The sequence below is a fragment of the Camelus ferus genome, chromosome X (assembly GCF_009834535.1).
Source record: "Camelus ferus isolate YT-003-E chromosome X, BCGSAC_Cfer_1.0, whole genome shotgun sequence".
NCBI classification, from domain to species: domain Eukaryota; kingdom Metazoa; phylum Chordata; class Mammalia; order Artiodactyla; family Camelidae; genus Camelus; species Camelus ferus.
In genome coordinates this window covers 50,727,874-50,799,962 of record NC_045732.1, presented here as the reverse complement: position 1 = coordinate 50,799,962, position 72,089 = coordinate 50,727,874, and the positions used below count along the sequence as shown (strand labels likewise).

The following is a 72,089-nucleotide window of genomic DNA, read 5'->3' as shown; positions in this document are numbered from 1 at the left end:
AATAACAAAATTAATTAACTAGTAGAGAAAGGAAATAAGAAAGATCAAAGTGCAAATAAATACATTAAAGACTAAAAAGTCAATAGAAGGCATCAATGACTAAGAACTGATTTTCTGAAAGGATAAACAAAATAGACAAACTTAGGCTAGACTTATGAAGAAAATAATAATGAGGACTCAAATAAATAAAATTAGAAAGAGGAGACATTACAACTGATACCATAGAAATAAATACAAAGCATTATAAGAGACTAACATGAACAATTATACACCAACAAGTTGAACAACATAGAAAAATGGATAAATTCCTAAAAGCATAAAACTAACCCATAATGAATCATGAAGATATAGAAAATTTGAACGGACCAATAACGAGTAAGGAAATTGAATCAGTAATCAAAAACTTCCCAACAAAGAAAAGTCCAGGACCTGACCATGTCAATGGTGAATTCTACAAAACATTTAAAGAAGAATTAATACCAACCCTTCTTGAACTCTTCCCAAAAAAAACAGAAGAGGGAACACATACAAAATTATTTTATGAGGCCAGCATTACCATGCTACCAAAACCCAGAGAAGAAAAAGTTACAGGCCAGTATGCCTGAGGAACACAGATGCAAAAGTTCTCAACAAAATATTAGAAAATTGAAATCAGCAGTATGTTAAAAGAATCATACATCATAATCAAGTGGGATTTATTCCAGGGAAGCAAGGATGGTTCAACATCAGTAAATCCGTGTTATACACCACATTAGCAAAGTGAAGAATAAAAATCATATGATCCTCTCAATAGATATAGAAAAACCATTTGACAAAATTCAACATCCACTCTTGATTTAAATGTAATTCTCAACAAACTGGGTAGAGAGGAAATATACCTCAGCACACTAAAGATCAAATATGACAAGCCCACAGCTAATATCATATACAGCAGTGAAAAGCTGAAAGCTTTTCCTCTAGGATCAGGAACAAGACAAGGGTGTCCACTTGCCACTTCTGTTCAACATAGGATTGGAAGTCCTAGCCAGAGCAATTAAGTAAGAAAGAGAAAAGCACCCAAATCATAAAGAAAGAAGTAAAATTGTCTCTATTTGCAGATGAAAAGATATATGAGGCAGTAACCTAAAGACTCCACCAAAAAATTTTTAGAAATAATAATTGAATTCAGGAAAGTTACAGCATACAAAATCAACAAATAAAAATTAGTTGTGTTTCTATACACTAATAGTAGACTATCAGAAAGGGAAACTAAGAAAACAATCCCATGAACAATTACACAAAAAGGTTAAAATACTTGGGAATAAATGTAACAGAGGTGAAAGATCTGTACACTGAAACTATAAGACATTGATGAAAGGAATTGAGGAAGACACAAATAAATGGAAAGATATTCCATGATCATGGATTGGAAAAATTAATATTGCTAAAATCTCCATTATACCCAAAGCAAACTACAGATCCAATGCAATCCCTATGAAAATTCCAATGGCATTTTTCATAGAAATACAACAAACAAATCTAAAATGTATATGGAACCATAAAAGACCCTGAACAGCCAAAGCAATTCTGACAAAGAAAACAAAGTGAAGGCATCACACTTCCTGATTACAAACTGTATTACAAAGCTATAGTAATCAAAACAGTATCATATTACAGACTTTCAGCTATAAGATTAATAAGATCTGAGTATCTAGTGTAAAAGAAGATGACTGTATTTGATAACATATAACTGAAATTTGCCAAGAGAGTAGAACTTAAATGTCCTCTCAAAAAAAAATAAATTTGTGAGGTGATGGTTATATTAATTAACTAGATGGTGGGAATCCTTTCACAATGTGTGTGTGTGTGTGTGTATATGTGTGTGTATATATATATGTGTGTGTGTGTGTGTGTATATATATATATATATATATATAGTCACCACAATGTACCCTTTAAAATCTTAATATTTTTATTTGTCATTTATACCTCAATAAAGCTGAAAAATAAAATAAAATTGGAATGGGTAAAAACAGGGATAAATAGAATATCCTTCTTTGTATAGGTTTTTAAACTATATTAGATGTTTGAAGCAAAAATCACAACACCATCTGATATGGTGCTCAGTAAACAAAGAAGAAATACTTAAGACAATCACATTTTTTTAATGAGTAAGGTAAAGATAACTAAATTGAAGTAAACTTCCTAGACCTCAATCAAAGTGGTAAAACATTAATACCAATAGACTACAATAAATTACATATGTATACTTTAATACATGGGGAACTACTTAGAAAACTATACAGAGCAGTATACTCAAACGTAATATAAATAAGTAAAATCAAATTTGTTTTCCAAAAAGTATTCAAGTTATCCCATAGAAAAGTAAGAAATAAGCCAGGGGACTTGTGATTGGAGACCTCAGCAATGTTCAGGGAAGAGAGAAGTGGCCTTTGTTGCCCAGGCCTCAGCCTTACAAGTCCCTGACCCAACTCATTGCCATTACAGAATCTGCTGAGGCTACAGACACAGTGAGAGGAAACACCCTAAGCCTAGGGGAAGGTGCCCCTTGTGGGGTGAGATCACCACTTTCCAGGTAAGAAATAGAAGAAAGAGAAACAGAAGGAACAAACAGGAAAAAATGAAAGACAGACTTAAGCCCTAGCACACTAATTATTACCTTAAATATGAAACAGCCTAAATATACTAATTAAAAGCAGAAATGACAGAATGAATCAAAAACATCACAGAACAATGTTCTGTCTACAGGAAACTTACTTCAAATACAATAACATAAGAAAGTTGGAAGTAAAAGGAAGGAGAAAAGATATACCATATGCAAACATTAATAAAACCAAAAAGCAAAAGTGACCAAATAGATAGATAGATAGATAGATAGATAGATAGATAGATAGATAGATAGATAGATAGACAGACAGACAGATAGACAGATAGATAGATAGATAGATAGATAGATAGATAGATAGATAGATAGATAGATAGATAGATAGATAATGAAGACTTCAAAACAAAGAAATTACTGGAGACAAAGAGAGACATTACATAATGATAAAAGGATCAATGCACCAAGACACATAAGCATCTTAAATGTGTATGTACCAAGCAACAGACTTTAAAATATATGAAGCATAAACTGATAAGCAGAAAGGAGAAATAGGCAGTTCCACACTTACAGATGGGCATTTCATCACTCATCTCACCAACTGATAAAACTTCTAAGCAGAAAACTATCAAGGATATTAAACAACTGAACAACACAATCAACCAACAGTATTTAATAGACATACATAGCATACCATCCAACAACAGCAGATTACATATTCTTTTCAAGCATCCATAGCACATTCACCAAAATAAGCCATACTCTGGGCCATAATACAAACTTCAACAAATGTGAAATAACTGAAATCATTATAAAGTGTGTTTTCTGACCATAATTAAATCAAACTAGAAGTCAATAACAGAAAGACAAGGGAATATCACTGAAAATAGGCAGAAATTAAACAATACACTTCTAAATAATCCATGTGTCAAAGAGGAAATATCAGGAGAAAAAATTTTAATGCACAGAACTGAATGGAAATGAAAATACAGCATACCAAAATAGGTGGGATGCACCTAAAGCAGTGCTAAGGAAGAAATTTATAGCATTATATACTTATAAAAGAAAAAAGGGACTCAAATCAATAATCTAAATTCCTACCTTAATTAGTAGATAGAAGAGCAAAATGAACCCAAAGCAAGCAGAAGGAAGGAAATAAAAATATATGAGCAAAAATCAATGAAATTAAAAACAAGAAAACAGGGGGAGGGTATAGCTCAGTGGTAGAGTGCATGCTTAGCATGCACAAGGTCTTGGGTTCAATCACCAGTACTTCCACATTTACAATAAAAGAAAATGAAATATGTAAGTATAATTTCAACAAAAAAATGTACTATACATATATGCTGAACTTTACAAAATGCCGATTAATGAAAGACCTAAATGATTAGAGAGATATGCTGTGTTCATAGATTGGAACACTTGACATAGTAAAGATGTCAATTTTCCACAAGTTGGTATAGAGTTTTAATAGAATTCCTATCAAAATCCAAGCAAGATTACTTATAGATCTATACAGTCTCATTCCAAAATTTATATGGAAATTCACAAGATCTAAAATAGATCAATCTTGAAAGATAAAAATAAGGTGGAAGAACTCATTCTATCTAATTTAAAAACTTATTGTATAGATACAGTAATCAAGAGAGTATAGTACTTCACCTCACACCAGTCAGAATGGTCATCATTCAAAAGTCTACAAACAGTAATGCAGGAGAGGGTGTGGAGAAAAAGAACTCTCCTATACCGCTGGGAATGTAGTTTGGTGCAACCATTATGGAAAACAGTATGGAGATTCCTCAAAAAACTAAACATAAGCTTACTATATGATCCAGCAGTCCCACTCCTGGGCATATATCCAGAGAGAACTCTAATTTGAAAAGATACATGCACCCCAATGTTCATGGAAGCACTATTTACAGAAGCCAAGATATGGAAGCAACCTAAATGTCCATCAACAGATGACTGGATATAGAAGTTGTGGTATATTTATACAATGGAATACTACTCAGCCATAAAAAATAATAAAATAATGCCATTTGCAGCAACTTGGATGGAACTAGAGATCGTCATTCTAAGTGAAGTAAGCCAGAAAGAGAAAGAAAAATACCATATGATATCACTCATATGTGGAATCTAAAAGAAAAGAATAAAAAAGGACACTATGAACTCATCTATAAAACAAAAATAGACTCACAAAACATAGTAAATAATCTTATGGTTACTGAGGAAAGGGGATGGGAAGGGGTAAATCTGGGAGTTTGAGAACTGCAAATGTTGGCCACCATATTTAAAAATAGATTTAAAAAAAAAACAAGTTTCTTCTGTACAGCACAGGGAACTATATTCAATATCTTGTAATAACCTTTAATAAAAGGAATATATGTATGTATATGCATGACTAGGGCATTGTGCTGTACACCAGAAATTCACACATTGTAACTGACTGTACTTCAATTTTTTTTTAAAAAAAAAAACAGTATATTATTAGTGAAGGGACAGATATATAAGTCAGTGGAAGAGAATGGAGAACCCAGGAATCAACCCACACAAATATGCCCAACTGATTTTTGACAAGATGCAAATGAGTTAAGCTTGGCCTTTTCAACAAATTACACAGGATGAACTGGATATCTACAGGCAAAAAAAAATTAAAATCAAAGTAAACCTTACACCTTATACAAAAACTGTTAAAATGGACCATAGAAAACTGAAAATTAAAACATAAAACTTTTAGAAAAAAATTACAGGAGGAAATACTCAGGATTTCCTGAAGCTAGGAAGAGTTCTCAAACTTGATATCAAAAGCACAAACGATTAAATGAAAAATTGATAAATTTGACCTCCTCAAATTTAAAACTTTTAATCTGCGTAAGACCCTGAGGAGAGGATGAGAAGACAAGTTACAGGCTGGGATCTTATAAAACACATATCTGGCAAAGGACTAATATTTAGGATATATAAAGAACTCAAAACTCTACAGTTAAAAATTCAAACAACCTAGTTAGAAAGTGGGCAAAAGACAGTTCACAGAAGTGGATATACAGATGGCAAATAAGTGCATGAAAAGATTTTCAACATCATTAGCCATTAGGGAAATGCACAATGAGATATCATGACATACCTATCAGAATAACTAAATAAGTAGTGTTAACACTAAATGCTGGCAAAAATATGGAGAAACTGGATTACTCATACATTTCTGGTAGGAATTACATCCACTATGGAAAGGACTGTGGCATGCAAAACTAAACATACACTTACTATATTCCCAGAATTCTTGGGCACTTATCTCAGAGCAATGAAAACTTATGTCCACAATAAAAAACCTGTACATGGATGTTCATAGCAATTTTATTTGTAAGGACCAAAAATTAGAAACAGCTCAGATAGCCTTCACAGGTAAATGATTAAACTAAACGTAGTATATCTATACCATGGCTAACTATTTGACAATAAAAAGAAACCATTGATACAACTTTGATAGATCACAGGGGAATTATGCTGACTGAAAAAGCCTATCTGAAAAACTCACATACTGCATTATTCCATTTGTATAACATTCTTGAAATAACAAAATTATAGTAATGAAGGACAAATTATCCATTGTCAGGGAGTAGAAAATGGGGGAGAAAGGCAGGTTACTATGGCTATAAAAGGGTAGTTTGTGAAGGAACTTGTATATCTTAACTATGTTGGTTGTCACATGAAGCTACACATGTGATAAAATATCATAGAACTAAATATGCACACAAATGAGTACATGTAAAATTGGTGAAATCTGAATAATGTCAATGGATTGTATCAATGTCAATTTCCTGATTGTATATAACAATAGTTATGCAAAATATTACCTTTGGAGGAAGTAGGTAAAGGGTACATTTGAATCTACCATGATCTCAAAATCAATGAAACGTGATGAATTGATGTGAACTTTGGGCTAACACCAACAGAAATAGAAACTACAAGCTGAAGAAAAGGAAGAAAGTTTGATGGGGTAAATGATGAGTTCAGTTTGGGTATATTTTTCTTGAAGTGTCCATGTTAGCACTCTTCACTTACCTTCCCATGTTTAGACTCTTCACCTTCCTAAATATGCAACCTACAGATTTCTGCGTGTATGTCAGCATCTTAGAACCATATTGTATCATATTGCAATATATAAATGTATCAAATTAATATGTTATAACCTTAAACTTACACAATGTTATATGTAAATTTTATTTCAATTTTTTAAATCCATATTGTTAGAATTTGAGTTTAAGAAATTTTATTTCATTTTTATGCAAAATGATTAATGCACAAAAACAGGGTAATAGTGAATCTCCAACAGTATACTTTTCAGGCTGTAAATATAGTTGGAGTTGTAATGTTTGTAGGTACTGGCATAGTAACCACACCAGCAACTGTACCAGCAGTATTAACAGTGCTAGAAGAAGTTGAAAACAAAGTTCCTGCCAAATTGGCATCATCTTGCATTGCTATTCAGTGAGAGGAACCGAACTGCCATGGTTCTGCAATCACTGGCTATAACACTGAATATGGAGACAGAAAAATTTTGACTGTTGATAAAGTAACAGAATGTCTTCTGAAAAATCTACAGCCTGATGCCACATACAAGTAAGTCACTTATATCTTACTTTGGGTAAATGGAAAGCTTTTTGAGACTTTTAAGCAATTCTACATTAGTATGTTTTATATAGCCTACATGATATTTTCTTTTAATTAGAGTCCTACTGTTTTAGAAAAATTTAGCACTACTAATAGCCAGTTTCTCCTCATCATCAAGAATTTTCAATAGTGATTATGCAAATTCAAGATTTTTGTCTCAGTAATTTATCTCTAATAATTAGTATAATATGATTAATATCCTACGTGGAATTACTGGGTTTAGCTTAAATATAGAAATGTATTTTCTTTTCTAAATCTAAATTAATACAGCTTAACTTTTTTCTTCTCACCACTAGAATCAGAATTCAAGTTATCAATCATTATGGACTAAGCCCTTTTAGCCAATCAATAAGAATCAAAACCAAGCGACTACCACCTGAGCCTCCACAACTCGACGGTGATGTCTATGGACACCAGACCCTCAAACTGAAATATGGTAACTGTTCAAGCAAAGAGTTACTTTCGAACCTTATAAGCTACAATTTGTTAATGGAAGATCGATCTGGCAGGTAAACTATTTTTGCTACTTAGCATATATTATATTTAAAATGTTTTTAAATTTCCTATTTTGATCCTATAATCCAAAGTGATTTAAATGAACTAATAGATGTGAAAGCGACACATTAATATGCTAGATATACTTTCCTAAATTCCTACTGATAATTTAGCTCTCTATTTTTGCCTCTTCCAAAACACCTCTTCTTTTACACAACATAAATTAATACTATGGAATACAGAGTTACCAGAGAAATATGAAAGCCTGCACCTTGCCACTATATTTACAACCTGATTTTTTTTTCTTTTGTGTTTTACCAATATGGCTTCAAGCTGATTTATTTAGGCCTTATTGTAGTTTTAAAACCAATTTTAAGAAGGTTATAATAGAGTCACTTATATTTGTAAGACTGTTGACTAATAATATTGCTTCCCTCAATCTCTATTCCTACTCCCAGATTTTCTGTCATTTACCATGGACCCTGTCAGACTCACAAGGTGCAAAGATTGAGTGAATATACACAATACAAATTTAAAATCCAGGCATGTAATGAAGCTGGTGAGGGGCCACTGTCTGATATCTATACTTTCACTACAACCAAAATTCCACCAGCCACACTTAAAGGTAAGTGTTAAAAGCCATGATAACGAAGGTTGCATTAATTTGAGTTCCAATAGCTCATGTGTAAAATTCTGCAGTGAGGTTTGTTTTAAACGTTCAACAATATAATACCAAAAGTACTTAATTATGGATTCAAAGGACAAGGTAGAATTTAATGTGACTCCCAGAATCATAATATTTTTAAATATTTTGAGATCAATTAATACAGACAATCACACTATAAACTCTGCCATTTTTTAAGAGGAAGAAACTGAAACTCTGGATTTACTCTCCTTATTTGAACAGTAAAATAAACTGCAGCCTATAATACATAACAAGGCCAATTTACAGTCATGAAATCTCAAGCTTTGAGAATTCTTCCCATCCCCAGCTGTGAAATTCAGTTGCTCCAATCTATCCACACATGGGTCCAATCACTGTTATGAAATTGTTTTCAGTGTAAAGCTAACTGGAACATATTGCAATTAAACACAACTTAGACCACAATAATACCTTGCTCTCTTCATATATATTTAAGCCCCATTTTGCTTAAATGTAGAGATATTAATAACATGAAATAAAGACCTTGCTCTGTTTTCCTTACAGTTGCTGTGATCTTAAAATAAAATTATTAATGTATGTGAAAATTCTTCCAAATGAGTGATGCACCATGTAAATACAGTGCAAGAGATTATACCAGTAGAAATTCAGCAGTAGTAATAAACGTTGCAATAAGATCTTACTAGAAAAATTAAATTAAATGCATTATTGATAATTTTATGTTCTTAGAGTTTTTACAAGCATTAAGATACCAGATGGTGTAGCAGAAGGCTTTACAATGAAAGCTAAGATTGAGAAACATATAATTATAGCTCCCTTTTAATGACCATAGAAAATTATATGAGACATTTTAATATTTTCAAGATCATCTAGGAAAAATGGAACCCTCTCTACTGAAATTCTCTTTTTCTAGCACCTAAAATACATCAATTGAATAGCAATATTTGTGAGGTCAAATGGGAGTCTTTGGAGCCAATAAAAGGAGATTCCATTGTTTACAATCTTCAACTCATCAGTGAAAAAGGAACTGACCTGGTAAATTCTCATAAATTTAGTCTTCATAATTTATAGTTTTATATCCTGCTGAGGACTGAGCTCTTGTCAAGGAGTAAGGTACTCCTATGTTTAAAGTAACTAAATCTTATCCAAAAGTCCTATCTGGTCCAAAAGTTTTATGTGCATAATACTTATTTGGGGACAATTAGTTTATTTATTTAACTTATTACTATTGGATAATTTACTTGTTTAGGTTCCACTGACCACATGTACAATGCATTCCAACCCAAATTGAATTAAAGTGTAATAGTTATAAGTCTTTGTTATTTCTTACATTGAAGAAAATTACCTAAACAGTACTGGGCCCTCAGGACATAAGAAACTGTAACAGTAACCTTTATATTTGTTGTGAACATATTCTTGAGATGAATGGATTAATTCATGTTTCCTGTTCTCAAAAACCATACCATATCATTTTGTTTGGTAAAAATATAATTTTCATTTTGACTCTTTTTCATTTAGATTTACGAAGGATGGAACACTTCATTCTCCTTTTCCAACTTTCTCACAAATTCACATTACAGCTTCAAAGTCTGTGCTGGATGTCAATATCAGAATTCTGCTGGGATACAAGAGGTCTGGGGACAATATAGCCCCAGTGCTCTTTTCTCAACCTATAAGCAGCAGCCTGGGCCTAGAAAAGGCAGTGGAGGAAAGGGGGGAAGTGGCCCTAGTGAAGAGAAAGATGAAAAACCCAAGATAGAGATGAGCGATGATACCTTTGTTCTGATCCTTGTGATAGGATTTGCACCAGTTGCCATTCTGTCTGCTGTTGTGATTCAATACTTCTTAGTCAACTAATTTATTTTTATGCATTTTCAACTTTTTAGGAAGTTCTAAAACAAATTACATCAAATATAGAAATTGCTAGATACACCTCAATTCTTAAAAGTAAAATCTTGCTGGGTAGAAATCCTTGCAAACATTTACCTGACAGTAAAAGAACTGCCATACCTTTAAGAAATTCATTGTGACAGTAGAAGAAATTTTCTTGGAAGATAGGTATATTTTAAATTTGAGAACTTGAGCAACATTCCCACTATTATGTAAAACTATCTAAAACCTTTCATGAAAACTATTCCCTGCCTTAATTTTTCAAATGAATATTTTGCAAAGTTTTAAGAATTATGAGAGGAAAACAGCATTTTAGCATTTTATTCAGGACAAAGTGGTAAAAATCAATTCTACATGTCAACTTACATTCATATGAAATAACAAAAAAGTATCTACCAACCTTCTGTACTGTAATTTTTTTTCAAAGTAACATATTCAGCTGTTTGGCTTCTACCCTGATAATTACTTTGATAGTGAGCAAATAATAATTTACAGCACTTTGGGAGTAGAAGGAGGGAAGTGGGAAGCCATTTTATATCATTCAAAATTCTTTAAAATACACTCAGTGTTGGTTACTCTCTAGTCAAAATAATTAAACATTATACATATGATTGCTCATATTTTACATGGCATATTAAAATGGTTTCTTCTCAGAATTGATGGGTTCACATCCATTTCTAGTTACAAATGAAGCGTCTCTTTCTATTCCCACAATCTATCCCTAAGGAGCTATTTTAGCAATCTTGCAAAGATGTTACCTACCCCAAAGACTATTTCTTGCCTTTATGGAAAATGTTTAAATATTATCTCCTATTTCAAAGTTTGCTCTCTGTGCTTCAAAACTGAAAATCATAAACGTGAGAAAAAAGTGTCACTTTTCATGTGAGCTAATAATTTTGGTATATCCAATGACATTATTTTTCACTGGATATTGCACTGATATGTGGTATGTTACAGAATATTTACTAATGTGGTTGCTGTTCAATTTAGAGCTTGACATGGTTTAAAGATCAAAAACAAAATAGTTTTATTCAAAAGTAAATTGTGCTATAATATGAATCCACATTTTACAAAGGTTATTCCCTTCATATTTTAATTTTAATTAGGAAATACTAAAAATAAAATTTTTAATGTAATGAATTGTTACATATCAAGATTTTCCTACCAAACAAATAATATTTTAAAACCTGTTTTAAAATATATCTTCTCGCCTTTTTTTACCTATAAGCAAACATTTCATTAAAATTTTACCTAGCAGAAAACATTTTAAAGATGTATTGAAGGGGGGAGGGCCAAGATGGTGGAGTATTGAGAGACTCACAGCTTGCCCTCTCCCACAAACACACCAAGAATTACATCTAAAGACCCATTCAATTGCATAGAACACCTACTTAACTCTGGCAGAGTGTCTCTTCCTTCAAAGTACAGGAGGAGTCTCACAAAATCCAGTAGGAGAAAAAAAGAAAAGGGAAATAAATGGAGGACCAGGTCTGTAGGGAGGGAACAGCAAAGGAAGAAAGTCCCCTCACACTGGGATGCCCCCTCTCCAGCTGGGAGGTCAACAGGGACAGAAGCAGAATTTCCAAGGCTCAGAGGAGAAAGTGGCAGCTGCTTGGCAGACACAACTAAGAGAAACTGGCACAAGGGTCCCAGCAATCCTCAGACCTAGACAACGGCCAGCAGGAACAAGCCAGGACTGGCTTCTGGAGATTGGTGATGAGCCTGGGGAGAGGGCTTGGGCCCACTGCACAGAGGTAGCCTCAGGGAACTGGAGTGTGGTGCGAGCTCTGGCTGGGGGTGTGTGCAGAACAGAACAGCTTGGGACCACCATAAAAAAGCACCACTGCTGTTGTGCGTGGTGGGGGAGGCCAGCACAGCTACTGTCTCCCCTTGGCCCAACTGTCAGGGTGTTCTCATGAGAGGTGAGGTGGGGCTTGGTCATAGCCATCACTGATGCCTAGAGGTGGGGCTGAAAGCTCAATCAATACCCAGGACCCCTGCAAATTCATAGGCATGATTGAGATTTGTTTATAGCCTCAGGCAGAGAGGGTGGGTTTCCTCCACTGGTCTTTGTGAACCAGTGCCTCTGGGATGAACAGGCAGTGAGCAGAGTGCTAGCACACAGCAGGGGCGATTACAGGTATTTACAACAAGACTGCATAAACTACCATATGTGGAGGCAGGACTAGTTTTCACTAACCCTGTGGCCCACCACGAATTCAGATGTGTGACTGCATGCTTGCTACAGTGAGTCCTAGACCTGACATTAGCAGATCCATGCTGGTGGTTCCAGGTTCCCAGAACCTAGGGGACACCAGAGTAGATAGCTGACATTCCCACAGTTAAGGTGAAGACAAAGGCAGCATCAACAAAGAGTACTTTGTAGGACCACATAACAAGTGACAGACAACACCACAGAGGGCACTTCCCAGTGGACATCTCCTGTGGATGTATACTCAGTGACTCTTCTTTCCAGCTGAAGCACTCCAACCCTGCCTACCACATGCAATAGCTCAGGAATGGGTATATAATCCCCTATTCCAGCAGCAGGAGACCAGACCTGGCCCCTGTCAAGGCTGTGACAATCAGAGAACAAAAAAGGAGGCCCCACTCAACAACAACAGTCAGGGCAGGCTCTGATCAACATAACACCAACCACACTCCCAATCAAAGGGATAACGGCCAACACACATAGAAGAAAGATGTGGCAAACATCCATACTAAGAACAGCTCTCAAAATAAAACTATTAGATGCACACAGTCTACACAGGAATGCTCACAATTTAAATAAAAACAAAACAAAACAAAAACAGCCCTTCAAGACTACAGTAGATAACTGATACTCCTAAATCCATAGAACCAGAGAAATATAAGTAAGTGAAGAAGCAGAGGAACCACTTCCACTTAAAAGAGCATTAGAAGTCCTAAGAAGAACAATGAGATAGACCTCAACAGTCTATTAAATCATGACATCAAAAAGGAAGTGATAAAAGCACTGAAGGAAATAAGAGGGACTATGAATAAAGACAGAATACTATATAAAAGAAATAGAAACTATAAAAAGGAGCCAATTAAAAACAGAAAACTTAATGACTGAGACAAGAGCCAAGCTAAAGCCAGTCAAAAGCAGACTAGATAATGCAGAGGAATGAATAAGTGACTTAGGAGACAGGATAACAGAAGTCACCCAATCAGAACAGCAGACAGAAAAGCAAGTAAAAACCAATGAAAGCATTATAAGAGACCTATGGGATAATATAAAGCATGCCGACTTATGCATAATAGGGGTCCCAGGAGGAGAAGAAAGAGAAAAGGGGATTGAAAAGGTATTTGAAGAAATCAGGACTGAAAATTTTGCAAACCTAAAGAAGGAAACAGATATCCATGTACAGGAAGCATAGAGGGTCCCAAACAAGAGGAATCCAAACAGACCTACACCAAGACATATAATAAGATGGCCAAAGTTAAAGATAAAGAAAGGATTCTAAAGGTAGAAAGAGAAAACCAAAGAGTTACTTACAAGGGAACCCCCATAAAGTTTTCAGCTGATCTAAACAAACACTGCTGGCCAGAAGGGAGTGGCAAGATATATTCAAAGTACTGAATGAGAAAAACTGCAACCTACGATACTCTATCCAGCAGGACTGTCCTTTAGAGTTGAAGGAGCAGAAAAGAATTTCACAGACAAGCAAAAACTAAAAGAATTCATCAACAATAAACCTGTCCTAAAAGAAATAGTGAAAACTCTATTCTAAATGAAAAGAAGAAAGAAGCTATACAAATGAGAAAACCATAATTGGAAATGTGACAACTACAATGAGTTGCAACAGATTAAACATGAAGATGTCAAAAAAAAAAAAAGTACATCAAAATCATAAAAAGTGGGAGAGAGGAACAAAAAAAATATACTTCTTTTTTTGCTCTCTTCCTTTTTTTTTTTTTTTCTTTTTTCATTTTCTTTCCTTCTTTCTTTTTGGGATGTGTTTCAGCCTACATGACTACCAGTCTAAAGCAAACAGATATAGTAATGGGTTAATATACTTGAAAAACAAAGTAACCACAAATCAAAAGCATACAATAGAGTCACAGAGCCCAAAAATAAACCAAGGTAATGCAAAAGAAAATTATCAAACCACAAAAAGAAAAAGAAAGGAACAAAGAGGAAATACAAAATCAAATGGAAAACAAAGTTCAAAATGGCAATAAACACAAATCTATAAATAATTACTATAAATGTCAATGGACTAAATGTTCCAATCAAAAGACATAGAGTGGCATATTGGATAATAAAACAAAAGCCTACAATATGCTGCCTACAACAGACCCACTTTAATGTGAAGGAAACACATAGATTGAAAGTGAGAGGATGGAAAAAGATATTTCATGCAAATGGAAATGACAAGAAAGTGGGAGTAGCAATACTCATGTCAGACAAAATAGACTTTAAAACAAAGGCCATAAATAAGGACACTATATAATGATCAAAGGAGTAATACAAGATGAAGATATTAAAATCATTAATATATATGTACCCAATATAGGAGCACCTAAATATGTAAAAAAAAAAAATGCTAACAGACATATAAGGAGAAATTAATGGGAATACAATAATAGTAGGAGGCTTCAACATGCCACTAACCTCATTGGACAGGTCTTCCAGACAGAAAATCAATAAAGCAACAGAGATACTAAATAACACAATAGAAGAATTGGACTTGGTTGATTTTTTTAGGATATTACATCCCAAAAAAAGAGAATATACATTTTTTTTAAGTGCCCATGGAACATTCTCTAGAATAGACCACATACTCAGGCACAAAAGAAGCCTCAACAAATTTAAGAGAATAGAACTTATTTAAAGCATCTTCTCTGACCACAAAGGCATGAAACTAGAAATCAACCACAGAAAAAGAAATGAGAAAAAAAAATGACACCATGGAGACTGAATAATATGTTACTAAACAATGGGTCAATGATGAAATCGAAGAAAAAATTTAAAAATACCTTGAGACAAATACAATGAAAACACAACCAGCCAAAATCTATGGGATGCAGCAAAAGCAGGCCTAAGAGAAAAGTTCATAGTGATACAGCCCTTCCTCAAAATAACAAAAACAATTTTTAAAAACAACCTAACCTACCACCTACAAGAACTAGAAAAACAAGAACAAACAACACCCAAAGTCAGCAGAAGGAAAGAAATAATAAAGATCCGGGAGGAAATAAATAAAATAAAGATTTAAAAAACAATTAAAAATCAATCAAACCAAAGCTGGTTTTTTGAAAAAATGAAAAAAAAATTGACAAACCTATGGTCAGGCTCATCAAGAAGAAAAGAGAGAGAATTCAAATAAACAAAATAAAAAATGAAAATGGAGAAATTACAAGTACCACCACAGAAATACAAAAAATCTTAAGAGAATACTATGAACAACTATATGGCAATAAATTGGACAACTTAGAAGAAATGGACAAGTTTCTAGAAACATACAGTCCACCAAAACTGAATTAAGAACAAATAGAACATTTGAACAGACCAATCACTAGATGCGAAATAGAATCAGCAATTTAAAAAAAAAATGCATTGCAAACAAAAGTCCAGAACCTTATGGCTTCACTGGAAAATTCTATCAAACATACAAAGAGCTCATATCAATCCTTCTAAAACTCTTCCAAAAGATGCAAGAGAAGGGAATACTCCCAAGCTCATTCTATGAAGGCAATATCACCCTGATGTCAAAGCCAGAAAAAGAAACTACCAAAAAAGAATGCTATAGGCCAATATCATTGATGAACATAGAAGTAAAAACCCTCAAGAAAATATTAGCAAAATAAATCCAACAACACATAAAAAAGATCATACGCCATGATCAAGTTGGATTCATCCCAGGGACACAGGGATGGTTCAACATATGCAAATCAATCAACATGATATACTACATCAAGACAAAGGACAAAAATCACATGATCATCTCAATAGATGCAGAAAAAGAATTTGATAAAATTCAACACAAATTTATGATAAAAACTCTTACCAAAGTGGGTAAAAAGGGAATATATCTCAATATAATAAAAGCTATGTATGACAAACCTACAGCCAGCATAAAACTCAATGGTGAAAAGCTGAAAGCCTTTCTGCTATAATCTGGAACAAGACAAGGATGCCCACTCTCACCACTTCTATTCAGTATAATACTGGAAGTCCTAGCCATAGCAGTTAGACAAGAAAAAAAAGGGGGATCCAAATTGGAAGAGAAGAGGTACAATTATCATTATTTGTGGATGACATGATAGTATATACAGAAAACCCTAAAGGTTCCACACAAAAACTACTAGAGCTGATAAAAGAATTCAGCAAGGATAGCAGGATACAAGATTATCATACAGTAATCAGTAGCATTTCTTTTCACTAACAACAAAATGTCAGAAAAGGAAAGTAAAAAATCAATCCCTTTTAAAATTGCATCCAAAAAAATAAAATACTTAGGAATAAATCTGACCAAGGAATTAAAAGATTTATATGTGGAGAACTACAAAACATTCACTAAGGAAATTAAATATGACTTAAAGAAATGTAAAGATATCCCATGTTCTTGGATTGGAAGAATTAATATTGTTAAAATGGTCATATTACTCAGAGCAATCACAGATTTAATACAGTCCCTATCAAATTACCCAGGACATTTTTAACATTTTAACAACAAATAATCCTAAAATTTATGTGGCATCACAAAGATCCAGAATTGCCAAAGCATTACTGAAGAAAAAAAAAATGAAGCCATAGGAATACCCCCCCCAGACTTCAGACAATATTACAGAACTACACTAATCAAAATAGCATGGTATTGGTACAAAAACAGACATATAGACCAATGGAACAGAATAGAGAGCCCAGAAATGAACCCACAAACTTTTGGTTAACTAATCTTCGACAAAGGAGGCAAGAATATACAATGGAATAAAGACAGTCTCTTCAGCAAATGGTGTTGGGAAAACTGGACAGCTGCATGTAAATCAATGAAGTTAGAATACTCCTTCACACCATATACAAAAAAAACTCAAAATGGCTTAAGTATTTAAACATAAAACAAGACAATAAAAACCTCTTACAGGAAAACAAAGGCACAGCCTTCTCCAACATAAATCTCAGCAATGTTCTCCTAGGGCAATCTACTCAAGAAATAGAAATAAAAGCAAAAATAAACAAATGGGACCTAATTCAACTTATAAGCTTTTGCAGAGCAAAGGAAACAATAAGCAAAACAAAAAGACCATCTATGGAATGGGAGAGAATATTTGCTAAAGATGAGACTGACAAAGGCTTAACTTCCAGAATATATGAACAGCTTATACAACTTAATAAGAAAAAAATCCAATCCAAAAATGGGCAGAAGACCTAAACAAGCAATTCTCCATTGAAGACATACAAATGGCCAATAGGCACATAAGAAAATACTCAATATCACTAATTATCAGAGAAATGCAAATCAAAACTACAATGAGTTATCACCTCACACTTGTCAGAAAGGCCATCATTCAAAAGTCCACAAATGATAAGGGGCCAAGACGGTGGAGTAGAAGGACACTCGTAGCTCAACGTCTCCCACAAATACACCATAACTCACATCCATGGGCCCACCCAGCCAACAAGAGCATCTGCTGAACTCCAACAAAACATCTCCCTCTTCAAAAGACAAAGACGCCACGAATCTGGTGAGAGAAAAGGAAAAAAAGAAAGATGAAAAAGCAAAACAGTGTGGGACCAGTCCCCTGGAGAGAGAGTGGCAAAGGAGGAATAGCGCTTGTTCACTGACTCTCCCCCTCTCCAATGGAGAGGCCTGCAGGATGGAGGGGGAGCCTCTGTGGCTCAAATCTGTATGGAGTAGCCCTTGACCGACAGAACTATGTTAAACGGGCACAAAGGGTCTCTGTGACACCCAGCCCGAGATGTGAGCCAGCAGCTGGGGGACAGAACAGGCTGACCGATCTGGGTGAAGGACTGGGGAAGCTGCACTGAGGCAGCCCTGTGGGACTGCAGGGTGCTGCACCATGGCTGGGAGGGGATACAGAGCAGAACATAAAGGGTCCCCCATAAATTAATGGAAAATAAAAGCAAAGCAACACTGCTGGTGTGCCTTGAAGAGAGGGGTGCCATAGCCTTTGTCTCCACAGACCAGCAGTGCCACTACTGGCGCTTCTCGGGAGAAGAGAGGTGGGCGCAGCCACAGCAGCCATATCCTCCTGTGCACAGCACCTGGGCGGGGGTGGGGCCGAGACAATAATCCACACCTGGGGGCTCCACAACCTCCTATGCAGGACTGAGATTTGGTTACCGCCTGAGGTAGATAGGATCTTTCTGCCCCAGTACCTCAGAGAACTTGCGCCACCAAGACAAACGAGCTGAGCTGTGGCACAGAACAGCAGCAGGGCTACTCCGTGGTCTTTCCCAAGCCCACCTACGGAGCGTAGACCTGAGTCAAAGCGGGCAGCTGCACATAGCAGCAGACCGACTGGCACCGGGAGAGGGCAGGTGGCCACCTGCCTTCCTGGCAGGAGAGCAGCACCAGACCGCAGTGCTGGGAGGGGGCGTGACCTGCCCACCTACCTTGTGCAAGCCAACATCTGACTGCGGTATCTGTAGGGGGAGTGGCCTGCCCGCACACCATGAAGGAGTGCAGCACCTGACCATAGTGTTGGGAGCGGGTGCGATCAGCTTACAAAGAGGCACTGGGAGCAGCACAGAAGAGGGCGCCAACAGAGGGCCTCTGGAAACAGCAAGCTGAGTTCGTGAAACAGGGTGAAGACAGAAAGATTTCTCAATAAAATCACTAAGAATGCACAGTCTCAACGAAAACATATTCCACTATTTTAAAATCCGTTTTTTATTTATTCTATTTATCTTACCTTTTAAATTTGTACACTTTAAACAATTTTACATGCCTCCAGCTTTAATCCCTTTAAAATTATTTTTTCAAAATATTTTTAATTAATATTACTTCAAAAATTCACCTCATTTCATTTCTATTTCTCTTGGTTTTGATCTCCTATTATTGATTATACACAGGTTTCAAATATTCTTTTTTCATCTTTTCTTCTTTTTTGAAGGTTTTTAAAAGATGTCTCAACAGAATTGCTATTTTGTTTCAACTTGCTCTTCTATCATTGATATTATACTGTTTTCAAACTTTTTTCTACTTTCTTTTAAAATTCTCTCTCTGTTTATTTAAACTTTTATTCCTGCATAGCCTTTAGATTGATAAATAAATAAACTCTTTAAGGACCACAATAGATAACTGATACTCCATAAGCCACAGTGCCAGAGACATATGAGAAAGATGAAGAAGCAGAGGAAACACTCCAAATTAAAAGAGCAACAGAAATCCCCTGAAAGTATGATCAATGAAATAGACATTGATGGCCTATTAGATCAAGAGTTCAAAACAAGAGTGATCAAATTACTGAAAGAACTAAAAGAGATAGTGTTTAGAGATATAAAATATATCAAAAAGGAAATTGAACCTATAAAGAAGAGACAAGTAGAAATGGTAAACTCATTGGCTGAGATGAGGAATGATCTAAAGGCTGTATAAGGCACCTATGGGATAATATAAAGCATGCCAATCTATGCATAATAGGGGTTCCAGAAGGGGAAGAAAGGACAAAGGGGATTGAAAAGCTATTTGAAGAAATCATGACTGAAAACTTCCCAAACCTAAAGAAGGAATCAGATATCCAAAATACATGAAGCACAGAGGATCCCAAACAGGAAGACCCCAAACAGACCCACACCAAGACATATCATAATCAAGATGGCCAGAGTCAAGGATAAAGAAATGATTCTAAAGGCAGCAAGAGAAAAGCAAAGAGTAAGTTACACGGGAACCCCCATAAGGCTCTCAGCTGATTTCTCTACACAAACACTACAGGCCAGAAGGGAGTGGCAAGATATATTCAAAGTCCTGAATGAAAAAAAGATGCAGCCTAGGATACTTTATCCAGCAAGGCTATCCTTTAGGATAGAAGGAGAAATAAAGAGTTTCACAGACAAAAAAAAAAAACTGCAGGAGTTTAGCAACACTAAACCCATGCTAAAAGAAATATTGAAAGGTCTATTCTAAATAGAAAAGCAGCAGGATGCTACATAAATGAGAAACTCATAACTGGAAAGGTGATAACTCATGAATTACAAATAAAGTAAACATGAAATTATAAAAGAAGACATGCAAATCACTGAGAGTGGGAGAGGGAGGCAGGGAAATATAGAATATATTTTTTTCTTCCTTTTTTAAATTTTTTTAACGGTAGGATGGCTTTGAGATCATATTACTATCAGTTTAATAAAAATAGTTATAGTAATGGGCTAATAGATTTACGAAAAAGGGTAACCACAAGCCAAAAACTTACAAGGGAGTCACAAACACTAAATAAAATCCATGATAATACAAAGGAAAATTACCAAACCACAAAAGGAAGAAGAAAGGAACAAAGAGGATATACCAATTCAACTACAAAGATAAGTTCAAAATGGCAATAAACACACATCTATCAACAATTACTATAAATGTTAATGGACTAAATGCTCCAGTCAAAAGACATAGAGTGGCAGACTGGAAGATAAAGCAAGAACCTTCAATATGCTGCATACAAGAGACCCACTTTAGGGAGAAGGACACATATAGACTGAGAGTGAAAGGATGGAAAATGATATTCCATGCAAATGGAAAAGCCAAAAAAGCAGGTGTTGCAGTACTGATTTCAGACAAAATAGACTTTAAAACAAAGGCCATAAAGAAAGATAAAGAAGGACATTTTATAATGATTAAAGGAGTGATACAAGATGAGGATATTATACTCGTTAATAAATATGCACCCAATATAGGAGCAACAAAGTACATACAAGAATTACTAACAGAGATAAAGGGGGATACTGATGGGAATACAATCATAGTTGGAGATTTTAACACTGCATTAACATCACTAGACAGATCTTCCAGACAGAAAATAAACAAGGCAACAGAGAAATTAAATAATACAATAGATAAACTAGATTTGGTGGATATTTTCAGAGAATTAAACCCCAAAAAAATAGGATATACACTCTTTTCAAGAGCACATGGAACATTTTCCAGGATCGATCATGTACTTGGGCACAAAAGAAGCCTCAACAATTTTAGGAAGATAGAAATTATCTCAAGCATCTTTACTGACCACAATGCCATAAAACTGGAAATTAACAACAGAGAAACAAAGGAGAAAAAAAGGAAAGCATGGAGATTAAACAATATGTTATTGAAAAAACAATGGGTCAATGAGGAAATCAAAGCTGAAATTAAAAAATACCTTGAGGCAAATAACAATGAAAGCACAACCACTCAAAACCTATGGGACACAGCAAAGGCAGTGCTAAGAGGGAAGTTTATAATGATACAGGCCTTCCTCAAAAAAGAAGAACAATCTCAAATAAACAACTTAACCCACCACCTGAATGAATTAGAAAAAGAAGAACAAAAAGCCCCAAAAAGCAGCAGAAGGAAGGAAATAATAAAGATCAGAGAGGAATTAAATACAATAGAGATTAACAAGACCATAGAAAAAATCAACCAAACCAAAAGCTGGTTTTTTGAAAAAGTAAATTAAATCGACAAACCTCTGGCCAAACTCACAAAGAAGAAAAAACAGAGAGCATAAATTATCAAAATAAGAAAGGAAAATGGAAACAAAATAGAAATACAGAATATCATATGAGAATATTATGAAAAACTATATGGAACCAAACTGGATAACCTAGAGGAGATGGACAAGTTTCTGGAAACATACTGTCCACCAAAACTGAATCAAGAAGAATCTGAACACTTGAACAATCCGATCACTAGAAAGGAAATACAAATAGCAATTAAAAACCTCCCCACAAATAAAAGTCCAGGACCGGATGGCTTCACCGGGGAATTCTACCAAATATACAAAGAAGAACTCATACCAGTCCATCTCAAATTCTTCCAGAAGATTGAAAAGGAGGGAATACTCTTAGACTCATTCTATGAAGCCACCATCACCCTGATACCAAAACCAGGCAAAGACACTACAAAAAAAGAGAATTATAGGCCAATATCACTGATGAACATAGACGCCAAAATCCTCACCAAAATTTTAGCAAATAGAATCCACCAACACATAAAAAGGATTATACATCATGACCAGTGGGGTTCATCCCAGGGACACAAGGGTGGCTCAACATATACAAATCAATCAATGTAATACATCACATCAACAAGAAAAAAGACAAAAACCACATGATCATCTCAATCGATGCAGAAAAAGCATCTGATAAAATTCAACACACATTTATGATAAAAACTCTCACCAAAGTGGGTATAGAGGGAACATATCTCAACATCATAAAAGCTATATATGACAAACCTACAGCCAGCATAGTACTCAATGGTGAGAAACTCAAAAGCTTCCCACTAAAATCTGGGACAAGACAAGGATGCCCACTATCACCACTCCTATTCAACATAGTCCTGGAAGTCCTAGCCACAGCAATCAGACAAGAGAGAGAAATAAAAGGGATCCAAATTGGAAAAGAAGAGGTGAAAGTGTCACTATATGCTGACGACATGTTACTATATATAGAAAACCCTAAAAGGTCCACACAAAAGGTACTAGAGCTGATTGAAGAATTCAGCAAGGTAGCAGGTTACAAAATTAACGTTCAAAAATCAGTGGCATTTCTTTACACTAACGATGAATCAACAGAAAAAGAAAGTAAAGAAACAATCCCCTTTAAAATAGCAACCAAAGTAAGAAAATACCTAGGAAAAAATCTAACAAAGGAGGTGAAAGAATTATACACAGAAAACTATAAACCAATGATGAAGGAAAAAAAAGAAGACTTTAAAAAATGGAAAGATATCCCATGCTCTTGGACTGGAAGAATCAATATTGTTAAAATGGTCACACTGCCCAAGGCAATCTACAGATTTAATGCAATCCCTATCAAATGACCCAGGACAGATTTCACAGAACTAGAACAAATCATAATAAAATTTATATGGAACCATCAAAGACCTAGAATTGCCAAAGCATTACTGAAGAGAAAGAAAGAGGCTGGAGGAATAACTCTCCCAGACTTCAGACAATACTATAGAGCTACAGTCATCAAGACAGCATGGTATTGGTACAAAAACAGACACATAGACCAATGGAACAGAACAGAGAGCCCAGAAATGAACCCACAAACTTTTGGTCAACTCATCTTCGACAAAGGAGGCAAGAATATACAATGGAATAAAGACAGTGTCTTCAGCAAATGATGTTGGGAAAACTGGACAGCAGCTTGTAAAACAATGAAGCTAGAACACTCCCTTACACCATATACAAAAATCAACTCAAAATGGATCAAAGACTTAAACATAAGACAAGATACAATAAACCTCCTAGAGGAAAACATAGGCAAAACATTATCTGACATACATCTCAAAAATTTCTCCTAGAAGAAATAAAAGCAAGAATAAACAAATGGGACCTAATGAAACTCACAAGCTTCTGCACAGCAAAGAAAACCATAAGTAAATCAAGAAGACAACCTACGGAATCAGAGAAAATTTTTGCAAATGAAACCAACAAAGGCTTGATCTCCAGAATATATAAGCAGCTCATACAACTTAATAAGAAAAAAAAATAAGCAACCCAATCCAAAAATGGGCAAAAGACCTAAACAAGCAATTCTCCACGGAAGACATACAAATGACCAATAGGCACATGAAAAAAATGCTCAGTATCACTAATTATCAGAGAAATGCAAATCAAAACTGCAATGAGGTATCACCTCACACCAGTCAGAATGGCCGTCATTCAAAAATCCACAAATGACAAATGCTGGAGAGGCTGTGGAGAAAGGGGAACCCTCCTACACTGCTGGTGGGAATGCAGTTTGGTGCAGCCACTATGGAAAGCAGTATGGAGATTCCTCAAAAGACTAGGAATAGACATACCATATGACCCAGGAATCCCCCTCCTGGGCATATATCCAGAAGGAACCCTACTTCAGGATGACACCTGCACCCCAATGATCATAGCAGCACTATTTACAGTAGCCAAGACATGGAAACAGTCTAAATGTCCATCAACAGATAACTTGATAAAGAAGAGGTGGTATATTTATACAATGGAATACTATTCAGCCATAAAAACCAACAACATAACACCATTTACAGCAACATGGATGTTCCTGAAGAATGTCATTCTAAGTGAAGTACGCCAGAAAGAGAAAGGAAAATACCACATGAGATCGCTTATATGTGGAATCTAAAAAAAAACAAAAAACAAAAATACAAAACAGAAACAGACTCATAGACATAGAATACAAACTTGTGCTTGCCAAGGGGGTGGAGGGTGGGAAGGGATAGACGGGATTTCAAAATTGTAGAATAGATAAGCAAGATTATACTGTATAGCACAGGGAAATATAGACAAGTTCTTATGGTAGCTCACAGAGGAAAAAAAAGTCTCAATGAATATATATATATGTTCATGTATGACTGAAAAGTTGTGCTCTACACTGGAATTAGACACATTTTAAAATGATTATACATCAATAAAAATGTCTAAAAAAACTGGAAGTATATACAATTGTTTAAAAAGTACAAATTAAAAAGATAATAGAAATAGAGTAAATTAAAAAAAAGTTTTAAATAGGGGAATATGTTTTCATGGAGACTGTGCACTCTTAGTCATTTTATCGAGTAGTTTTCTGTCTTCGCCCTGTTTCGCAAACCCAGCTTGCTTCTTCCAGAAGCCTTCTGTTGGCGCCCCTCATCTGTGCTGCTCCCAGTGCCTGTTCGGAAGCAGATCTCGCCCCCTCCCAACACTGCAGTCAGATGCTGCAGTCACACAAGGTAGGCGGGCAGGTCTCCCCACTTCCCAGCACCGTGGTCCGGTGCTATGCTCCTGCCAGGAAGGTGGGTTGCCACCCACCCTCTCCCAGCGCGAGTTGCTCCCATGCTCTGTGCAGCTGCCTGCTGCACCCCAGGTCCATGCTCCGTTGGCAGACTTGGGGGAGACCGTGTAACAGCCCTGCACTGCTCCGTGCCAAAACTCAGCTCCTTGTTTGTCTTGGCAGTGTGAGTTCTCTGAGGTACCAGGGCAGAAAGATCCTATCTGCCTCAGGCTGTAAAGAAGTCTCTGTCTGGCCTTTGAGGCTGCTAAGCTCTTAGGTATGGATTCAGGTTTCGACCTCGCCTGGCCTGTGTGCTAAGCACTGGAGGATATGGTGGCTGCAGCTGAGCCCCAACTCTATTCTCCCGAAAACCTTCAGCAGGTTTTTGGAGATAGGGAGTATGACACCCTTCCCCCCAGGGCACATCAGCCATGTTGTTTTATGGAAGGCCCAAGTTGTTTTGCCCTGTGTACCCTCTCATCCATGGCAAGCAGCCCCCTGCAGTCCCCCGGGCTTGCCTCTGTTCAGCCTGCCCCAGTCATCCACCCAGTTCAGGCAGCCTGTCCCGTCCCCCATCTGGCACTTGGACTCTAGAGCTGGGTGTCACGGAGACCCTTTGTGCCCATTCAACATAGCTCTGTCAGTCTAGGGGTGCTCCATACAGATCTGAGCCTCGGAGTTTCCCCCTCCTTCCCGCTGACCTCTCCGTTGGAGAGGAGGAGATTCAGTGAATGAGCGCTATTCCTCCTTTGCCACTCCCTCCCCATGTGACCAGTCCCACACTGTTTTGCTTTTTCTTCTTTCTTTTTTCCTTTTCTCCTACCAGATTCATGGCGTCGTTGTCTTTTGAAGAGGGCAATGTTCTGTCGGAGTTCAGCAGGTGCTCTGGCTGGCTCAGTGGGTCCATGGATGTGAGTTTTGGTGTATTTGTGGGAGAGGGTGAGCTACCAGAGTCCTTCTACTCCACCAACTTGGCCCATCCTCCCTACTCCCTCCATTTTTTAATGCCACAATTTACTTATTTTTCTATTGTGTATTCATTAACAATTAATAGTAGCTGAAGTTATTTTTGGTACTCTTGTCCTTTAACTTTTATTCTACAGTTATGTGATTAACACACTATTATATTTCAGTATTAGTTTTCTGAATTTGGCTATAAATTTGCCTTTACCAGAGTGTTGTGTATTTTCATGTTTTTATGTTACTAAGTAGTGTCATTTCATTTCAGCTAAACAACTACTTTCAGTATTTCTTGTAAGGCAGGTCTAGTGGTGATGAATTCCCTCTGCTTTTGTGTGACTGAGAAAATCTTTATCCTTCATTTTTGAATAATAATTTTGCTGGACAGAGTATTCCTGTTTGACAATGTTTTCCTTTTAGCACTTTGAATATATTGCCTCACTCTCCCCTGGACTTTAAAATTTCCACTGATAAATCTGCTGACAGCCTAATAGGAATTCCTTTGTGGGTTAAAATCTTCTTGTTTGCTTCCTTTAAGATTCTCTTCCAATTGATTTTTGACAGCTTTAATATAATATGTCTTGGAGATTATTTTTGATTGAAATAATGAGGCAAAGTATTTCCTGGATGAACTTGAATGTCCAAATCTCTCCCCATGTTTCATAAGTACTAACCCATTACTTCTTTAAATAAGCTTTCTACCCTCTTTTCCCTGCCTTCTCCTTCTCAAACTCCAGTAATTCAGAAATTGGCTTTTTTATGATGTCCCATAGATCATGTACACTTTCTTCACTCTTTTTTATTCTAGTTTCTTTATTCACCTCTGACTGGGGTATTTTAAAGTTCCTATCATTTATTTCACTAATTCTTTTTTATGTTTGGTCTCATCTGATGTTGATGCTCTCCACTGCATTTTTCATTTCATTCATTGTATTCTTCTATTCCTTAATTTCTGTTTCTTTTTTATGATTTGTATCTTTGTTAAATTTCTCATTTTGTTCATGTTTTGTGTACCTGATTTCATTGAATTGTATTTCTTAATTGTATTAATATTTCTGTTGCACTTTATATCAATATAATGCTAGTTTAATATTTTATTTAATTATAGCTGATACACAATATTGTGTTAGTTTCAGGTGTACAGCTTCAGATTCTTTTCCATTTGGGGTTATTACAAGATACTGAGTATAGTTCACTGTGCTATACAGTAAATCCTTGTTGTTTATCTATTTTATATATAGTAGTGTGTATCTGTTAACCCATACTCCTAACTTATATTTTCCCCTCCCCTTTCCCCTTTGGTAACCATAAGTTTGTTTTCTACATCTGTGAACCTCTTTAAGTTTTGTAAATAAGTTGATTTGTATTATTTTTTAGATTCCACATATAAGTGATATAATGTAATACTTGTCTTTCTCTGTCTGACTTACTTCACTTAGTATGATAATCTCTAGGTCTACCCATATTGCTGCAACTGGCAATATTTCATTTTTTTTTATAGCTGAGTAATATTCCATTATATATATATATATATATATATATATATATATATACACACACACACACACACACACACATATCTCACATTTTCTGTCTCCATTCATCTGTTGATGAACATTTAGGTTGCTTCTGTGTCTTAGCTATTGTGAATAGTGCTGCTATGAACATTAATGTGCATGTATCTTTTTTAATTAGAGTTCTCATCTTTCCCAAATATATAATGCTAGTTTACTTCTTAACTTTGTAAATATTGTGATCATGTTCTCTAAGAGTTCAAATAATGAACATTAAAACAACACCAATGCCAGCATTCCCAGACAAAACCAAAAATAAAAGAAGAAGACTAACCAACTGCATTATATTAATAATGGATGAAAAGGCACATACAACTCGATCAAGGAAGGCAAACAACCAAAATAGAGCATACTGCACAATATCCAAAAAAAAAATGAGATTGAGTATAGTGGAGCAAGGAATGTGAAAGCCATATGGAGACAATCTCATAATCTAAAGGTTTCTCACTTCCCAATAAGATACCAATATTCAGCTGAAAATAGCAACCACTGAATTGGCCAGAGGATTCCATATGAGTGAACACACATTTTTGTAAAGTTCCCTTAACTGCTCTTTGAAACTAAGCTGTTTCCTGTTCAGAGGTTGCAGCCAGTATGTTCTGTGAGCAAACAAAAGGGGAAATTTTGACAACAGATGTGTTGGCCTCTTACAGTATAGAGCTGATTCTGTCAGATCTTATCAATGATCATACTTTGTACAAGTTTATCAAGTTATCCATCAAATCATGGCAACAACAACGATAACAGCAAAACATTCCACCTAGCTCTTAGGAACTTTGACTTAAAAATTGGAGTTTCAAATTTTCTTCTTGAATTCCATGGAGGCATTAACAAAAACTGCAGAAAACATAAAACAAGAGAATACTGATAATCTTGTCCAAATACAAACTAGATTTTGATCATTTATGTTCATATTCAAGCAGAGAGCACAAATATAAATTCTGGCACATTCTATTCAAGAAAATGAAAAGATATTATCTGCTAAATGTGCTGCAGATCTTGTACACAATACTGCTAAAAAGTAAAAGTAAAAGTGATTTGTTTACCTGGGCTATTGAAGTTTTCATAATGAAAGTTTTGGGTCACTTTGCAGCTTCCTCAAAATGTGCAGAAGCACCTAATGAGATTTTTCTACTTTAAATGGAAAGAATAACTTCCAAAACACATGTATGCATAGGACACCTATTATTATTACTGGCCATAGAAAAGCTGTTTAACTGTTGGCTTGCTGTAAAATATTTTCAAAATGTGGGACAATAAAAATGTCCTTTAATTTGGAAATACATTGAGAATAAGAAAGGAGAAAGGGATTACTGTAAAAGAGATGCATATGCTGTATTGCTTGATGCTCTTCGAAGAGACCATAGGAAGCTAAACAGGAGGCTAGAAAAGTATTAACTGACTGCTCAAGTTGTCCAATGTTATGGGTAGGCTGTGACATAAACTCACACAGAAAAAAAATTCAGCATTTGGAAATAAGACTACTTCAGAACTCAAAAAAAAAAATGTCACCAGAAAACTTTCAGTTAAACAGAATTCTCATTTCTTTACTAAAATTTTAACTTATTTGGAATCCAACCTCCATTTCATGAGTTCACATTACCTTTGTGCTAGAAAACCTTTTTTCCCTGAGAAAGGTTTAATTTATAACATCTAATGTGCGTCAAAGTTTTCAAAAATGATGGATGTTTTAGACATGGACAACTTAAATGATAGATGTTTAGATGCAAAGGGCCTAACTGACTGACAAATAGCTGGTCTACGAAGACAAGCCTCTAGTACTAAGTGAATGGGCATTTTTGGAAAACTGAGAACTAACTCCTACAAATGTAAAAACCTGTTATTTCTAGGAAGTAATATTTAGGAGTGTTTCAAATTCAAACACTTTTTTTGAAAGCACATTTGGCTTGATGTCATCTCACTAGACTTGACACCAGGAGTCAGACTAATGTGGGCTTGATAAGAGCAGAGATTCACATCAAAATGAATATTATGTTTGACTATATTCAGTTTTACCACTACATGAAAGAAAAGAAGGATGTCCTAAAGTCTGCAAGCAGTTCAGATAAGTATTACCAGGAAAAGGAATAGAAAGAGTAAAAATATCTTACTGTACCATGAGGCCAAAAGAAACATTTCACTGTAATTTTTTATGAAATATAGGCAATACATAACAGCTGTTTAATTTGGTTTTTTGTCTTTACATTCTCCTTTTTTAAAGTCATATTTATGTATATTAAAAATATACAGTAATATGACCTATAAAATTTAAAACAACCAAGACTTAAATTGCTGTGACAGGACAGAAATTTGGAATATATTGTTGTATTTTCTCTCATACATTATTTAATTAGTTCTACTATTAACTACTATTAATTGCCACTGTTAACCAGCCCTATTGTTTTGTTTAAGTAATAGCATGTATGTAACTGAAAAGTAAACACTATGGAAAAACATAATTTAAAATGAACATCTATTTTCATATTTTTATATTAAAGCAGTAACATATTTGTACAATTGTGTATTATGTATGTATTATATATTATGGGTCTTTTCATCTAATACAGCTGTGTCCCGGGTTGGGTCTCTAAAGGCTGGTCACCCCAACAATATGGTACCGTTGGGGGGGGGGGGGTGGACAAGGTATAAAGAAGGTAAGATTTGTACATTAAATAGACAAGAAACTGGTAAACAGTGGTGCCTTCTGTGAAGGAAAAATGAGTGGCTAGGACAAGCCACAGAGGCTTTCTTTTTCTTGTTTTTTAAAATATACTTTTAAATTTTTGTACCCTGTGTATATACTACCTATTTGAACGGGAGAAAATCATTATTAGTCTTACCTAAATGTTGCCCACGCCCAGCTGGGAAAGGCGCTTGCGGAGTGTGGGGATCAGTGTTCCCACTGGAAACAGTATTTTAAGAACACGTGGTTCTTGGGGGACCTCATCAGAGTTCAAGATGGCTGCGTGGTGGACGACCGATTCAGAGGAGCCGGATGAGGTAAGCTAGTAGCCAAAACTGAGGGGCCCGCCAAGCCCCAGAAATAAGTATGAATTTGTGTGTGTGTGTGTGTGTGTGTGTGTGTGTGTGTGTGAAGCCATTAGAGGGTTTAAGCCCATTTAAGGGAAGGAATACAATTATCTGATTTATGACTGAGATCTCTCTAGTTGTGTAAAGAATGTGGGGAAGCACTATTTCGAGGACCTGTTTCTGGAGTCTTGGTAAGGAAGGCTGTTGGCTTGGGCTGTTAGCATGGTATCACTGGATAGAGATGCGGAGACAAAGATACTCATAATGTGACTTTAGGAGGTTGCCCTGACGGGACTTGCTTCTAGATTAAAGTGTGGACTGTGAGGGAAAGAGCATAACGTGGCTGATTGCTCTTTCCCACCTGAGTGGGGCAGAGTGTCTTTTTCTGAGATGGCGGGCGTTGGTGGATGTGAAGGAGTAAGGAGTTCTCTTTGGGACACTCTAAGCCAGGGATAATTAACTGTTGTACGCTTTTTGAAAGTCACTCAGGCTGTCATGTGGCGAGTGGGGAGAAAGCATTTGGGAAGCAAGTGAGGGCTTTGGCTGGGCCTCAGCAGGGACAGAGAGGAAACTATTCAAGCCCAAGCAACAAGGCTGGAGGGGCTCCAGCGGGGAATCTTACAGGCGGTCAGGCTTTAGCTTTTCATCAGTATAAAATGAGCAACTGTGACAGGGCGTTGAGTGTGATGAGAGCTAACCAAATGCCTGCTGGGTGGAGAGCAGGCTATAGGGTCGGGTTGCCCATTTTAGCAAATAAAAAAACAGAACGCCCAATTAAATTTGAGTGTCAACTCAACAATAAATAATTTTGTAGTATAAGTATAGCCCGTGTGATATTTGGAATACTTATGCTAAAATGTGTTGATTTGACATTCAAATTTAACTGGGTTTTCAGCACTTGACCAGGCAACCCTAACACAGAGGCAGGGCCGCTGGAGGCAATTCCAGGGTGACAGAAGGGGACAGGGTGGCAGCCGGGGAGGCGAGCAGGGACTCCAGAAAAGACAAGGGTGGCTCATTTCATGCACTTTTCTGGGGAACAGCTCTGGGAAGATGAACTTATCGGCCTTCCAAGCGTTGGCCGAGGGCTCCTCAGGCAAAGCTTACCAGCCTCTTTTGACCCTCCGGTGCCGCCGGCTCCCCGCTAGCCTGGCTGGCCTCAGCCTACCAAGGACTGGCTAGCAGCTGGGAACCAGCCGCGCGCGGAACCCTAGCCGGAGCCGGAGCCGGAGCCGGCGCGGTAACCCCGCCTTGCGCGCCCGCAGGGGTGGAGCCTGAGCGAGGAACCCGCGAGTAGCCCTCTCTCCCCGGATGACGAGCGGCAGGATAACATGGAGTCGGGCAAGATGGCGCCTGCCAAGAACGCTCCGAGAGATGCCTTGGTGAGTGCGAAGGATAACAGGCGGGGCGCGAAGCTTCGCGCGGCCGGGGCCGGGGACCCGGGCGGCGGGCCCAGGCGGAGGGCTTGAGGATGGGCTCGCGTGCCGGCTCCAGCCCAGCCGGGGAGGCCAGGAGGTGTGGGAGAATGGGGTGCCCTGGACCCCGGGGCTCCCTCCCGCCACCCCGACAGCCGGGCCGGAGGGAGTCTGGCGGCCGGCCGGATCGCACAGGCCTGTCGTCCAGCTTTGTCTCCTGGGCCTCGGGCCCTGGCCGCTTCGTCGTCTCGCCCCGTCTGGGAATCCTGACTCTCGCGTCCAGGGTTCTGATGCTAGCTTACCCCATCACCACACCTGAAAATGACAACCAGCTGTAGCCACCCCTACCTCGGCTGGGAAAGCCAACCCGGGCCTTTTTTTTCTCTCTTTGCCCCTACCCCCGCCAAAAAAAAAAAAAAAAAGTTTTCAGCGAAGAGGGTACGAAGGGATTTGGTGTGATCCTGACATTCACTTGGGCGAAAAAGGATTAAGAACAAGTTTGAAGCCCAGAGAATGGGGACCTTGTATCATAAATGTAATTACTACCTTCGGTCCAGTTTTTATTTCTATACCCAGATTATGCATCTGGCGTTTTTATTTGAATCCACAGGTGATGGCACAGATCCTGAAGGATATGGGAATTACGGAGTATGAACCAAGGGTTATAAATCAAATGTTGGAATTTGCTTTCCGTAAGTTAACAAAGCACCAAAAATTTGCCTAACTTGTGAATTTGAAAAGTTCGTTCATTGGAAGAACATTTTTCCAATTACTTTTAACAGTTAAGTATCATAGAATTCAGCCTGAAGCAGTAAAAGGAGCTCAAGCTAGGGGATAGTATTTGTATTGTGATATCTGTTCAAAATTGATCATATAGATAGGACAATTTGATACTACAACCAAAATTCATAACCTTTGTAGAAATTAGTGGGAATTTTTATTAAGAAAAGTGGCCATAAGTAGTAAGCTATTTTCACATGTTTAAAAAAATAATGTTTTGTTCTTAAAGGATATGTGACTACAATTCTGGATGATGCAAAAATTTATTCAAGCCATGCTAAGAAACCTAATGTTGATGCAGATGATGTGAGACTGGCAATCCAGTGTCGAGCAGACCAATCTTTTACCTCTCCTCCCCCAAGAGATGTGAGCAAACTGTCATTTGAAGTTCATTTTACTTATAATTTTTAAATTGTAGTTCTAATAAGGATTTTTTTTTTTTTTAGTTTTTACTTGATATTGCAAGGCAGAAAAATCAAACCCCTTTACCATTGATTAAGCCATATTCAGGACCCAGACTCCCACCTGACAGATACTGCTTAACAGCTCCAAACTATAGGCTGAAGTCCTTAATTAAAAAGGTAAGAAATTTTAGTCATCTTAGCTTTTTAAAAGGGGAAAGTGTGTTAGAGGATTTGTAAAAAGCAAATTCCTGTAGCCGATGCAGTAGATTAAAGGTTAAGATAATTTAGTAGGATTTTTTTATTTAGTTCCTTAAAAATATTATGTCTGCAACTAGCTGCTATGTTAAAATATAGAATATATAATCCAAAATTTTTAGAGCTAAAAGAAACTTCCTTGTTCATCTAACTCAACACTTATTTTTCACATTAGGAAACTGATCCTGAACTCATCTATGGAGTTAGCAGCAAAGCTAAGACTTATTCTCAGGTTTCATAACTCTCAATCTTTCGTAACTTCCGTAACTCCCAATCTATAACATAGTTTTTTAGTAGGGCCCAATAACAGAGTAAATGATATATCATCAGGCATTAGACTTGCTTTCTGGCTCTCCCACCACTGAAAAAGTTTTCCCCACATTGGGCTAGCTTTGTTGTCTGAAATTCCACTATAAGACAGTTTATTTCTTTTTTTGGTTCAGATATTGGCTAGTTAAGATTAAAAATCATAAAGAAGTTAGCTGTTATCCCCAAATAAGACTCTACCTTAAACTTAAAACTATATAGATGGGATTTGCATGTACTAACTACTATATAAAAACAGATAAAGAGCAAGGGTCTATTGTATAGCACAGGGAACTATATTCAATACCTTGAAATAGCTTATAATGAAAAGGAGTATATATATGTATTATAACTGAATCACTATGCTGTACACCAGAAGTTAATACAACATTGTAAACCAACTATACTTCAATAAAAAAACTAATGGGAAAAAAACTATATAAAATTATATATATAGACATATATATACATTCATATCCATGTTTATATAGATAGGTATTATGTTTGTATTATATGTGTGTGTGTAGTATATTTGTGAAAACCCTAGTTTAAATACTGGGTTTAGAACACTAAACAAAAACAGGACATTCTTGCCATGAAGTATCCATTAATAATTCACATCAACAATCCTAATTTCATTTCTGGTAAGTTTAGGTATCAAATCTGAACAACATTAAAACAAATTTGTTTTTTACATCCTCTAGGGACCTAACCAAGGAAGACTAGTTCCACGGTTAAGTGTTGGTGCTGTTAGTAGCAGACCTACCACTCCTACTATAGGTAAGTGAAAGAGGGAAATGGCTTTTCTGGCTGGTAAAGAAGTGCCTCAGCACTTGATTTCGAACTATAATCCAAGTCAAAAGGTGAGTCAGAAATTCCCATATGTGTGTTGCCATTGATACATTTATTTGTTCTCTAGTAAAGCTGTAAACAGATTTTATCAGATTTCAAAATAAGAAAGTTAGAAGGAATATCTGATCCCAAATGAGTATAGAATTGGACATTACCCAACATTGTTGCCAGTATAAACTATGGTACTAAAAACAGCAGTTTAAGCTCTGTTCTTTCTGGCTTCTATACAAATGAATTTGCCAAATACACTCATAGCAGTGACCTACGTATAATCAGAAACTAAATTTCTGAGTAAATTGGCAAGAGAATGCAGTCAAAAGAAAGAAGTTTAAAATATACAAAAAGCTTAAGGACATCAAAGAAAAGCCATTCTATTTTTAATATAACCTCTTCAGAAGTAGTACTGATTATCCTGTACTGGTCAGTGAGAGCCCCTTCAAACTGTCTCCTGTGTCCTTTGTGTGACAGGTCTCCATCATTCTTTGAGCATTTCTTTCTGGCACACGATGTTACAAGCTCATATTTTCCTTACTCCAGTCCTAGAATCAGTCATTTCTCAAAAGACCCCTGGTTCCTTTTAGTAGAGAATGGTATTTAGAAACCATACTGTCATTGTTGTTTAAGTAATAGGGAAAACTTAAATAATGGATTTAGATTTCCTCATTTTTTTCTGTCCTACATCCCTGCTGGATTTCTTTCATAGTCAAACTCTTTTCAGAAAAAAATCCTTCTCTTTGACCTGTATAGATTTCTTGGTTCTTATTACTTATAACTTGAGTCCTATAGATGTCATATAGCTCTAGGGTAAGCAGCATTTGATTTTTGAGGTGTATAGACAATCTCTTCATATTTTCAGGGTGTGAATTCACATTTCAGCATTTTAAAACCATTTAGCATTTTAAAATTAGTACTAAGACAGTTAGTACTAATTGTACTCTTCTAATTATCTTAATGTAACCTTTGTAGACAGGAGTTTGCATATATAATCTGTGCAAATTTTTGATCATATTCTGTTTATCCATTAGTTCATGTTAATTCAATAAATACCAATTTTTAAAAACTAACCTATGGTCATCAGTTACACATGTTGGCAAGCTTACCAATTTTAGTTATCAGATGTGATTTTTATTCCTAGTTAGGCATTAATTGTACACGTTTTAGAAATTTTAAAATCAAGTGAAGGAACTGCTAAAAGCTACTACTACAGATGAAAGTTTTAAATTTAAAAAAAATTTAAATGAGTCCTATGAAGCATAAGACTTAAGTATCTACTCTGTTTAGTTTTAAAGCCTAAACTCCATACTGGTTTAAATGTTAACAACTCCTTACAGTAATGGACAAGAAAACATCCACCTACTGTGAATTTTCTTGACAAAATGAAATACTTACGTTGTTTCATTAAGCTTCACCAAATTCTTTGGACTGCTGCTTGAATATATGGGAAAACTTGCCTAGAGATGGAGATGTTAGTGTAAGGCCTCACCTTCTGGGTTCAGAAAAGAAAGCACTAGAAGCCAGATTCCTGAGTACCTTTGGGCTTTCTTCCTCCATTTAGGCTTTCTTCTCCTTTCTCCCTGGAGGTGATGATAGTTGTAGTTTTTTCTAGCAATTCTGTCCCTAGGCAGACTGCTGGTTCCAGGGGAAAGGAATGTATGGAAAGCATGCATCCCCAAAGGAAAAACTAGACACATTTCTATAAATGTGTTTTTTAAGAGAGCCAAGACATCAGTCTACATACCAAGTCTCTGAGCTTGCAAAATTTATTCATCAAGCACATTTGTTGAGTGCATGTTAGAAGCCAGGCACAAAAGCCACGTGCTACGTGCTCACAAGGGTAAAAAAAAAAAAAAAAACACATTAGCCAAGGCTTATAATTTAGTGAACGAGATAAGATACTAATAATAAGGTTCCTATGAGGTGTTAAAGGAATTTCAGAGGCAGGCAGTGACTTCTGAGCAAATCAAGATTTTATAAAATGGAGTAGTATTTGAGTTGTACCTTGTGATACTGGGTAGAGTTAAGATGATGGGGGTTTAGACTAGGTTATCTCCAAGATCTCTTTCTGCTTAAAAAAAGCATCTGGATATAGAAAAGGAAAATGATTTTTATGCCACATGGGGACCCCAAGGGGTGTATTTGATAGGCTTTTGTTAGATGCATGTTGATTTAGCTTCATGGGTATAGTAGACATCTTCTAATTCCCAGCAAGTGACAGAGATTAAAAGTGCACCTAGGTAATAGAAAAACCTTGAGTCTTTAGTTCTTCTGTTTATTTAAATGCTCAACTTCATGACTTCATATAGCTAAAATTCAGTGCCAGATGCTGTTTCAAAAGCTTTACATGGATTATTTTTATTTTCACAAGAATCCTATGAAATAGGTAGCTATACCCATTTGACAGATGAGAAAATTGAGGCACAAAAAGCTTAAATAACTTGCCCTCAGATACTCAGCTAGTAGGTGATAAAGCCTGTATTCAGACTCAAGCAGGTAGGCTCCAAAGCCTACAATCTTTACCACTATACTATCCTGAATTATTAACATCTAAACTATTGAGCTTGTAAACATCTTTGAAGTTCCTTTGCTCTTATTTCTAATTATTTTTTCTCACCTTTCATTAATTCCTTGTGCTTTGAAGGTAGTTTCTGGTAAGCTAAGGAGTGCAGAATTTGAACCTGTATAAGTCATCTAACTAACATGATCTGTTAATTACAACTACAGCAACCCCACAAACAGTGTCTGTCCCAAATAAAGTTGCACCTCCAGTGTCAGTGACAAGCCAAAGATTTACAGTGCAGATTCCACCTTCTCAGTCCACGCCTGTCAAACCAGGTAACGTGCTGGTGAAGGGGTGGGGGTTTGAAAGTGGTTCTTTTAAAATATTTTTTTCTGAATTTTAAAATGTGTGAGTAATTTGTGATTATAGAACAGTTTGTATTCCTAGAGCAATAATTAAATTGTTTTAATATCGTTAACAGAAAGGTGGAAGTAATGCTGCAAATCAGGGTATTCAGAGGGAGTCTATAAGCCCACTAAAAGTGTATGAAATTTTATATACCTGTAACATTTTGGGGAGGAAGGGAGAGATTTCAGCATGATCATCAGATTCTCAAAGAACACTGTGAATTAAAATAAGTTATGGTCTACAAATCTAAGGCATCTTTGGGGGGAAAGCACTTAGGGTTAAAGCTCAAGAAAATAATACAACTTAGTATAAATCAAATGAAAATTTTTACCTTTATTCACTTCATGAAAGTATACATAGAAAGTTGGAATAATATAAGTAAAATTCCATTAAAACACCATTTATTAATGCATATGTTTAGATTTCACATCTTCTGAAACCTAACCACACACCATAAACTTATTTAAAATATTGGCCTGTAAGGGAAGCATGTTTCCTGACCTTGAATATGTGCCTTTAGTATATTCCATGATGAATCCAGTGTACTGCTTCCCATGACTAAGTACTAATTGAAATTTTGGATAGTTAAAAAAAACTAACAGAACTTCTTTAACCTTGTTCTAGATACTAATTTAAGTACTTCAAAGCATCAAAAATGTAATTCAACTCTTAATGCAGTATTACCTGAGTTTCTTCTATGCCGTAGCTGCACTTCATACTATTGAAATTGTTATTAGAATTACATTCAGCTTTGTTGAATACTTTTCTGTTTCTGATTCTGTATAATTCATAGTTTCGGGGTGTTTTCTCTATTTACAGTTCCTGTAACAACTGCAGTTCAAAATGTTCTGATTAATCCTTCAATGATTGGGCCCAAAAATATTCTTATTACCACCAACATGGTGTCATCACAGAACACGGCCAATGAATCAAACCCACTGAAGAGAAAACATGAAGATGATGATGACAATGATACTATGTAAGGAATATAGTGTAGTCTAGAAGCATTTCAAATATGTAGGTGGTATTGAGCGCAGTATACCGAACTAGAACATTCTAGATCTTTTCAAGTTTTATCTTAGCAAACTTAAACGTAGCTGCAATATTTTTCACATTAGTTTAAACTGTTAGATTTCTTAAGGGTACCAATGTTTTTTCATTAGGCTTCAAGTATAAAAAGTTAAGTGCTTGTTTCTTAATAGTTTCATTAATGTTGAGTCCTACTATAGTAATCCTATTTTTGGAAGCAGTTTTCTGCAGTGTATCACTGACTGCAGCACTTAAGTTTTAGTTTTTACAGCCTGATCAGCCGACTACTCTTTAACAGCAAAATTTCTGATCTGCATTTAAAGACTTCTTTTGTAACGTAAAATAGTCACTTTTATTGTCACCACTTTTTGACCAAATATCTCAATTTAGGAAAAGGTTTTGGGAGAGGATGGATTTAGAGGGATTCTAAATCCATTCTGAATATATTTAAGTTGTTTCTTGGTTTTCCCTAACCTCCTACCTCCTCAGCCTTGTTTCTAGATCTCATTCATTTTCTGTACCCCTCCCCACAGGCTTAAGTTTCTTCCTATTGCTCTTCAATTTAAAAGGACAAAACTGGAATTTTAGAAATACAATTCCTGATGATACAGCTCAATGTCACGTTCATATTTTTAAAATCTGTTTTACATGCCTGATGTTCTGTGGTTCACTTTTAACCTGAAGGTTTGCATTTGCTGTTTTTCTCTCCATACCAGAGCAGTGGAGTTTTATCCCTTGCCTTTTATGCCCATTGAGCATTACTCTGCTTTTGACACATAGTTTGAGGTCAGTTACATTCAGTGTTAGTCTTATATTCCGAACTGATAACTCTACCATAGTTTACATTTCTGAATTTAACACAGAACATGCTATAGCTTAAAATCTGCCTTGATAAGTATATTTACACTGGACCTAGGCAGAACCACTGAAGAGCAAGCGTTTTCTTCCTTTTTACCAGATACATATATGGTTTGATCACTACTGCTTGAACCCTCCTATTGGTATAATTCAGATCATTTTCTAGCTTGTTGCTGAGGATGTCACACATAAGATGGGATCAAACCTGAAAGTTTTCTTAATGGTTTCCCTTCCTCTAGAAAGCCAACAGAAACAAATTAGTGTGATGCGACTTACATTTAGGTGCACTCTGCATAATCTTCCCAGTAATGTTGCTAAACATCTTTCCCTATTTTCCATTTATACATATCTGAACACCTTATTGGGAGAGATTGGAAAGCTTTCAAAAATATAAACAGGCTTGTATTATTTTAAGTAAATTTGACATATTCAACATAGGAACACTTATGCAGAATTTCTAAATTTTCATATCATAATTTAGAACTTGTAGCTAAGGATCCTGAAAACTTAAAACATAAGTAAGTTTCATCTTAGGATGGTGCTTGAAATATCAAAGAGAAATAGTCCCAATAACGATCTCATCACAGTTTGGGTGTTTGGGGATATTAGGAAAAGGTGATATCAAACTTAAAAAGAGATCTGATCATCATAGGAGAGAAATGTTCATTATATAGCATAGGATATCATTACTTGAATGTTCTCAGGGAGGCAGCATGTCAAAAGGCCTAGGTTCTAGTCCTGGCTCCATCATTAACCAACTGTTTGACCTTACTTCACCCATGAGCCTTGTTCTCTTCACTAGTAATAGGAAAATAACACCAACCCTGCCTACCTCACAGGGATGTTGTGAGGGTTCAATTGGTATATGTGTAAGTTCTTTCAAAATTGTAAAAATGCTATATAACTCTAAAGAATTAACGTATTATTTGTTTCAAGATTATTAATAAAAAATTGGACTTATCCTATCTCTTTCATTTTTGACTTAAGGGAAATGAATAAGGCTCAAAAACGCAGAGGTCCAAAAGCAGTTAAAATTTGCTTAATGGATGAATTATAAATCAGGGAATTGCTTGCTTTTATTTGGAATCAACATGTGACTCATCATAGTGAAGCAAAATAAATATGAAAGAATATGGGGTTTAAATCTATTAACAACATAACATGCTGTCTTTGGTGGGAATACATGTAAATGACGTTGCAATCTGAGTGTTCATTCTCTTACTAAGTCAGCCAGTGTATATTTTGCTCTGTCAGGTGAAGACTGCTTTACCTTGCCAATCTCCCCTTCCTAATTATGTCCACCCATTTTAGCATCAAGAATGATTTAAGGCAGCTCTTGTCCTCCAGCTTCTAGGTAGAATTTTTTTTAAAAGATGTACTGATGGTAAATGGGGCGAGGACATTGCTATCCCAAGTTTTTCCTTTTACAAGTAGGAAACAAGTGTCTTTGATCTGAGTAAGAATATAGGAATACAACTAGCATGTGGGGAGAATGGAAGATGTGCCCTAAGGGGTCCAGAGTAAAATAAGTACTCAGTAGGTAGGAAAAAACACTAATCAGAACAGCAGGTACAAAGCAGTGTGTATGCCACTATACACAAACCCACAATCATACCCACACCCACAGATACGATTTTTATATGCATGAAGTAGCTCTAGATTGAAGGAAACCAATCTTACAGTGATTGCTTCTAAGGAGGGAAACTGATAGCTAGGGGACTAAGGTAGAAAGGAGTATTCTCATTGTGTACCCCTTTTTTACTTTTGTCTGTGTGTTAGAGGAAAGTTCTGGACATGAAGGAAAGTAGGAAACACTGAACTAAAGATACCAGTTCATTTATGACATGAAGATAATTTCTTTCTATATACAGGCATACATATATTGTCTAGGGGTTAAAAGTAAATTTGCTACACTTAGCCTAAACCTTTGCAATGTTTTATCAATAACTTATAACTCTATATTAAATGAGGAAGCACACCCTTGTACAATTCGAGCTTATATGCTCCTAAATTGTTTGTTACATATTATCTTCCTCGACTAGATTGTAAATTCCTTCAGGACATAAATGCTATCTTATATTGCCTCCATTATGTCCTAAGCATATATCAGGTACTCAAATAGCTAGCTATTTGCATTTCCCCATTCATTCCCTGGATTAATGGCCAGAATAAATGGGGAAAGATCCTGGAAGCAGAGTCTAGTAGAAAATACTTAAAAGGTACAATCAGGGGTCAATGGATGGATGAATTGGCAGTTGTAGAGTCTAAGTGTTAGGTTTATGGGTGTTTACTATATAATTCTTTCAATTCCTCTGTACATTTGAAATGATGAAATGTTGGGAGAAAGGTATTCAATAGGGGAAAAAAGTCATCCGTATGTTAAAGTTGTAGACCAGTTGTGACATTAATTTGCTGGATCTATGGGTAACATCTCTGGGCCTCATCTATAAAAGGAAAATCACACTAGAATTCCTGCTTCTTAAACCATGGTATAGTGCCATTATAAGAAACATGATGTATTCTTTTAAATTTCGGGGGGGGAGGGGTAATTAGGTTTGTTTGTTTATTTAATGGAGGTACTAGGGATTGAACCCAGGACCTCATGCATACTAAGCACACACTCTACCACTGAGCCATACGCTCCCCACCCCAACATGGTGTATTTTAAAATTTACAACTATGGGGACAGTATTAAAACACAAATAATTTTTAAGAAAAAATTCAGGCCTTCAAAATTTCTGTTTTGTTTAAAGCAGCCACCAAAATTTTCTTTTGCTATTCTCTCCAGAGTTAAACAAAAAAGTCCTAGTCTAGGAGAATCATTTCAGGATTTCAGGGAGTGAACAATGAAAAAGCATCAGTCTTTGGAGTCAAACCTGGACTTGAACCCCTGCAGTTAGTTACTAGCTCTGTGAGGCTGTCCAATAGTTTAACTATTTCTTTATCTATAAATGTGAAATACATAATCTAGTATATAAAATGCCCAGTAGAAAAATTCTAGTTAAACAGCATTTCGAAATTGCATGTTTACCTCTGCTCACTCCTGAAATCCCATTAAAATGACAGGAAAGAGAAAGGAGGGAAAATTACAAGGACAATAAGAGAATCAGAATGTCATTGGAATTGCTTTGGCCTTTTGGCTAGGATCAAGGGCAGGATGTCGTAAGACTTCCAGCAATGACAGTGAATCAAAGCCTTTAAGTCTGAGACACTGGTATGTAGGCTGAAATTCTACATATAACGAAACAGGCAAGTATAAGGGTTGAGTAAAGATATTTTCAGACATATAAAAATTTTGCCTCCCAGGCACTTTCTCAGGAAGCTAGTGGAGTCTTATGTTTCACAAAAAGGAGAGTAAACCAAGAAAGGAGGGGGGAGGGGAAGAGATCCAGGAAATAGAAGGTCCACCACATGAGCTAAAAGGAATCCCCAAGAGGGTTACCTACAGGGATTCACTCTGGGGAAAAAAAAACTGAGCAACAGCTGTAAAACAAACCTAGAGGGCAGCCAGGACAAACTGGCGCAGGAACACAGAGGACTCCACGAGGGACATCACCAATAAAAATGAACCAACTGTCTCATATGTTTGAATACACTGGGAATGAATCAGTGACAGGTCCATAGAAAAAGAAACCAGTTTTTAAACTATTATTAACTCCAAAGAAAATAAAAAGGTGCGTTGGTAAATATAATCATGGCATATGACATAGCTCAGCTGTGAACAGTACCTATAATCATAATGTAGACTATCGATCTAATAATCTAGTATCATGACAAAACTACATTGGGGGTGTAGCTCAAGTGTGGCAGAGCACATGCTTAGCATACATGAGGTCCTGGGTTCAATCCCCAGTACTTCTACGAATAAATAAACTTAATTACCTCCCCCACCAAAAACTTAAAAAATAAACTTAAAAAAAATCTTCATTGGGAGAACAAAGAAGGGGAAGGTATATATGAAACAGAAGGAGCCTGTAAGAGGGCTAAATCTTTCTATGTATGAAAATAGGTATCTTTTTTTAAAAAAAATCAAGAAATTAACAGTTACAAGCGTGTTACTTAGAAACATGGAGGTAAATACCAGAAAAAAGCTAAGAGTTGAATGCAGTCACCTCTGGGAAGTAGAAATCAAATGGGAGGAATGGGCTAAAACCTATTTTTTGTTACAAGCTTTGACTTTTTAAATGATGGTTTTGTATAATGGATAAAAAGTTTTTTTTTAAAAAGTACCTATCACAATGTCTGCCATAAAGTAGGACCTCGATAAAAGAGTAGACATTTACCTAACACCTCCATCACCTACCCACCGCTACTGCCCCATTTCTTGCATTCAGAAATGTAGATGATCTGATACCTTTCTCAAGATTCTGTTCTCACCCTAACAAATTATGACAGGAAAAAAAATCCCAGTTTCAATGGATATTTTATTATTTATTTAACAGATCACCAGCTTCATCTCCCTCTCTACCTACAATTGAAATTTCATCTTACTTCCAAGCTGAGTAGTGACACAATGACAAAGCTAATCAGAATAAGCTACTTCAGAAAGAGAACTAAGCTAACACAGCTCACTTTCTTTTAACAGGCATAGTATATATGTATTTGCACTCTAGAATGCACAATGGTTTAGTCACTAAGAAATTCAAATGGGATCTTGAAGAATGTAGGCAAATCCAGGGTGCAGTAAAGATGAGCTGAGATGCTGTGCAACTGTTTACAGGTTCCTGGCGCTACATCTCTTGGCCTCTAGCTGAATCTTGACATAGGGGAAGATATTAGAGCTAATGCCAAATGGAGATGCAGAAAAGCACTAAGTTGACTTAGGGGCTGTGCACAGGAACCAAAAGGCAGGAAAGTACTAAACATTGCTGAGAGCATCCACCCCAGGAAGGACTTTACCTGTTTTTGAGAGAACACACACACACACACACAGTCAGCATTACTATAGGACCCACTAAGCCAGATCTGTCCCCTTCTATCTTCCCAATAACGTATCAGCTCTTCTCTAGGATATATGGCTGGGAGTTGGGTAACTTTTGCATTTTGGGTCCCAGGGCTACTATAGCATTAACCTCTTTAAGAATAAATCTTCCCATCTGGCCCTCCCCACCTCAAATGGATGCCAGGAGCTTTATTTGAAGTTCCTCCATTTGTACTGCCCAGCTAATAATGACTGCTAATGATAACACTACCTATTATCTCCACTCCATTCTATCCACCTCTTGCTGCATAACCCCTAGCCTTCTCCCAAAAAGCCAAAAAACTTTAAAGAACCTCACCTTCCAAGAGCTCTAAACTGGCACCACCACCAGTGCTCACATGACTGACTTTATCCTCTGTATTCCATTTGGCACAGCAAGTAGCAGTGTCTCCACCACCTGTTCAGTGAAAGGAGAGAAAAGAAACAGGATTGGCACCAAAATTATAAGGCAGTGTGCTCTGAAGCCCAAAAGGTAAGCTGATAAGCCTGCAACTCCATCTCATTTAGAGATTCCTCCATGAATTACACACCCATTTAGCTCTGCTCTCAAGATTCACCTGGCACCAAGAAACCTAAGAAAACTTAACCACTTCCCCTCTACTTTCTTCTGATCAGAATTCTGCCAGCTCACATTGGCATTAGCTTCATACAGGACCCCTTACCTATGATGGTGATGCAGCCCCGGGAAGTGGCTTTCACCACTTCATCCATGAGGGCTTTGGTTCCTTGGGCAAAAGCTTCCCATTCAAATACACCCACAGGTCCATTCCACACAATCTGCTTAGCCCGACCAACAGCCTCAGCATACTTCTTGCTGCTCTCAGGACCACAGTCCAAGCCCTAAGGCATAGTTAAAAAAGAGAATGAGCTACCAAGAAAAGCTACTTAGAAGAGCAAATACCACACATCCACGAAGACGAGAACTCAAGATTGAACACTAGAATGTCTTCTAGATCCAAAAGATACCCTTCAGTCTTGAAAATTATAAACCTGTTCATGCCCTTTATGGAAGATCAAGTCTAAGGGAAAACCTCAAAAGTTTTTGATGAAAACATTCTTAGCCACACTTATTTGATTGTTAAGAACCAGGTCAGTGATTTTCAACCAGGGTCAATTCCATCCCTGAGACATATGGCAATGTCTAGAGACATTTTCGGTTGTCATGACTTGGAGGTGATGGGGGGATGCTACCCGCATCTAGTGTCCAAGGATGCCTTAAACATCCTACACTGCAACAACAGCCCTCCACAACAAAAACTACCTGAGATGTCAATAGTGGTGAGGTTGAAAAACACTGAACTAGATCAGTGGTTCTCAAACCTTGATGTGCACCAGAATCACCAGGATGGCTTATTCGAGCACAATTTCTGAGCCCCATCCCCAGAGTTTCTCCTTCAGCAGGTCTTGAGTGGGGCCCAGGAATCTGCATTTTGATGTGTTTCAAAATGCTGCTGATGCTGTTGTTCTTGGGACCACACTTTGAGAAACACTTCACTAAATATAACCCATGTGCCTAACAAAAGGAAAGTGACTAAGCAAACTAGTATGCCAGCATTAACAATTCTGTACAGCTATTAAAATGATACTAAATGGAGAATACTACAATCAACTATTTAAATAAGTCTTTAATATACACATAAATTCTTCCCTGCTTGCAATAATTATAATTGTACTATCTTAATGTTTTCATAAGAAAAATTTCTTATACAGGTTTCTAGGTAGCAACATAATCCAGAGCATCCCAAACCATGAAAGTACATAGCACCATCCCCAGAACATAGCTAAGTACTTAATAAACATTAAATGAATGAAGAAACAGAAAATAGTTTTGCCCCCACATTACTGATGAAGGGTCTTAGCAGCAATCTTATACCACTGCTTTTCCCCCGATGGATTCTCCCCAAAGGAGGCATCACTGAAACATTTGGAGCCCTTCTGACAGAAATCTATAGAGACTCTTAAAATTCTTGGTGGCTGGTTACATGAATGATACCAAAATGTACTTGTCCACGCATACTACCAATCACCCAAGCAACTCACCATCCAGCCAGCAGGTATGCCAGAGGCCACAGTGGCTTGGCCAGTCTTGGCATTCTCATCAAACTTGTCAGCAGTGACAAAGTCAACAGGCAAAGTAATCTTCACACCATTCTTCTCAGCTTTGGACATCAGGTCTTTGACGATCTTGGATCCCTCTTCATCAAACAGAGAAGTGCCAATCTATACAGCGGAGCCAAAATGATGAAGATCAGCCTCTATGCTAAGAATGTGATTACCTCACAAAGCAGGCAGGAACAAGGTACAACACAATATAAATGAACAATTCAAGGACAAAAGAAAGACAATTTGCAAAATAAATAAAAATGGAAGTTTTAGAGCTCATGTCAAAAGCTAATTTTCTTTTTAAATTTATATAACCTGCTATTTCTCATGGAGAGCTACTTCACATCCACTTGGCATTGGTTTCCTACCTCCATGTTACTGAGCACCTTAAGGAAGGTAAAGGCCATTCCACCACCAATAATCATCTCATTGACTTTGTCCAGCATATTATTGATCAGCTGGATCTTGTCTGCAACTTTAGCTCTGGAAGGGAAAGCAAGAATCATCACCAAAAGAACAAACAATGGACTAAGGAAATGATACTACATAAAGCCTGAGTTTTGGTATCAAGGCATAGGAACAGAGAAATGTCCCACAAAGTGACAGAAGTATTGGCTAACTTTGCCCTGTTTCTCCAACCCAAAAAGTCATTCCATTACTAAGAAATCCTTTCAAGGTGTGGCTCTTGGCCAAGGGCTTAGATGATTTACACTCATCTAAAGAAATCTTAAGTTCCAAATAGATCTATTTTGCCCTTTCTTCCCTAAAAATCAGAGGGTCAAGACTGTTTATTGTACCTAAGAAAGACTACTAATTGTGGGATCCCTGAGCTAACGGAGAACTGTCCCAATCCTAGAGCAGAAGTCATATTACATACCAAATGAATATATACTGAGCAAAAATAGACAAATATTAATACTCTTAGGTCTGTGCTTAGCTGCTGGGACATCTGCTTTATGACATTCGTCATTCTACTGGACCACTTGGTTCAACACATTGAGTGAGCACCCACTCTGTGCCAAGCACTATTCTAGGTCTTTGAGAAACATCAGTGGGCAGAAACAAAGATCCCTACCACTTTGGAGCTTGTATCCTAGTAGAGGGAAGTAAGGTAATAAATACAGATATACTTTTTACCTCCCTATACAGAAAAAAATCTAAACTAAAGAAAAACACATTCACTTGAAGCACAACCTTTAAAATCCTTGACATAATAGCTTGCCTTACACAAATATTCCTATATATATCTAAATCCCACTTAAATTAACAAATCATCTTGAGCCTATTTCCTTCTTCATTCAATAAATAAGATGATATCTACTCTGTGAGAGGCCATATGCTAGGATTTGTGAAATGGAGATTGAAAACAATAGTGATGTGGGAGAATGGATGGCAAGAGACTACTGATATCTCACTTGTAAAGACTGGTTACCACCCAGGGTAAGAATGAAGTAACTGTTTCTCACACACACACACACACACACACACACTCACACACAGAGAGAAAGAGGGAGAAAAGAATAGAGACTCAATGTCTTCTAAAGAATGTGGGATATTCTACAGATCAAATGTCCTGCTTCTTCAACAAAACAATGGAATAAAAATAAAAAGGAAGAGGGAACAATTATAGAATAAAAGATATGTAACAACCAAATGCAGTGTATCCAATTCATTTGAATCCTAATTCAGACAAACCAACCATAAAAAGGCATTTCTGAAATGATGGAGAATTTCTGAATACAGACCGGGTATTAGATGATAATAACAATTGTTCAATTTTGTTAGGTATAACATGGTAGTTACTTAAAAGTAATCTCATCAGTTATGAGATGCATTCAGAAGTATTAGAAATGAAATTATATGATGTCTAAGGCTTGCTTTCAAATACTCCTGACAAAAGAGGATAGAAGAAACAGGATTGGCAAAAATGCCAATAATTATTGAAGCAGTACCTGAGGGTTTATTATATTATTCTCTCAACTTCTGTACATGTTGGAGTGTTTCCACAATAAAGTTTTTTTAATAAAATGCAAATTCTTCCCCTAAACTGTTAATGTTCTAAGGAGACTACATTGCAAGAAAAGTAGCCAAAAAAACTCCTCTCGGTATCAACTTCCCCAAGAGCTATTTTAGGCAGAGTCCAAAACCTAATCATTACCACTAAGTGGCACTCACTCCCATAGTCCAGGTCTACAGAAGGTTGGAGAACAAAGCTCAAATCCTAATCTCCAGAGAAGCAAAGATCAGAGTCTGACCTTTATAACCCAGTGCACAAGAGGGGCAATGCTTCCAGGACACAGGTAACAACCTGTACCCACCTTAACTATTTTTAGTACCCTGCAACTATGCTACTTGAAATTGACACCCAACTCCAGAGTCAGTTTTCATAGGGAAATGCTGAGTGTGTTCAGTCCCATAGAGAAAAAAAAAAGCCCTGCTCATAGGAGGGTCAGGAGCATCCAGCCATAAAGAGGTTGCTCTCTAGATAGCCATGCCAAGTGACAAGAAGTTATCTTATCCAAGCAGTCCCAGGTCCCTGTACCTACTTTATCACCTAATATGTATCGTCCTAGCCTCTTGACCTGCACTTCTGAAATTTCTATTTTTAACTAAGCCAGTTGCATGTCATTATCCACACGGTACCTCTCTCCATAGGAGAAAACATAAAAAGTATGTGATCTGGAGAAATGAGTTCCAAATAATATATATATTCTTTTTTGGTGGGGAGGGGGTGGTAATTATTTATTTATTTATTTATTTATTTTTAGTGGAGATAACTGGAGATTGAACCCAGGACCTCATGCTAAGCATGCACTCTACCACTTGAGCTATACCCTCCCCAACTTTCCAAATGACATATTAAACGCATACAAGGAGATTTTCAGTTTTTCCTTGCCAGATTGTATGTATGTGAAAGGCTGCTTTGTGTATATGTCCATGTATAACTGAAAAATTGTGCTGAACACTGGAATTTGACACAACATTGTACAATGATTATAAATCAATAAAAAATGTTAAAAAAAATAAAGTAAAATAAAATAAAAAATTGTTAGATGAGCAATGATGCATCTTTCCCATTCTTCCCTCCACAATCATTTTCTATCCCTCCCAGCCTTATTCTCTGTCCTAGGAGGCTGACCAGCATGGACTGCATCAAGGGGGGGGGGTCTCTTGCCCTCTGACATCCAGTTGGGTTGCAGCCAAATGGGGGCAGAAGAAGGCACATCAGTAGGAGATTGAAAGGAAATCAAAAGAGTATTTATTTCCCTGGCTCCCTCTCTGCTAGATGACTATCGCTTAACCAGAGGCTACAGTTCCTATCAGAGGGCCCCTCTCCATACAACCACCCTCTCTGCATTCTATAATCATTCCCTCCCTTTTCCCCTTCAGACCTAAAGATGGTGATGACTATTGCTAGCCCCAGATGACTGCTGTCCCTTTTGGGTCTCCCTAAACCCTACCCACACCTTTGTAATTAGTCCCTTAATTAAGTTCTCCTTCGCCACCCTGTTTGATTGTGCTATCTGACAATAAACCACCCAAGTTATGACCTACTACCAGGGAAACACACTACTTAAAGCGTGATCTTGAAGAGTTCTCCGTACCCGCCCAGGATGGCCAGGAAGGGTCGCTCTGGGCTCTCCAAGGCCTTGGCAAAGTAGTTTAACTCCTTCTTCATCAAAAAGCCTCCAGCCTTCTTTGGCAGATTTACTCCCACCATAGAGCTAGAAATGAACAGACATTCAAATTTTAGTCAGTCCCTATCAATTCTCCCAATTCTAGAGGCCATCTCCTATTACTGAAATACTTTCACATCTGAGATTCCAGGAGACCATGGTTTTCATCCCCAAACTGCAATAAAAACACTTAGGTACAAGATAAGGTTTTTGAGTAACCACACAGGATCAGGGGGAACAAGTGAAAAGCAATGACCTTAAGTAGAATTGAAGATGCCCAATTAATAGTCTTCAGGCCAAGGGTTTAACCACAATCAATAATCAGCCAGGTGATGACAACAGGAAAGGGTTCCTCCATTTGCTTCCTGCTGACAGCCTAAGACTCTGACCCCACAGCATTCACAAAGGGCAAGCTCTGCATAAAATATCCAAAGTGAGATAGAATAACATCTTTCTGAAGCTTGATAAAAAGCTCCACAATTCTCAACACTTTTTACTCTTATTTCCTCTTTAGATCAGGGATACTCAACAAGAACCACAGTCTAATCTGTAGGTCCAATTAGAGACAGAAGCCAAAAAGATGATAGTATAATACAGAAATCCCTAAAATCAAGCCAGACCGTGGGCTGCTCAAGGAAACAGAGAAAATTTAATGCTCCCAGCTCAACACTGAAGGAAACTTTTAGTACCTGTGGGCTCGGTGAGCAGTACCAAAAGCATCATTGACATAGACATCCCCCAGCTTGGAAAGTGAAGCTCGGAAGGCTTCTATTTTGGCTGGATCAGCTTTAACCTGCAGAGAAAAAAGAAAAAGAAAAAAACAACACAGGAAATGTTGATGGCTCCACAGACAATTGTAAAAGCATTTCAGTCCAAGAGTCCTCTTGAACATCTCTAAGGACCCTGAGTTGGTAAAGACAGCAATTTTTACAACTAGCAGCAGGATCTGTTCTTTCTCCCAAATATTTCAGGTCTTTTGGTCATTTCTGCCTGTTTCTGTTCTCCTTCACCTTCCCTCAGATTACAAACCTAAGATTCCTGAACCATGGCTTAACCTCTAATCACGTGAAGCTAGCCACATCCCACTGGCCTCTCCCCAACTCCTAGGGCAAGATTTGAACCCTCCTTCCCTTTCCTTATCTTGCCTCATTTCCTCATTTTAACATATTCTCCTTGTAAAATTTAGGATTATACTCGACTCAAGCTGCTGGCTACCAAGGCCCTTCTGAAAAGGGAAATAGGCCCTCACACAGATTCCTCATGAAAGCAACAAGGGCAGGTTGGAACAGAGAAGGCAGATGAAAACAACAGAAAAGGACCTCAGAAACATTTTATACTGACTAAAAGGAGGTATTTTATATAGCCTTCCCTGGAAGTTAGGCATCTGAGAAAACAAAAATACACTTCTACAAAAAAAGACAGAGGAACAAAAAGTTGAAAACACAGGGCTCTAAATGCACCCACTATCCAGGGATTTCCCCCCACTTCTCAAAGGGGAAGGAAAGCAGGATGGCAGGATGGACTAAGAGTCTCCAGTAGGAAACACAAAGATACACAAAAAGCTAGATAAGGGGGACATGGCACAGAAGAGCACAGAGCAGATGTTCAGTTTAGTTACCGGCCACTCCCATTTTCCCATGTATCAAGGTGAAGGAGGCTGCCACAAAGAGCTTCCCTCTAATTACCCAAAAAATGCAAGGGCACTAATGCTAAAACTAAAGACCGTAGAGCCCCCATAACCCCTTGAGAATGGAATATTATCTGCCACTGGTGACTGGAAGATGATTCATGTAGTAATGAAGATACTGTTCAATCGGCAAGAGACCAGGGTTCCAGGCCAAAGTCGGACCCTAATTTATTCTTTAACTTTTGTCAAGTTGCTCTCTGACCCTGAAATCTTCCCATCTATTAAAAAGAGAAGACAATCTCTCTATTAAAGAATTGTTTGAGGAAACGTGAGGCAAACTGAAAGCTCTTCATGAAAAAGGTACTATAGAAATTACTAACAATCAGAACCCAGTTCTCAGTTTTGATCTGCCAATAATTAGAAGAGAATACTCCTAAAAGACTAATGTAGGCAGACTAGATAAAGGAAAAATTTCATGCCCTGACTTGTTTTAATCCACTTTGAACTTACAGCTGGGTCCTGAAATTTCAAGCATGAAGTCATTGGACACTAAGTGTAAAGTTAAGTAACTAAAAAAGACATAGACTAGAACAGTTGGTTCATCATTTCCTGAATAAAAGGTTTTGCCTCAATCTGCCAGTTGCCTCCTGCCATTTCTAAGCCCTAGTGTCTAGCAGCTTGAGTTTCAATCTAAAAGGGCACCAAATTTTAAGTCAGCATTTGACTCCTACTACTGTAGCAAGACCATGCCAAAGGCAAGATAAGGCAAGACCAGAGCCTACAGTGCTAAGAAAAGAAACTGCTTGAAAGCAGGCACTCAGATGACCTTAAGAAATGTCACAAGTACAACAGGAGATTAAGACACTAGCTCAGAGCATCTTGTTCCACAAGACACTGAAGATCTTAAGAGTAGAATGTACTTAAAGGGTGCTTTCAGCTTCCCTTCTACCAATAGGCAAATTCTAAATCATCCTCAAAGAGCCAGCTTTATCATTTAATATTTGAATTCTGGTTGTCAGGTCATAGTAATCTGTGTTGTGGGTTATCTATGGTTGCCTTTTTAAAAATTTTTTGTTTTTTTCTATGGTTGCTTTTGAACAACGGCAGAGTTTAGCAGTTCCAACAGAGACCATATAAGGTTGTGACTGACTGTATGTCTCGCAAAGCCTAAAATATTTACATATCTGGCCCTTTACAGAAAGGTTGCTGATCTAATGGACTGAGCTGTATCTATAAAGCCCAACAAAAGTAACACTCACTTCTAACTTTGGTCAAATGCCTTCCTTTCTGAGACTTAGGTGTTTTTAGAAAATACGGTACCTTTTCTTCCTTATTTTAAGGAGAAATTCGAAGAAAGATGCCTTACACTTCTTAAGAAAAATGCCTTAAATCCAAGGCAGTATCATCATGACCCTCATTTACCCAACTATAATCAAATGGACCAAATAGTCCCTTGCACTTCACTTAGGAAAGTACTTTTTCTGCTCACATAATTCTTTTATAAGAAAACTCCAAAGATAGCAAATTTAATTTACTGCCTTAAAAGCACCACGCTCAAGCTTTACATTAACTCTTCTTCTAAATAAGAATACAGATTGTCCTTCCATAACACACTAGAGCCTGTCACTTAGAAAAAAACGTTCCAGCCTTGACAAACAAAAAATGTACAACTGGCTCTGTGGGAGGAACACCTGGTGTAGCATGGACACTCACCCCCATGGCCACCTATGAATGCCTGCTCTCAGCACTTGGGAATCACAGCCTACCCTCTGATAGGATTACCACATACTTTTAGAAAAAAAAAACTGTCATGTACCATAGACCAGGTGTGTAACAAAGGGACAACTAGAAGTAGCATTTTTGGGGAGAGCGTATAGCTCAGTGGTAGAGTGTGTGCTTAGCATGCACAAGATCTTACGTTCAATCCCCAGCACCTCCATTAAAAAAATAAATAAACCTAATCACCTCCCCCACCAAAAAATAAAATAAAACAAATTACAAATGGAAAAGAAGTACAGAATTCTTAAAAAAAAAAAAAAAGCAGTAGCACATCCACTGAATACCCTTATGCCCAAACAGTATTCATGTATTTTTCCAAGGTATTTGAAAACCACTTAAGCATATGAGGAGGGCCTCTGGGATACTGGCAATATTCTATTTCTTGACCTAGGTGGTAGTTACACAGCTGTGTTTACTCTGTGATAAGGCATCAAGCTGTGCATTTGTGCACTTTTATATGTACATGATACTTCAATAAAAAGGTGTCAAAATAGACATGAGCTTCCCTACTCTTCAATTACAGTCTCTTATAGACTCAGCCTTCTTCACACCCACTAATGTCAAAATCACAGGTCCCACCTTGTTCCCAGAAGCATCTTTTCCCTTCCCTTCTTCCTCCACATGAAAGCGAAGGTTCTCCAGCAGGATGACAGACCCAGCAGCTGTGTCAGCACAAGCTTTCTCCACTTCTGGACCCACACAGTCCTTCAAGAACAAAACATCCCTGGGGAGAGCACGAGATGGAAACACATGAGCGGTTTCAGAGTTAAGAAACAGCAACAACATGCTTGACAACATCTCCCATCACAGAGTCTACCACCACCAGAGCTTGAAACTTACTTGCCCAGCAGCGATTTGAGTTCTACAGCAACTGGCTCCAAGGAGTACTTGTCAGGCATGGGGACACCATCAGGCCGGCCCAGGTGGCTCATAAGAACAACTGACTTGGCTCCATTATCCAAGCAGAATTTGATGCTTGGAATGGCAGCCTTGATCCTGCAATCAAAAAAAGACAACAGGTAGAACAAGGTTACTCCTAAGAATTGGTGGGAACTATTTTATTTATGGCCTCACAAAACATAAAGCCAAATCTTTTCTTTTCTTTTCTTCTCCAAATTCCTTCATATCCACTGTCAGCAACTCAGTGATGGTCCTCAGGTTCATGTGCAGGGGAAGAAGTTAATTAGGATGCCAACCCTCCACCTAGGATTGTATAATCTCATCCCATTTTGCGCCTTGTGCAGAAAAGAGTTAACATATCAGGCCTGAAGCTGCTATCTTTAGAAGGACCTGCTTGCAAGGCTGGACCCTGGCTAGTGTCTGGGAACTTGGCTTTTAAAGTGGTCCCTTGGTTCTCTGATAAGGGCCATTCACTGTTCCTAGACTGTACAAACAAGGTGAGTTATGCTTAACACCTGCTTCCCTCTAGGAGTCTGGAATTTTGGTAGCTGCTAGGCAGAGGGTACCTACGTGACCAGCTCCCAGTAAAAATCTTAGGGGCTGAGTCTCTAAAGGGCTTCTCTGGACAGAAACATTGCACACAATCACTGCATTCTTCACTGCTGGAGAAAGGAGCACACTTGGTTTGTCCCCTCATGAGAGGGAGAGAGCACTGTAAGCCCACGTAGGAATTTCTCCAGACTCTGTCCGTGTCTCTTCCCCTTGCTGATACTGTTATGCATCTTTTCACTGTAATAAACTTTAGCAGTGAGAACTATATGCTGAGTCCTGTGAGTCCTTCTAGTGCATCATCACCAAACGTGTGGGTAGTCTTAGGAACCCCTGAAACACCCTGTTTGACTGTGGAAGAAATATAAAATTCCCAAATCTTAAAACCATTAAAGGAAATCTGGGGAAAACTGAAAAATATGTACCTTTTCTGCACCCATTATACACTCTAAGTCACTTTTTTATGTAGGAAAAAATAAATGCATTACGTAGAATGTGCTTTGCATAATGCATCACATTTACTAAATTATAGTTTAACCTAAAAATTATTAATCTACCTTCAAATATTTCAAATTTTTGTTACAAACCCAATACTAATTTCTATTCTTGCCAGTCTTTAAAAAACTAAAATGGATAAGAAAATCATTTATTTATTCAATAAATATTTATCAAATGCTTCTTTTGTGCCAGCTATTCTTCTAGATTCTGAGAATACAAAAGTAAATAAAATAGTCTCTTGTCATAGAAGTGAAGTGCTAACGAAGGGAGAGACAATAAATGATAAGCAAATATATACATTTGAGATTTTATTTACATATATATATCTCAGATGGTGATTAAGAGCTGTGGAGAAAATAAAGCAATAAAGCAAGTTAGAGGGACAAGAATTATTAGACAATGGTGGTGTATGGTGGCCAAGGAAAAGTCTCTCTGATAAGGTGATATTTCAGTAGAGAATGGAATAATGAAAAGCCAAGTTACATTCTAAAACATCTGATGCTATTTGGCAGATGTACAAACTCATTTATATCAAATAAAGAAGAAAACTTTACTAGGTATAACTTTTGCCCAGTGAAATCAAATTAACCTTCAGGGCTATCCCTTATTGGCAAGTTCTATTATTTCTAATGCTTCATTTTGTTAATCAACTCCATGGATCTCTGAAAATGAAAAGATCTACTCAGACCTACTTCTGTTCTTTATACATAAAATACCTTGATATGTATATTTCCAATCGTCTCTGTGTGCTGCAGAAAATAGTGAAAATCAAGAAGGATCAGAACTGCCTTGTACAAAGACCTTCCACTATGGTGCAGCAGGAATGTGCTTATTAGCAAAATGTCAAGCTCTATTTTGGGGCCAATATCTGAAAATGTTCTGAGTCTACACCTGCACTGTCCAATATGGTCGCCATTAGCCACATGTACCTCTTGAATACTGGAAATGTGACTAGTCCAAATTGGTATGTGCTATAAGTGTAAGATACGTGCTGGATCTCAAATACTTAATACCAAAAAAGTTAAATGTTGCTTTGATTAATTTTATTGAGTACATATTGAAATGATTATTTGGGGTTTACTAGATTAAATAAAATATATTATTAAAATTAAGTTCATCTGTTTTTACTTTTTAAATGTGGCAACTAGAAAATTTTAAAATTACGCGTGGCTCATATTATATTTCTATTAGAAAGCACTGGTCTAGACTGGAAAGCACCCTTCCAGGTCAAATCCTTCATTTAAAATTTAAAATAAAAACTTTCTTTTACAATCTAGTCAAAAGCAAGATCAGTATTATCATCTAAAATTTTTGCTTCTATATATAGGAGCCAAGACTTTTGGAGCAGCATAAACTGACTGAAAATATTATTTGTAAAGTTTTTCCCTTAAATCAAAATTCTCAAAAACTGATTTTATCAAGGCTACCGAGCATGTAAAACTACATGTGAGTGTAGTTTTAATTATTATTTAGTATTAAAAAATCCTTCTCTTGCACAGTTCTTCATTTTTAGAAAGGGAAGCCAAGTAATCTCAAACTTTGATATTCTTTAAAAGTATATAACCCCAAATTCTTCAAATTTAAAAAAGATGGGGAGAGGGAAATCATTTTAAGATGATTTTTTTTTCAATTTCTAAGTGCTCATAAGAAAGCAGACCAGATGATGGGTTGGCTGAAAACCAAGATTATATGCCTTAAATTGCCATAGTTCTACAATAAGAAAAGAAAACCACTTCATCCTATATACTCACACCTATGTACATCTTAAACCAATCTCAAGGCTTAGCAGGGACTTTACCTCTGGTTGTTCGTTATCTGGTTGTTCTTCATAGGAACATTGAAGTCCACTCTGAAAAAGAAACAAAGTATCGGGTTCAGAACAATGATCAACTTATTGTCTCCTCAAAGATTAAAAGAGGTACTTTTAGTGAACCAGTTAAATAAGCTGGAAGTTCAAAAGTGACCTTAAACATATCTAAACAGCAGTATAAGAAGACAATGGTTAGCCATGGGGAGGAGGGTGGGAGTAGTGACTGGGATAGGACACCAGAGGGAGCTTCTGGGGTTCTTGTAATAGTCTTTCTTGACATGGGTGATTGCACAAATGTGTGTTCCTTTTGTGATAATTCTTTGAGCTTATGATTTGTGCCCTTTTAGGTGTGTATCTCATACTTTAAAAGAGAAATTTTTTTAAATAAAATATAAAACCTAACTTAAAACCACAGAAACTAGCCCTGAAGACCTGGGAAGCTAAAGCCAGTTCCATCTAAAAAGATTTCTATGTGAGCCTAACATGATAGTATTTTATAACAGTGACAGCTGGAAGGGTGAGGGGTTATAAGGAACACATCTCGATTCTGATTCCTTTGATATTATTTCTAGGTCCTAGTGAAGCTAACATTACTCAAAAGAAAAAAAATTAACTGGAAAAATAAAACACATCAAGAGAATATCATTCTTTTTTGGAAAAAGCCTGGGGCCTTGGGACCAGAAAGAAACTCAGTGTCCAAGACTAAGTTCACACAGTATCCTTCAAGCAAAACATAGACAATGAAAATAAGATAGCCTCTTTCTAAAAGCCTGAGAAGAGAGGACGGAACGTGTGACCCTGCCCATCTGACAAACGGACAATTAGAAGAGAAGTGATCCAGATGGCACAAGCAAATAATTTACTGCAGTTTCCCTTCTTACCCAAGGGATTGTTGCTTTACCATTTTTAAGAACTGATCATTCCTTCCCCCTTCTGAACTCCTTGGAACCTCATTCTACTTCAGTATGACTAAAAACAACGTGAGGTAGCTATTTATAAGGTCTAAGTTTTGCCTGCCAAGATCCTTTTTAAGTGATTACTTTCTCATCTATAGAATGGGAATGATAGTATCTACCACACAGTTATTGTGACAATTAAATGTGTTAATGATTTGTAAAGTGCTTAGAAGAGTACCATGAAAGTGGTAGAGCTATCATTATACATGTTAATGCTTCTCCAAACCTGAGTCTGTGATTTAAAAGGCAGATCAACCATTACTAAAAAGAGTTAACATCATGCACTAAGGGACTATGGTGAAGGCATGACCTAGTCAAGAAGGCTGCTGCTGTGTTTGACCATAAAGACCCATTACTAGTCCTTCCTCTCTACGGCTAAGGCTTGGCAGATGATTACAAAATCCTAGACCTACTAAGAAGACAACCAATTTCCTATATGACCTAGGCCTGTACTCTATTCTACCTCACCAAAAAGCAGCCTTTCCCAAAGAGGGGTTGAGGAAGTAATTCTATATTCAAACTTTTCAATTAAAATCTTAAAAAAATAAAGGCAGTATGCCTCTGAAGAAATACTCTACTTAATTTCAGGCTCCTTGATTCTGATTCTAAGCATCTTCTTTAAATATCCTGAACAAGTCCTTTGCCAACCTTAAAGTGCATTCCAAAAAGGACAGAGTATCCCATTACCATGGGTCATTCCCCTCACCCTCTACAGCTTCCTACAAGGCCCATATTCAAACAGGCTAATGGGAAGGGACTGAGCACAAGCCACCCCTTGCAATACTGCTCCCTATCCCCAAGCCCTCACTGAGAGGAATTTCCTTGCAAACACTCAAGAGTCTGTCTCATCTATCCAAGCTGCCATGGCATAGCTTACAGATGAGAACTGGACTTGTACTCTCTTCTCATTGCTTATGATTACCCTCCCTCACCATCTCCTAGACTCTCAACAACAGCTCTGATTCTCCCCTCTGAGGACTCCACCAAACTACTCTTGTCTACACATTCCACTTATTCCATTCTATGTAAAATCTGCACCCTTCCTTTTCTGCTTCCCTTAAACAACCCTGAGCTTAGCCTCAGGCACAAAGTCAGATATCACTTACACACCAATCAGAATGGCTGAAATAAAAATAATGACACGAAATGCTGTTGAGGATGCAGAGAAACTGATCACTCATATACTGCTGGTAGGAATGTAAAATGATGTGGCTGCTTTGAAAAACAATCTGCAAATTCCTCAAAGGGTTAAGCATATGACCCAGCAATTCCACTCCTAGGTGTTTACCAAAAAGAAATGACAGCATTTATGTCCATACCAAGACTTATGTCCAAGAGCTCAACATTCACAGAAGCTTTTTTTTGAAATAGCCCAAAACTGGAAACAACCCAGATGTCTTTCAATGAGTGAAGGACTAAACAAACTGTGGAATATCCATACCATAGAATACTACTCAGCAATACAAGGTATGAACTATTGACACACAACAACATGGATAAATCTCAAGCGCACTATGAAAAAAATTCCATCCCAAAAGGTTATATACTGTGTAATTCCACTTATATAACACTTTTCAAACAAAATTTTAGAAATGGAGGCCAGATTAGTAGTTACCAGGGGTTAGGAATGGAGGGGGGGGGCCACGACTCTAAAGTAGTAGAATGTGGGAGATCGTGGTAGTGCTCAAACAAGTTTTGTAGCTTGATTGTGGTGGGACTTACACAAATATACACACGTGATGAAGCAGCAAAGAATTAAACACTTTACTCCAATGTCGACCTCCTAATCTTGATATTGTACTCTATGTAAGATGTATCCAGTGGGGGAAACCAGGTAAACACAGGACCTCTCTACACTATTTGCAAATTCCTGTGAATATATATAATTATTTCAAAATAAATCTTTAAAATATCAATTTAGTTGTAATAAGAATATAAAGTGACTATCACCTGAAATCTCAGGCGTCCAGGCCCAGTTCCATTAAAAGCTCTCAGAGGAACCATTCCCACCCTCACTTCACTGTCTATGACTGGGAAATTGGGGTATTACGGCTCTCTTACATTTTTTCTCCCCTGCTGTTTTTTCTCTCCGTTTCTTTTTCCACTACACCAAGGCTGTTGCTTAACAAGTTACAACAAGTTAAAGAAAAACAGTGAGGTTTAAAAAAATGGGGGGAGGGAGCAAGCAAAAGGGAAGTGTTTCACAAGCTAGCAAAGCAGTATGACTGGCAGCCTATGAGAGGAGGAAAGGAAATGATATCGCAAAATTAAGCTGGAAATTTATTCAAAGGGCTGTAAAGTCAACTGGAGTCCTAAAAAACTGAGGTAGAACCTGGTAACAATCCAGTAAGAGATTTCTGGCTATCTAAAGTTCCCTCAACAAATCAGTCAATTTCCCTTGGCAATTCAGAACAGGGGCCTGAAGACTCAGCAAACAACTGAGCTCCCTTTTACAAGACAAAGACAGGAGGCAAGAGAAGCAGCCACCACTCAGTAGGCCCCACTTCCGGAACACTGCCAGCAACCACCAAATAAAGGCACTGAAACAAAAAGAAATTTGAGCTGACAATGCATGGCTGCCTACTCTTCCAGAAAGCAGTCCTACAGGGTGACTCTCTTTTCAAGAGATACATTAATAATCAGGGGGGAAAAGCAACTTCCTGTCCTCAGTCCAAATAAGTAGAATTTATCCAGATTACAAGGGAAAACTACTGATTGCAACCTTCAGTAGACAAAAGGTCTATTTTAATCTATCCTTGTTGTGGAGGGTATAGCTCAGTGGCAGAGCACATGCTTAGCATGCACAAGGTCGTGGGTTCAATCCCCAGTACCTCCTCTAAGTATAAATAAATAAACCTAATTACCTCACCCTCCAAAATATATATATATGCTTTGAAAGGGGCTTTAAGAAATAGAAAACAGTCTCATATCCAAAAAATGAAGTTCTCGATATCAGTAAGAATTTTAAAAAAGTAACCTGTCTTTGTACACTATGTCCAATAATTTTAGAGGATCTGGTTGATAGACAAAGAGACCCAAATTCTAGTCCTGGCTCTGCCACCAACTTGCTAGTTTAGTGACCTTGGACAGGTCATTTTCCATCAGCAAAACAGAACTAGCCAATCACTTCAGGGCTCAGGGTTAATCTGTGTTAAATGAAACTTTGAGCCCTTGGGCAGAAACATATTTCATATTCAGCCCAGAGGGAGAAAAGATAAGCACCTCCTCTAGTCTCAATCCTGGCCACCCCAGATAATTCCTCAAGCTGGTTTCCCTGGGAAGAGAAGAGATAAAGCCCAAGACTGCAATTGTAGAAAGTGACCAACATGATGCTCCACCCCTTGTCTTTCAGCTGGTGCTTGCATCTGTAAAGGTCATCCTTGAGCACAGTGAAGATAGGAGGAAACAATTAAAACCCAAGATCTAGTTGCATGCCAATATCTACTTACCCTGTTTTTCATAGAGTTTTCAACCTCTTTCTTTAAGAGCATCTTAGGGATAGAAAGGACCCTTATCTAATACTAGGATGACTGTGAATCCTACTTTGTCCAGGTTGCAAAGGACTAGGTCATTTAGGTAAATGTGGACACAAGGTGTTTTTCATGACCATAAGCTATTGCGTTCTTCTAATTACTTCCATAGCAAGGCAGAGAAAGCCACTAGCAAACTAACAGTGGCCATAATGAAATTACAGGGAAGGGGAGGGCTACATGAAATTTTAGGCTGCCCATACAGTTCACCAATTCAGAGTGCCTTCATATATTTAAGCCTTAGGTAAAGGGAAATCCCCTACTGCTTTCTGTGTCTGTTAATATCCAAAAGTTCCCCTCACTTGAACCAGCCCAAATTGGGAAAGGGGCTGGATCACATCATTCACAAGCCTGCCCATCAATTAACCACTTCCCTAAAAGGACAAGACTGCACAACACTATCAGTGTAAGGCCTTATGGCACCCCCAAAAGCACCACACTTGGATTTGTCAAAGTATATGAAGTCAATTCCATCAGTTACATACCTAACTGAATTCCTGCACTTTGCTCCCAGCATGCACAAATGTACCACACGTTACAAAAAGCTCCATACATTATGCTAGTAATTTTGGCAAATAAGGAAGAATCCATGTTGGTAAGTGACCAGGGATCCACATGTTTGCAGTAAGAGATCCCAAAGTGCATAGGGAGCCTTCCTCATTTCCAATATCCTGCTTCTCTAGCCACCTGTGGGGGTAAGGTTGGAGAACAGCAAGAATGAGCAGCCACACCCTGATCTAGCATTACCCAGTATGTGTCACAATCCTGATGCAAACCCCCTCGGCCTGTAGTCCAAAGACAAGGCAGAGCGGCAGAGGCCTGTTACATAAGCTCTTCGGCGCCTCCTTCCATGCGCCCCACCGCACCCCATCCTCTCACCCTCAATGTTTTAAGGGGTTCTACTCCTGAACATCGAAATCAACAGTCTCTGGGAAACATGTCCTTTTGTGTAGGGACCTTTGAAATGTGGACCGCTTCTCATTTGTCTAGGATGGTCTAGGGTGGTGGGGGAAGGGATACTAACCAAATGACCTTTCAAGGTCCCTTCCCTGGGGCCTAAGGATCTTCAGGCTAAGCATCAGGTGCCACCTCGCCAACTGGGAGCTGGAGACGGCAAAAATTCCTTTCAGGAATAGGAAAAGAGAGCAAAATGGGTGCCGGCAATCTGAGCCCTTCCTGGGTGGATCCACCCCCGCAAAGGGCAACTACGGCTCGCTTTCCGGGTTGGGAAAAATGAGGTTAGAAACCATTACACCCGGGCAAAACTTAAGCCACAATGGTAGGCAGCCTCGCTCTGTAGGGCCAGGTCCCAAAGGGCCGAGAAGAGGACTAAAGGCAACTTGGGGCAGGAGGGAAAGCAAGTCGGCCCCGGCTGGAGAGGCTGCGGCAAAGCCCCGAAGGCGCGTGGACAGATGTAGAGAATTACCTCATCACAACTCGCTTCCCCTTGACGTCCAGCTTGTCGAGAGTCAGCTTGTTGGAAAGAGACATCTTGGCAATTCAGCGGCGGCGAGAGGCCGGGAGCTCAGACTGCGGGAGAGACGACGACCTACTCGCGATCCAAACGCGTGGAAAATGCCGAGAGCCTCGCGGGCTCCGCCGCCCCGCCCCTCGCCCCGCCCCTTCCCGGCAGCCGCACCCGGCTCGCCGCGCAAGGCAACAGCTATTGGACGCCATCCAAAGGCTCCTGAGCGTTGTTATTGCTCCGAGGCGCTGTCTGTCTGCAAGGGCACTGGTGGGACGTGCGGCTTCCATTTGTCACGTCCGGCACGCAGAGAGCCGCTGGGTACCTTCGAGACTAGAGGTGGGAGCGAGGGGTGGGGCCGCCGAGCCCGCAGGTCGGGGCGGGGGACGGGAGGGAGCGGGGTGGCGCCGTGGGGCGAATTGGGGGCGAATGTGGGGCGAATCAGGAACCCGAGGCCACCCCCGGGTCCCTGCCGCCGCGCCCAGAGCAGCTGCAGCGCCGCGCAAACCCGCAGTGGCCTGGGGAAAAGCGCCACCCCGCACCCAGTGGAATTCCCGGCAGCCCTATCAGGATAGGTGCAAATTGCACCCTCTTTTGGAAACGTCTGTTTTCCTGGTTCCCCAAAATGGAATTCTACGTAAGACTGCTAAGTGGCTTTTAAGAATTGAGACCTCTAAGAAGCTGGAAAGGCTCTGGTTCCCCCTTCTCTCCTCACCTTTTTTGTAATAAAAAATACAATGTAATTGGTTACGACACAATGCTGGTTACGACACACAGCTGGTTACGACACAATGCTAATGACAGATACATAGAGCATTTTTCATATATTAATTAATGCTTACAAAACTCATCATCATTTTACAGATGAAGTAACTGATGCACAAAGAGGATTAGTGACTTGCTTAGGGTTTCAGATCTTGTTAAGTGGGGATTCAAACCTAGGCAGTCAAGATGTAGTAGAGTCCATATACTTAACTATACACATGCCATTGCTCAGAGCTAGGCAATCGACGTCCAGCATGCTTGGCTAGAATGAAGTAATTTGAGTCACAAACATAAAAATTTCCCACATGGCACTCCAGTCCAGATAAGATATAGGAAGTATTAATTCATAGTGTATTGGTATTGAGACACAAATGTGTCTGATAATGAGATACAAGTTCAAAGTTATAAGATAAACATTAGTCTCTTTCAATCCTGTCAGGGTATATTTGGGAAATCTCCATGGACTTACTTCCAGCTGAGTCTGCATTTGAGGCCCAGGTAGACCTTCTTGGCTCCTCCATGATCAGTTCTGCATATATTTAGCTCTTATTTCACTACATCTGGGTTATTGTGGTAGTGGGAAGCAATTCCTTCTGGATAAGATAGAATAGCAATGCGTCAGCAAGGAAAGCAAAACAAGCATACAATCTGACAGCCTAAATTTAACACTACTTCCCAATTATTGAGCACTTACTGTTTGCCAGACACTGTGCTAAGGGCTGAACATACATGACTCATTTCCTCCTCACTATAGTTTTGTGAAGTAGGTAACTATTATAATCTCTATTTTACAGATGAGAACATTGAAGCTCAAATAGATCAGGAAGCTTTATCCACTACAGATCTGAAGCAGCATCAGAGATGCAAAGATCTTAAATGGGAAAGAGCCTGAGTCAATGCAAAAAGTCCAGTGTTGGCTGGAAAATTGAGTGGAAGGAAGAGAGGTCTAAAATTACACTGATGAGGCAAGGTAAGGACAGACTAGATCCTTGGGCTTATAACCATGACAAAGATGTGATTTTTATCCGAAGAGCAATGAGAAGCCATTTGTTGCAGTCACTGTTGCCTTGTATACAAAATATATAAAGAACTCTCAAAACTCGATGGTAAGAAAGCAAACTCAATTTTTTTTAAATGGGCAAAGGACTTAGACACTTCCCTAAAGAGCATATGCAGGTGACAAACACATGATAAAATGTTCGGCATCGTTTGCCATTAGGGAAATGCAAATTTAAACCACAATGAGATGCAACTTTATACCTATTAAGATGAATAAAATAAATATAAAAATAATAAAACCAAGTGTTGACAAAGATGCAGGGCCACTAGAATTCTCCTGAATTGCCAGTAGAAATGCAAAAATGATACAGCCAGTCTGGAAAACAGCTTGGCAGTTTCTTATAAAATTAAACCTATACTTACCATATGACCCAACAATCTCACTTCTAGGTATTCACCCTCGAGAAATGAAGATTTATTTTCATACAAAAACCTGTACACACATGTTTATAGCAGCTCTATTCATAATTGCTAAAAATTGGAAACAACCCAGAAGTCCTTGAATGGATAAGAAAACTGAAATATGTTCATACAATGAAATACTGCTCAGCAATACAAAGGGATGAACTATTGATACAAGCAACCACTTGCATTGACCTCAAGGGTATCACGCTGAATGAAATAAGGCACACTTAAGAGTTATTTAAAAAAAGAATTACATAGTGTGTAAGATTCCAAATGTAGGACATTCTGGAAAAGGCAAAACTAGAGAGATGGAGATCAGATCATTGGTTGCCAAGGACTAGGAGCCCGGGGAATATGTAACTACAAACGAGATACCAAGGAAGATTTTTTTTTTTACTGGAGTATATATGTCAGTTTACAATGTTGTATCAATTTCTCGTGTATAGGAAGGTTTTTGTGGCAATCGAACTATTCTGTATCCTGAATGTGGAAAGGGTTACATGAATCTATACATGTGTTAAAACTCATAGCACTGTCCCCCAAATAAAGTACGTGAAAAAAAGAAAAAGCTCTAAGGCTGGTATTGCATGACTCAAACAGAACGTCTGCCAGCTGAATTCAGCCCATGAGCCATGAGGATTTAGCCTCTGCCCTTTATGTAGGGCCTATATTAAAATACAGCACCTCAAAATAATCTCTGGTGTTAGAAGTTAGGATAGTGGCTTCCTTTGGGGAGGAGGAGTGGGTAGTGAGTGACAATCCATAGAAAGGCTTCTAGGGTGCTGATAATGTTCTATTCCTTAATCTGGGTGGGTTAGGGTAACCAATCATCTAGTTTATCCAGAACAGAGGGATTTCCCAGGATGCAAGTCTTTCAGTGCTAAAACCAGGACACTCCTAGGGAAACTGGACAGTTGGTCACTCTAGCAGTTATATGGGTGTGTTCACTTTTTGAAAATTCACTGAGGTGTGTATTTGTGATTCAGGCACTTTTCTGTATATGAGTTATAATATACTGTGCCTTGAACTGGGCACAGCTGAGGTCTAGTTAGCATAGGCTATGCTAAAACTGTTATTTATAGTAACCTAGACTTCTATTAACTCAGCTTAAGATTGCATTATCATTTTTCTCAGTCATGCGATAGAGGTAAACCTGTGGCAAATTAAACCCCTCAGATATTTTTCACATGAGCTGCTGTTTAGACATAGCAACTCTTTCATTCATTTATACAAATAATTTTTAAACTTTAGAGACAGGATTTTAGATTTTTTTCCCTATTAAAGTTCATCCTGCTCTTGCTTTTATTCCATTTTACTGAAATGTATCTTTGGCTTTGGGGATTTAATGTCTTAACCTGGACCCCCATGATCTTTTGCATGCTATTAAAAGATACGAAATAGTTCTCATCCACCAAACTCTATCACCTTCACCCACCCTTAACATTATAGATCAATACCACCACTTTTGCTGAGTAGCCCTCTCTTGTTGACCTACCTGCTAGTACAATTTCGAACCCTTGGAGTACTTTTGTTGTTATAAACTCAACTAAATTTTGTTCATAGTACTTGGGAAATATATGCACTGATTAAGGAGATTTTGTAGTTAACCAAGTGTAGTGGCGATGTGGCATGTCACTCAAGATTCCGCCCCACCTGCCGTCCCCCCAGAACTGAGGCACTCATTCCTAGCTGCTAGGAATATTGCTTACTGACAGCTCACAACTGAGTCTTTCCTCAGAAATTTTCTGTGTTGAAGGGAGCTGCCTTGCCTAAAGTCATGCCCCCTTCTCAGGAGCATTCCACGTGCAGTGATTGCTCAATGAAGGCCTAGTTTCTTTGCCTTGTCCCAGGACATTTCTGAAGAAACATCTCAGGTTCAGATTGTCTGTGACATTGGTTGAGGCCTCTATTGCAGCTTCTCCCTCCCTACCCAGTCCTAATTTCCTCACTCCTTTACAGGTGTTGTTCCCCAAAGCAACCCCAGTAATCCACCTACAGACAAATCTCAAACTCAGAGTTTGTTTCCCAGGGAACCTTGGGAAGAATTCTAAGGTAGCTCCCATGATCTTCACCCTCTGGTATTCACATCTTTGTATAATCTCTCCCCTTGAATGAGTGGGGCCTGTGACTTGCTTCTAACCAATGGAATATGGTGAAGCTGATGGGATGTCACTCCTATGATGAAATTACAATGTAGATATAAGACTCCCTCTTGCTAGTGTGCACTAGAAAGACTCCCTTGCTGTCTTTGAAGGAAACTGCCATGTTATGAAAGGGACTATGGAGAGGGTCCCATGGCAAAGAACTATGAGTGGTCTCTAGGACCTGAGAGAGGACCTTGGTAAAAAGCCAGCAAAAGACAAGAACTTCAGTCTTAAAATTGTAAGGAGATTAAGTCTGTGCATCTGCATCACTTCTGAGCAAAGTGGATCTTTCCTTAGTTGAACCTCTGATGAGACTGTCACCCTGGCTAATACCTAGATTGTAGCCTGGTGAACTTTGAGCAGATTACCCAGCCAAAATGTGCCCAGATTCCTGACTTACAGAGACTGTGATAATTAATGAGTGTTGCTTTAAGCTGTTAAATTTGTTACACAGCAATAGAAAACTAATATACCAACCTATAACACCAAGAGCTACTACATACACTTGTAGAAAGAGTCAAGGAAGGTTGGAGACTGAGAAAGCCTTCATGGTGTACATTTGATTTTGAAATTATGTAACAGTACTTAGAGATATCTCAACTTGTAGGGAAAATCTTTTGATGGGGATTCTATTTTTAATTAGGTAAATTGATATTCTGCTCCATAATAGAATGAAATTGAGACATCCTAAAATTTTGCAGTATGTAAGTTTGTCAAGACAGTCAAAGGAATTAAAAATAGAGATAACTTATTGGACAAGTTTTATCTCAAATAACATTAGTCAAGGAGAGGTACTCTGAATGGAGGCAAAAAGACAGAAGCTGTGAATATATTTGAGCTGAAATGTATGTACATTTCTAAAAAAAAGATTAGTATTGAGAATGTCTTCCATTTAGTAAAATTTCTTTCTTCTGTGGAGATTATTTTCTCAATTAAAAACATTGTGATCTATAGAGAAGAATCAATTGAAAATGTCTACAATTTCAAATGTATCAACCATAAAATGCAACTGTGAAACAGATTACAGGCAATTTTATGAAAAAATTTAAAACATTAAGACCATATTGAAAAAAATACATTTTCAGAAAAATACTGGTAATATGGTGTTAGAAATAGGTGTGGCTAAAAACTGATTAAAGTAATGTTCAGGTAATCAACGTAATATGTGTTTTTTGCATTGATGTGCAGTGATATATGTTGTTTTTATCTTCAGGAAGGATTTTATTTTTGAGATTAGTTTTTAATAGAACTGTTTTATACTCTGCCAATATAATAAAGCTATTTGTCAACAGTAGGTAAATATTTCATATATACTGAATTACTTTAGTGCCTCTTTTCACTCTCTAAAGTTTCCCATTTTAGGGAATATGGTCTCCCTAAGGCTTTAGGATCTTTCCTTTTTGGTTTTGTCCCTATCCTTTAGCTTTGCAGTATCTATAACCCAGATCTCATTTCATATGCAAACTTCATCTTCTGCAAATGTAAAAGAATCACTTATTTGGGCCATTTAAGCTAGCCATTCTTTATCACATTCAGGTGCGATACAAAGGAAGGGGATGTAGAAAGTTCAGAATAAACAGGTTCTTATTTCTGTTCTCTGGGAGGCCTCTTTTTGCCAGTTAATTAACAAGCCCCAAGGGTTGCCTCAGTAAAAGATTGATATCGCCAAGGACATGTGAGTAAAGCAATGAGAAAAGAATGAGCAAAAACAAAAAACAAAAAAACCCACATATGAGAACACATACAGGGGGGTGGAAGAGAGAGAGAGGAGCTCTAACAAACAGTAAATATGATTCTAAGGGGGAAAAAAAAACACCAAAATTAACTTGCAAAGGTAGGGAGGTAAAGCCTATATGAACCATAGACATCTTTGTACTAGTTCCCTGGAAGGAAGAATTTATGCCATTCTTTAGGTTACTGTGCCCCTATACCTTCAACATAGGAGTCCTTAGCCATCAGGCCACTACTGTAGGAGAAACCATTTCCCCCTGTTTACTAATAGAACTCCTAAGTTTTAGCCAGGCAGATGGCTATCCAGCAAGAGACTACATTTCCTGGTCTCCCTTGCAGCTTGGAGTGGCCAGCTGATGAAGTTCTGGTAATGGATGTGAGCCGTTTCCACATTGTAACCCTAAAAAGGAAAGTTCATGCTCTCCTCTTGCCCTTTTCCACCTCCTGTTGGCTAGGGGTTGGCAAAAGCTGGAGCAGCCACCTTGGACTCAGACATGGCAGAGCTTCCTTACCAGCCCTGTACCACTTACCTCTATACTGTTAACATAAAATAGAAACCAACTTCTGTCTTGTTAAACTACTTGTGTATGATGTTAGGTCTCCTTGTTATGGTACCTGCAACTCCCTAATAAACCATGCTGAGCTAAACTTGGAAAATTAAAAAAAGGACACACTGAGTCACTGGAACATGAGTAGACAGACCAATGGGACAAAAGAGAAAGTCCACCATAAAACCATATATATGTAAAAAATTAGCACAAAATCAAATCAGTTGATTTGCGGTAAGGACGGACTTTATTTTTTAAATGAGGGGCATTGAGACAACCAGGTAGCTATACTATAGAAAAAGGTAAAGTTCAGTCTCTTCCTCACACCATATAGCAGGTTAAGCTCTAGGTGGAACAAGGATCTAATGAGTTTACCCTTTGAGCCAACAGTTACATTTCTGCAAATTTATTCACAATAAGACATACCTGTACTTTATGGATAATGTATGTACATTTTCTCATTGTTTATAATAGCAAAAGACAGGAAAAAACTGAAGTGTCTATCAATAGGGGGTTAGATTTTTAAAGCTATAGCATATAATTGAATGCTATACTATATGAAATTATAAGAAAAAATAAGGAAGCTCTGTAAGTACTGATATATCTTAAGGATGTACTTAGGTGAGGAAAGCAAGATGCAGAATAGTGTATAGTAATATGCCACCTTTTGGGTAAGAAACACTGAAATGATATATAAGAAACTAGTAAAATGGTTACTTATGAGGGTGGAAAGAATAGGGTAGATGGGGACAGAAATGGGTATGGGAGTTCTAAATGTAAGCTTTATTATTATTTTTATTTTTGAACTATGTGAATGTATTACCTATTCTAGACAAACAAATAAATAAAATAAATTTAAAATTAAAAATCAGGGTCAGGGAAACAAGATCATCCATCAGCTACATCAGGAAAGCTCAAGATTTTCCTTTACTCAGAAGCCAAAGCCATCACTCAGTCCTGCTACCTATATACTCAGTGAATACCAGCATGCCACCAGTGAACCTATGGAAAAGAAAATCAAGTAAACTGGTGTGTCTTTGTGCTGCAAATTGGCTGAAGAATCCAGACACCATGAAACCACAGTAGAACTCACAGAGAGGGTGATGTGTTCAGCATTCTCTATAGCAGAGACTTCTTCCTGTCCCTCTTCTGGTAATCACATATGGTTTCATGAGCAGTCACGTTAAGCCAAATAAGAAAATGGCAGAGAAGATCATCAACAATGAGATCTCAGCAAGCAACGAATTTTCACTGAGTCATTTAGCCACTTGATCATATACAAAGTCAGCTGTATGAATAGAGAGAATCAATAAGGATCTTCAAATGGCTTCAGGGTGGGCTAAGGGGCCACCCTGCTCAGATTTACACCATGTATTGAACCTTCCAAGTACTTAATCACAACCATTTAAGGCAGTGCTTGGATAAAAGTCTGGAAAGCCTTGGCTAAACAGGGAGTTGGAGAGTTATGATATTAAGCAATTACCACCCAGTAACACCTTATTATGAATTAGCCAGTCATGTAGGGTTCTGAAAAAATGAGAAAAAGAAATTATTATTTCCACTCTGAAAAGAAACCTAAAAGGAATAGCGCAATGAACACTAACAGAAGATAACAGGCTTGGGTGAGCCACAATAATAGGGGTTGCGGGGAGGAGATGAAACATGAGTGCTTGGGAAATGTTAGGCTAGACAGGGAAATGGAGGGACCACAACAAAAATCCAATCTAGTTTCATGTAGCTTTCCACACAGAAGTCTGAGCCCCATTAAGATTTACTAGATTATATAGTAGATGAAACACCACATGATACAAAAATATAATGCAAATGAAAGGAGCTATAAAATTTTATCAAACAGGTGAATCTAATGCACAATAGGTTTTGAGAATTGCAGTTTTATGGTATCTACTCACCATGGCAGTGATATTTCTCACTGCAAA

General features: G+C 37.7%; 3 protein-coding genes across 4 annotated transcripts; 2 read left to right on the top strand and 1 right to left on the bottom strand.

Moving 5' to 3' along the window:
* Positions 1-7,066: 7,066 nt before the first annotated feature.
* LOC116662098 (fibronectin type III domain containing protein 3C1-like) lies at positions 7,067-11,190 on the top strand. Its single transcript, XM_032475390.1, has 5 exons — positions 7,067-7,222; positions 7,570-7,782; positions 8,227-8,393; positions 9,343-9,464; positions 9,948-11,190. The coding sequence occupies exons 2-5, from the start codon at positions 7,763-7,765 to the stop codon at positions 10,284-10,286; spliced, it is 648 nt and encodes a 215-aa protein (XP_032331281.1). The 5' UTR covers positions 7,067-7,222; positions 7,570-7,762; the 3' UTR covers positions 10,287-11,190.
* Positions 11,191-32,060: 20,870 nt separating this feature from the next.
* On the top strand, positions 32,061-40,586 carry TAF9B (TATA-box binding protein associated factor 9b). Of its 2 annotated transcripts, XM_032475802.1 has the most exons (7): positions 32,062-32,203; positions 32,847-32,928; positions 33,246-33,382; positions 33,463-33,597; positions 34,686-34,761; positions 37,555-37,665; positions 38,558-40,586. In XM_032475802.1, the coding sequence occupies exons 1-7, from the start codon at positions 32,153-32,155 to the stop codon at positions 38,719-38,721; spliced, it is 756 nt and encodes a 251-aa protein (XP_032331693.1). In that variant the 5' UTR covers positions 32,062-32,152; the 3' UTR covers positions 38,722-40,586. The 2 variants fall into 2 exon arrangements, with proteins under 2 accessions (XP_032331694.1, XP_032331693.1); XM_032475803.1 differs by lacking the exon at positions 33,463-33,597 and having other exon boundaries at positions 32,061-32,203.
* Positions 40,587-44,029: 3,443 nt separating this feature from the next.
* On the bottom strand, positions 44,030-63,636 carry PGK1 (phosphoglycerate kinase 1). The gene is made up of 11 exons (XM_006193181.2): positions 63,462-63,636; positions 57,538-57,588; positions 54,633-54,788; positions 54,372-54,516; positions 51,076-51,179; positions 50,315-50,434; positions 47,078-47,192; positions 46,647-46,826; positions 45,269-45,446; positions 44,905-45,003; positions 44,030-44,524 (listed from the first exon to the last, which is right to left on the bottom strand). The coding sequence occupies exons 1-11, from the start codon at positions 63,524-63,526 to the stop codon at positions 44,484-44,486; spliced, it is 1,254 nt and encodes a 417-aa protein (XP_006193243.1). The 5' UTR covers positions 63,527-63,636; the 3' UTR covers positions 44,030-44,483.
* Positions 63,637-72,089: the final 8,453 nt, after the last annotated feature.

Excerpts from the sequence above, each read along its gene's own strand:
- LOC116662098 (XM_032475390.1), top strand. The coding sequence starts at position 7,763 with ATGGAAGATCGATCTGGCAG. Across the intron at positions 7,783-8,226 it reads ATGGAAGATCGATCTGGCAG|ATTTTCTGTCATTTACCATG; the intron begins GTAAACTATTTT and ends TCCTACTCCCAG. Across the intron at positions 8,394-9,342 it reads TCCACCAGCCACACTTAAAG|CACCTAAAATACATCAATTG; the intron begins GTAAGTGTTAAA and ends CTCTTTTTCTAG.
- TAF9B (XM_032475802.1), top strand. The coding sequence starts at position 32,153 with ATGGAGTCGGGCAAGATGGCGCCTGCCAAGAACGCTCCGAGAGATGCC. Across the intron at positions 32,204-32,846 it reads ACGCTCCGAGAGATGCCTTG|GTGATGGCACAGATCCTGAA; the intron begins GTGAGTGCGAAG and ends TTGAATCCACAG. Across the intron at positions 33,383-33,462 it reads CCTCTCCTCCCCCAAGAGAT|TTTTTACTTGATATTGCAAG; the intron begins GTGAGCAAACTG and ends TTTTTTTTTTAG.
- PGK1 (XM_006193181.2), bottom strand. The coding sequence starts at position 63,526 with ATGTCTCTTTCCAACAAGCTGACTCTCGACAAGCTGGACGTCAAGGGG. Across the intron at positions 47,193-50,314 it reads TTCCTGGCCATCCTGGGCGG|AGCTAAAGTTGCAGACAAGA; the intron begins GTACGGAGAACT and ends TTTCCCTTCCAG. Across the intron at positions 45,447-46,646 it reads GCATACCTGCTGGCTGGATG|GGCTTGGACTGTGGTCCTGA; the intron begins GTGAGTTGCTTG and ends ACTATGCCTTAG.